This window comes from Neoarius graeffei, chromosome 27 (genome assembly GCF_027579695.1).
Source record: "Neoarius graeffei isolate fNeoGra1 chromosome 27, fNeoGra1.pri, whole genome shotgun sequence".
Lineage (NCBI taxonomy): Eukaryota > Metazoa > Chordata > Actinopteri > Siluriformes > Ariidae > Neoarius > Neoarius graeffei.
The window spans coordinates 50,699,476-50,756,997 of NC_083595.1; the positions used below are offsets into that span (position 1 = coordinate 50,699,476).

Below are 57,522 nucleotides of genomic sequence, written 5' to 3' on the forward strand. Positions count from 1 at the left end.
TCAGATGACAATTTTTAAAGGCTTTGGGTAAACAAAGAAATAAAGGAGTGTGTGTATATACAGGCTACATGAAAATAAATATGTAATGTTAGATATTAAACTGATAAAAATATTACTATAGCTAGATATTATGGTGGTTGTTGTGAGTGAGTCAAATGAAAGCTCTAATTAGACTTGAATAAATTAGAGTTGAATCAACTTGTCTTGAGAGGAATCCAGATGTTCTTTAAGAGCTGGAACACTTGCACTGAATGAAAAAGATGATTATTTAGAAAATTTGTGACCCCTATTGGCAATAAACAATGCAAAATAAAAAAACAATATGGTGTGGTTTTCATCTGACTCGTCCTCATCATCGTCACCTTCACAGGGTTCGTCTTCAGCGAGCCCACAGTCTTGAAGACCCTCATCACCCGCCAGACCGAGTTCAACTCCAAACCCGATGGATCTGCGCAAACCCAAGATGTCCTCAAGGAGAAAATTCACTCTTTAAAAACTAAAGAAACTGATGAGAAGGAAGAGATGAGGGTCAGACCCTGGTTCGGGTCAAACCTTTTTCCGTCCCTTAGCACAAGCAGAACCGGTGTCACCACAGAGTCCCCAGTTCTTGACGCTTACTTAAATCTCCTCAGCAGTTTATACCACACTTCCCGGCCGATCCTGATGGACGGCTTCATTCAGGCTCTGGTGTGTCTGTTAGCTAACGGGACTCAGTGTGGATGGCAGGCGGATTTAACCGCAGCTCTGGTTTCTAAGTTAAGTGGACCACTGATGTCCTTCCTGTCCTCTGTTAAATCTCAGACGTGTTCGTTAAACACCTTTCAGAGGCGTGAAGATCCGGCTGGGGCGCAGTCTTGGCTCGCTGCCCTTCACGAGATGCTGAGTGCCATCTTGTCTCTACAGCTTCCTGAGAAGTTTTGGACTGTGTGGAACAGTTTTGTTGACTTGTCCTTGTCTCCATTGATGCCAGACATCTCCTGTTTTGTCAAAGACTTTCTTCAAGCTTTAGTGGAATTGGTCACAGTTGGATTGCAGTTTGGCATCGAGGCGCCTATGCTGAACCAGACTTGGCAATGTCCTCAAGGTTGGTGTTGGTGGTAAAACTTCATGCTGCAAACTTAAAATGATAATTTAGCATTAACTTCAGGGCAAATAATTCCTTTTTCTTTGATTTTTGGTGTACAGGAGACCTGAAACAACTTCTAATATGGTGAGTGTCAGCATGTCCATGTTTATTAAGGGTTCCTTTAGGCTTCTTGGGATAGTTAATGGAAACTCTGATGATTTTTAATTTTGTACACTGATTCTAAATTTGTTTGGTGGGCCGCTCTGGAATCTTGGTTGGATTATTTCATCATAGAACCCTACAAATTAGTTTTTCAGTTTCAGGAAATGTTCCAAGTAGAAATCCTGCAGAAATCTACCACCATCCAAAGAACTCGTGATGTTTCTTCTGTTTTGTTAGATCAGTCTTTGAGAATTGGTAACAGATGCCTCTTAAACCAGCTTTGTGTTGGATGATCTTTGGCCAATTTTGATCACTCACAGAAAAAAAAAAAATCAGACCTTCATAAAAGAATTCGTAAGAATTTGGTTGCAAGTTTAAATGTAACATACTCGTCAGCAGCTGTTTTGTTTGACAAAGTTCTGAGTATGAGCACTGTTATGATGATCGTTTAAAAACCACCAATAGGAGGAAGGCATGGGATGACGCAAAACTTGCTACAGTTCCAAGGACAGATACGGTAGCAGAGATGGCGAAACGTAAACATAATGGACAAAAAAAAATACAGTAACCTTATCTCCTCAAGTTCACTTTGAAGAATGTTTTGGTTTTTTTGTTTGTGAACCCATTTTCTACTCACGCTAACTTCTGGATCGGACTGATTGTTGACACGAGCAGAACATAATTTTTGATAATGAATAATAATGTTGGATTCTCAAACGAGGTCACTTTACATGGGTCAAGAAAACAAAAAGAAAACAACAAAAAAAGAGTGGCAAGTTTATGCAATGGTGGTGAAGTGTTCATGAAACAAAGGTTTTGAGATGAGATTTGAAGAAAGGAAGGGAAGAGCAGTCACAGAGGGGTTGAGGGAGGGAATTCCAGAGCTTGGGGGCCATGGGCTCAAGGACCTGCCACCCAGGGTAGAGAGTCTGGTGTGTGGGGGGGGCAGCAAGGAGATTATGGCTAGAAGATCTGAGAGAGCAGGATGGAGAATAAGGGGTCAGAAGGTCACGGACATAAGGATGAGCAAGGTTATGGAGGGCTTTGAAGGTGAGTAGTAGGATTTTATACTTGATTCAGGACAGAACAGGTAGCCAGTGAAGCTGAGAAAGAATGGGGGTGATATGAGCAGATGGTTTGATATGGGTGAGGAGTCTCGCTGCAGAGTTCTGAATGTATTGTAGTCTCTGAAGGGATTTAGTAGGGAGGTTGATGAGAAGGGAGTTGCAATAATCTAGGCAGGACATAATGAAGGAGTGGACCAAAGTCTGCACATCATTAGTGGAAAGGAAGGGGCGAAGGCAGGCAATGTTCCGGAGCTGGAAGAAAGCGATTTTGGTGAGGGATTTAATGTGGGGATCAAAGTTGAGTTGAGGGGTCAGGGAGTATTCCAAGGTTTCTGACAACTGGTGAAGATTTAACTGGAAGGTTTGGACAGTGGAGATTTGGGGCCAATAATAGGCCATTTGCAGGAATTGGTCACGTGTCAATTTTCCCCATAGCAACAAGCCCGTGGTGAGCATGCTAACTTGATATTCCTTGACAACCACAAGAGTTTGACTGGCGATGCAAAGCAGTCCATTTCTAGAATAGCTGTTTTTACCTTTTCTACTGTCTTTTTTGACCCGAATTTTCATGCGTACTTGGAAAAAGTTTGTGGTTTTAACTTCCGTCGTAAGTTAAAGTGAATCATTGGCCATAAAAGAGAGTTTTTTGGACTCAAGTTGGTCGCTGCCGAAAGAAATTGATTATCGAACAAGAAGTACCAAAGGAAAAAGAAATCTAAAATCTGGTGTTGTACCTTCTGTTTTTAACTGGAGTGGTACTGTTAAGCAAAGAAGAAAAATCATACGACATGTCGACAGGTAAGAAACTGATTCAAATACATAAGAAGCAATGCTATGTTTGCAAAAGAAACAGTGCAAAAGGGGTTTAGAGCAAATGATAAAGGTAGAAAAGGACAAATTATAAGTTATAAACATACCTGAGAAATCCACCATTTCGCACGTGAATTTCTTTCGGCGGCGACCAACTTGAGTCCAAAAAAACCTCTCTTTTACGGCCAATGATTCGCTTTAACTTACAACGGAAGTTAAAATCACAAACTTTTTCCAAGTACACACGAAAATCCGGGTCAAAAAAGACAGTAGAAAAGGTAAAAACAGCTATTATAGAAATGGATTGCTTCGCATCGCCAGTCAAACTCTTATGGTTGTCAAGGAATGTCGAGTTAGCTTACCCACCACGGGCTTGCTGCTATAGGGAAAATTGACACGTGACCAATTCCTGCAAATGGGCTATTGCAGGTCTATCTTCAGAGGATCTTCATAATTTAATCTGACATGGAGATCACACGCTTATCAGTCTATTATAGAATTTGGACATACAAGATTACCTTAATAAAAATGTACAGTGTGACTAAACTGGCTTTACTTCATCATCGTACCCATGGTAAAGTGCATCCCCAAACTGTAAAGGCTCAATCAGGAGCAGAATTTTATACTGAGAATTTCCACTGACTGACTGATTCCAAAATAATCTGACTCCACTTTCAGCAAACTAGCTCTTAAGAGAACTTTTTTTTTTTTAAGGAAAGTTCTCACGTTTTTACGGTGTACTGTTCGAAAGTTTTCAAAGTGTTAAGGGTTCTTTGGATGGTAAAGGGTTCTTGGCTTCCTAAAGAGGTTTTAGAAATTCTTAAACTGAAGAAAGTTCTTGGAAGTTCTGGAACTTTTATTCCAATGACTGCACAGCTATTAAAAAGAACTTATTTTTTACAGTGTAATACACTGATGCTGTAGCATTTAAGGAGGTCAGGTTACGAATTACTGACTGACTGTAAAATGTAGCTTCAAGGCCATTTCACCAAAGAAAGACAACGCATCTCTGAAGAAATAAACATGTAAAGAAAAATATCGCTCATTAGTGTTCCTTTTTTTTTTTAGTCAGTCACCCTGCATTCTCCAGAAGTGGTGATTATTAAAAATGTTATGTCTGTTTTGTTTTGTCCAGGGGCATTAGCCAGAATTTGACCTGGTCCTTTGGCGATTCGATCCTGAACATGTTTTTGACTCGCGACGTTCCTCTGTGCAGCTCCACAGACGCGGCATGTCAAAGCGCATATAATATCCAGAACAGTCGCTCTGTCCCTTCACCAATGGATGACCTGATAACACGACTGACCTGCGATAAGCAGAACATTACCCATCTCAATAACACCCTCTGTGCAGAGATTATAGGCAGTAGATCACAGGTCCCTGATGCTTTATATCATGTTTGTGAATCTCTCAGGAGCCTATCCCACTCTGAACTAACTCTGGTATGGAGAAACTCTTGCCGCATGATCGAGTTAGTCCTGTCGACCATTTTGGAACCCTGCCCACCCTCGTCCTCAGAATCAAACCAAAGAGTTGCACGGTCAACCCTTAGCCTCAGCCAGCTTTTCTGTAACTACACGGCCTGGACATCAAAGGATGTTATCGATCCAGGTTTGGTCACTATATGTAGCGACAACGACCCCGAAGCTTTTCTCAAAGGTGTGTGCAATAATGTTCCTGTGATGCAGGCGCTCATCGAGAACCCGAGAAATAGCTGGGTGTGGGAGTACTGCGCAAATGTGTCCGATCGATACGTGGTCTGGCAATATTGCATATATGAGCAATGGAGTCCTCAAATTCTTGACCCTTCAATTGTGGCACTGTGCTGGAATAATGATCAAGCAAGAATGGAGAAGCTTCTGTGTCAGAGTATTGATTTTTACATGCTGATTTTCTCCACCAAGGAAAATATCTGGATAATGCCCAACTGTACTGAGGTACCTCCGCCCAAAGACGTTAACGCTCTCGTATCAGAAATGTGTCAGTACTCGGAATGGCGCAACCCAGTGACAATCCCCACAGACCAGATATCCCTGTGCATACAAAATGATGAGCCTCGATTTGTGAGCGAGGTCTGTGCCAACACCTCATTCCTCGCTGCGCTAGTCCTCAAAAAGGACAATGACTGGGTGCAACTGTATTGCACTACAGTCCTTCCTGTAGTCTCGAGCACCGTTGTACTTCCAGCAAGTCCACTGTTCTCCATCACTTCATCAGTCTCTTCAACAAAGACTTCAACAGTGGCCCCTCTTTTGAGCACAACCCTTTCTCCAACACTTGTCCTGACAACCCCATCAACATTCACCACTTTTTCTCTCACAACCCCTCTAACCTTCACATCAGCATTCTCTTCCAGTGTTAATCTGTCTCCAACAGTCCCACCTGTAGTCTCGAGCACACTTTTATACCCAACAACCCCACTGAACTCCATCACTTCATCAGTCTCTTCAACAAAGACCTCAACAGTGGCCTCTTTTTCTAGTACAACCCCTTCTCCAACACTTGTCCCAGCAACCCCATCAGCATTCACCACTTTTTCTCCCACAACCCCTCTGACCTTCACACCAACATTCTCTTCCAGTGTTAATCTGTCTCCATCAACTGTCCCACCTGTTGTCTTGAGCACCTTTGTATCTCCACTGAACTCCATCACTTCATCAGTCTCTCCAACAATGGCCACTCTTTCTAACGCAACCCCTTCTTCAACACTTGTCCCAACAACCCTATCAACATTAACCACGCTTTCTCCCACAGTTCCACTGACCTTCACACCAACATTTTCTTCCAATGCTAATCTGTCTCCATCAACAGTTCCCCTAATGTTCTCTAGCACTGCTTCATCATCCCCCAATGTCATTCTTTTGACCACATCAACCTTTCTCACCTTGCTAGCACCATCTCCTTTGCTTTCTTCATCACTCACCAAATTTTTTGCAACAGTTTCCACCACCACTCTCCTTCCTATACTCAGCCCAACTCTCTCTGCTAGTGCGCTCTCAACTATTTCACCAACAGTTTCCCCTACAACCTTTCTCACTCCAACCCCACCAAATGTCCATCCTGTAATTCCCAGCATGTCTGATTTGTGTAAATATTCATTCTGGGCCATTTTACCAGTGCATCCATCTGTAATTGGTCTATGTTGGAAATTTGACATGGTGGCATTCCATTTTAATGTTTGCTGTAACACTACATTGTTAGCACGTCTAACGGTTGACCCGCATAACCAGTGGTTGAAGTCTGTGTGTTCTGACAACGACACGTTGGACTTGCTTACCAAAGTTTGCCTATACTCAGAATGGACCAAGCCAGTCATTGTAGACATGACCGACCTTGCTCTTTGCGCTGATCTTGACACTGCAGACTTTGTCAACAAAGTATGCGCCAACAGCACTGTTCTGCGGAACCTCCTAGCCAATTTGGACAATACCTGGTTGCTGGAGCAGTGCTCCAACCTCACCGGGTCTGGCAGAGAGAATCTGATGGGCTTCAAACCCTCTGAGCAATGTCTGTACGCAAACTGGACAGTGACTCTTCCTGATACAGCTCTTCTTGCACTCTGCTGGGATTATGACCAAGCGAACTTCATCTCGTCAATCTGTGTCAAACCTGCTGTGCTGTCTCCTATCATTCAAGATCCTTCCAATCTCTGGGTGAGCGCTTTGTGTGCCACCTGCTCAAACTACACCAAGGTCTCCCAGTCCAACAACACCAACAGCAGTAGCAGCTCAAATAATATGAATACCACGGAGCTCTACCCTTGTCTGGTGAAAGAAATGATAGTCAGACTAAACTGGTCATGCAGTATAGACTTGAACACCATTTGCCAGCCAGATATCCCTCAGCTTCAGGTGTTCCAGGCGTTCCTGCTCTGCGGCATGGAGGTTCTCCTGCTGCATATGGAGAAGACGATGACCACAGAGGTGGCTTCAGTGGTCAGACAGGCTACAAGTTTGTGGACAATTCTGCTGCTTGTTCTGGAAGAAAATGGGATGACGACATTGAGGGTGACTGATCACATCGGACAGAGTGTCCTGGACTCTGTGTCTGGGTTCCTGGAGAAGGAAACGAGCTTCAGCAAGAAGCAAGTGCTCCTGCAGTGCTTTGCGGTTAGTTTTGTGTGTGTGTGCGCGTTTTGTTTCTAGTTAAAGTCAAGTCCACAAGTTTGTGTTTTCTTTAATAACACACACCCACATTTTGCCTCTTTGATCATCTCAGATGAAATATTTACCCTACCATAGCCAAATTCTTCTTGGGTCCATGGACTGGTTGTGGTTTTTTTTTGGTCATTTAACCAAAAAGTAAATTAAAATAGAATAAAGCAAGAATCGTTCTTTTGATTGATATTTATTTATTTATTTATTTTAAAGTCCAGACCGGGCAAACAAAAGCCATCATCTTTAACAGAAGATACAAAATTTAAAAGCTGCTTGTGTTCCGTTGTAAATAATTTCGAAACCTTTGAAACCGTATTGCGGAATGATTTATAGACACGGTAAAGAGGACTATCCTCAGAAAAAATATCAGAGAAAAAATTTCATGATTTGTCGTGAAGCTAAAGGCTTTTCCTCAAGGACTATTGGCTCTGAACATCGACTCTGCACATTTGTGGGGAATGATGGCTCTCAACACGTCTCTAATTATTCCAATTTTTGGTTTTAAAGTCGTACCGAGAGCTAGCTCAATGTGAGAGACGTGGGTGTATTGGCTGCCATTGACTTGGTGACTTAGGAAGTATTGGTGATTTTGATTTATACAGGTTGCAGAAAAACTGACCTTTTTATTTAGTTTTTTTTTTTTTTTTGATAAATAAGGGGCGGAAAAAAAGCCATTCTAAATTTTGTCGCTGCTATTTCTGATGATAAAATTTAAAAGTGACTTGATTTTAATTTGTCCTTTGTGGATAGTCAAAGAATAATTAAAACAAGAAGTGTTTTTATTTTATTTTTTGGCACTGACACACGCAAGTGCAGACCTTCCTGACAGACCTGTACTATCTTTTTTTCTGGTTGTTTATACACTGCCATTTATTTATTTATTTATTTAAATATCCATTTTTAGAATTTTTTTTTTCCCCAGAAAGTTAATAAAATAAATAAAACGGTATGAGAAATTTAAAAACGAAAATGGCATAAAACAGCTAAACAAATAATGACAAAAGAAATAGGTTGGATATAAATTGTACAATTCAGCTACCTTTTTCAATTAAATTAAAATTTTAAGTTGTATTCTCTTGATTTATGGTGGATCCAAACTTCTGCTCACAAATGTATCACTCGTACTATTTAAAAAAAATAATAATAATAAATTGTCATAATTTCTTAAAATATAACGTCCAAAATGTTGACAATTTTATACAGTTGAAAGTCGAAGATAACTTCTTAACATTTCCTAACCTTAAAAATATGTAAAATAGTGCGGTTTTCTTTTTTTATATTTAAAAAAAATGTTTACAGCATCTCTCTTTTCTTTAAAAACAGTTATACAGTTGATCGTCAGTTTAGCTTAGATTATAGATTATTTTATGAATTGCTTGGGCTTTATTTCCAGGAATTCCTGGAATTATCATTAATCTGGATTATTTTTGGGGTTAACTACTCGAGAGTGTTCGTTACTTGTGTCGGACCTGTTGTCTGGTGTAACTGACTCAAGGTGGAAACCTGGTGTACGATGCCATCCTGTCACTGATCTTGAACATTTCACATCTCGTACATGTAACGTTAACCGACTGACATTTGATTTGTTGCGTAACTCTAATATCCTGTGTTTATTGTTGTTGCACCTGTTTTTACATCGATGTCGGTATTGTAGATGGTATCATTTGATGCTCTGATGACTTTCCATTCCTGCTTCAGGGTGTAAGTTTCACACTCGGAGGTGTGTGTGTGTGTGTGTTTCTCAGAAAATCCTCACCAGCCTGATGCAAACAGGAAGAGATGTCACCAGCGACGTCTCATTTTTCATTGAGGTTAGAACAGGGCAGTAGTTTACTGTGAACCATACATCCACGCTTTAAAAAAAACTGCATCACCTTGTAGATTAAGTGTTTTCAGTCTTCTTTGCAGCAATACTTCCAGATCCCTCTGGCACGTCTGAGAGCAGTGCTGAGTTCAGTGGATATGAACACCATGAGACTGATTGTGAGGTACTATAACCAGAACCAGGAGAACCTGCAGGTGAACCGTTTTCAGAAGAGAATCGTTTGCAGTGTTTTTGTTACAGCTTGTGGAAAAAAAGACAGTGCATAAATTTTTTTTTTTTTTAATCAGGGGGCAGGGATTGCTTAAACTTGCCAGATTTTCCCCATAAATGTACTGTATGGATTTACTGTAAATTGATCATAAAGCAATAAGCCATGTTGGTATCCTTTAAAGGGGCTCTGCTTCTCGTTGTCATGGCAAATTTTGACATCAAAATAGCAACAATATGATAATCTATTATTTAGTAATAGGCATATAACCATACATCGTGCGACAAGATCTGTTGTACATAATGTATATTGTTGCATGTGTATAATATCTCTCTTATTGGCTCATGTCCGTTCTTCAGACATGCATTTGTTTATTTTTTGTGTGAGATCAGTGTATCTTTAGGCGTGGGGTTTATTTTTTTAATTTGTCTCTGTGCGCGCGTCCTTTCTTGTAGCTGTCCGAGGACTATTTGCGCACCATGGTGTCCGTGCTGATCCAAATCCACCTGAGACAAGACAAGACCCTGTTTTTTAACCTTGGCCCTCTCCTGAGACTCGCAAAACCTGAGGACATCAGCTCTCTCCCTCCACTACAAACCAATATCATTGTGTAAGCATACTCAACTGGTACACAGTTTATTTTACAACTGAATCATTAGTTAAGGATTTAAATGACATGGTAGTGCCGCACCAGGTTAGCTTTATCACCCGCGTCACAGCTCCAGGGTTCAAACCCGAGCTCGGGTTCCTGTCTGTGTGGAGTTTCACGTGTTCTCCTCAGGTCTACATGGGTTTCCTCTGGGTGTTTCTAGTATTCCTGAGAGATTTAAAAAATAATATTGGCTGGCATTGAGTGGTCTATCAGATGTATTCAGTTCAGCTAGCTAGCATGATACTGAACGAGTCGAAGACGGGTGAATGGAATATCTCTGATATACCACTCAAAGCGAGCCATTATTATCATTATTATTATTATTATTATTATTATTATTATTATTATTATACATTCCTTTTGGGTGTTTGACGCGTCTTTCTCTTTCAAAATTTTCTCAAAATCTTCCATGTTTAACGAAGCAAACCTGGCGGCCTTGTTTGTTTACAAATTGTCCCAGTCGCTCACTAGTGTGGAAGTTTTACATCTCTGACGTGTGACATCATGTTGTCTTGACAACCATGCAATATCGTAAACCATATTCAGCGCTCATTCGCCACCGGGTAGAGTGATGTAATACACATAGGATAAGCGATACGCTAACAATATTGCACGCTATCAACCCAAATGAATGAAACCCGCTAGAAGGGAATAGAACACGTGTTTTTTTTCCATCGAAAAAGTGTCCTGTATGGATAATTCTGGAAAAGATTCAATTATGTTCTATTAAGGATTTGCTTTTTTTTTTTTCTTTCTTCAGTATAAAGATGCTCCAGGAAGTGCTCCTTCTTTCTTTTCTATCCTCTCAGTCTGAAACCAAGTTTGAGTTTAAAATGCAGAACAGTAAAAAAAGCAGTATTATCATTATTTATTGCTTTCGTTGACTTGAAGGTTGCATATGACTGGATACCACGTGAAGCCCTGATGAAATGTCTTGAAATCAGACCGAAATGCCCTCAAATAGTAGCAGTCCTTAGAGCTTTATACACTAGCACAAATGCATACATCAAAGGTTCCAACAGACTGTTTGATATTCAGGTCGGATGTAGACAAAACGCCCTGGAGTCTCCGACTCTTCAATATCTACATGGACTTTGTGGTCAGGATTGCTCGTCATGAAGTGGAGAGGTTCTGTTCAGAGACAGGCTTCAAAATCAAGTACTGCATTCCTAACGAGGTTTCACCAAGGGAACTCTGGAAAAACACGAGCGAGAGGGGAGAATAGAATAACGGAGCTTCTATATGCAGATGACCAAGCCGTTTTTGCAGAGTCAGTTTGAGGAACTACAAACCATCCTCCGGATTTGATAACACGTATACTCAGTTCGGACCGAAAATGTCATACACCAAAACAGAATCGATGGCCTTTAATATCAATGAACCCGTCAAGAACCAAGAGAGCCTCGTCTATGTAAACGGCACTAAAGTAAAGAACATGAGAAGGTTCCGATACCTAGGTTATACCATCACGAACTCCAGCGAGGACGCGCAGACCCTTGGCTCGAGAATTGGATCCGCGTTTGAAAAACGGAACGAGCTTAAACACGTCCTTAAGGATCAGCATATACACCTGTCTACTAGAGTAAAGTTCCTCACTGCATGTGTGAGATCCCGACTCTCGTACGGTGTACAGACATGGCAACCGACTACAAAAGAAGTCGCAAAGATCGAGGTCGTATGGAATGGATTCCCGAGGAAGATGAAGGGTGGCTACAGAAGACGGAAGGATGATAGAACTGAAGAAAATGTGTATGATGATAAACAGGATTGAAGATTCAAACTGTCAAATGCAGACCTACACCGCATTACTGAGACAAAACCGATCAAGTCCTTCTGCTTATACCAGCGATTAAAATACAGCGCATGTCTGCAAGATGGATAACGGAGACCGAAGGAAACGGATGCTTTTTGATGAACGCTCTCCAAGTTGGATGAGGTTGGAGAGACTGTTGGGGATAGCTGCCCTGCAGATAAGGAGAATGATGATGGATAGGACAAAATTTCAGCATCTATTGGATACAATAAGGAGTCAAAATCTCCAGAAAAGGGAACATGATGATGAGTATTGATGATATTTAAAAGGACGCGTCAGGGTTCTTCATAAGTTGTTGAGATCCTAGCATGGGTATGGTGTAGCTTGCTTACTTGTTGTGGTTATGTTCTGGTCATATGACCAGCTAATGATCAACTTGCACAGCCTCCGGCTATCGCAGAGTTCCCTACATGCTATGAACGGAGCTTCATACTTAAGAGAATTTGGTAACGCATCAACCTGATTTGTGATGGCTTTCTCGACCGTATGTACATATACCACCACAGGGAACCAGGTTGTTAGTTCAAGGCAGCATATCTCATAAACATTTGACCTCCAGACAATGAAATTCTTTTTATTTCCATAAGATGGATGGATTTTTATCCAGCGCTTATTTTTATTTTTTTAATTGCCCCCCCTTTTTTTTAATATATAAATAATGTGGGATTATTTATGAACACATTTTACACTCTTCGGGAGCTCTGCTTTTAGGCAGTGCCTCAGTATACATATTAAAGATTTGAGGTAGATGTAGTACACACGGCATGATGAGAGTCGATCGTAATTATTACAGACATCATCCAACGTGACTTGTCCATAAAACTAATCTGACTAATTGACTACGGATAATAGATAATGTTTTATGCATTGGTATAAAATAAATTCAATTCAACTTTATTCTCACAATATATAATGTGAAGAAATTTACTAAAAAGCTTAATAGAATTTTATATATATATATATATATATATATATATATATATATATATATATATATATATATAAATAAAATAGAAAAAAGATGTATAAAAGAAAATTGATGTCTGTGGCTGTTGAAATACAACCCTGATTCCAAAAAAGTTGGGACAAAGTACAAATTGTAAATAAAAACGGAATGCAATAATTTACAAATCTCAAAGACTGATATTGTATTCACAAGAGAACATAGACAACATATCAAATGTCGAAAGTGAGACCTTTTGAAATTTCATGCCAAATATTGGCTCATTTGAAATTTCATGACAGCAACACATCTCAAAGTTGGGACAGGGGCAATAAGAGGCTGGAAAAGTTAAAGGTACAAAAAAGGAACAGCTGGAGGACCAAATTGCAACTCATTAGGTCAATTGGCAATAGGTCATTAACATGACTGGGTATAAAAAGAGCATCTTGGAGTGGCAGCGGCTCTCAGAAGTAAAGATGGGAAGAGGATCACCAATCCCCCTAATTCTGCACCGACAAATAGTGGAGCAATATCAGAAAGGAGTTCGACAGTGTAAAATTGCAAAGAGTTTGAACATATCATCATCTACAGTGCACAATATCATCAAAAGATTCAGAGAATCTGGAAGAATCTCTGTGCGTAAGGGTCAAGGCCGGAAAACCATACTGGGTGCCCGTGATCTTCGGGCCCTTAGACGCCACTGCATCACATACAGGCATGCTTCTGTATTGGAAATCACAAAATGGGCTCAGGAATATTTCCAGAGAACATTATCTGTGAACACAATTCACCGTGCCATCCGCCGTTGCCAGCTAAAACTCTATAGTTCAAAGAAGAACCCGTATCTAAACACGATCCAGAAGCGCAGACGTCTTCTCTGGGCCAAGGCTCATTTAAAATGGACTGTGGCAAAGTGGAAAACTGTTCTGTGGTCAGACGAATCAAAATTTGAAGTTCTTTATGGAAATCAGGGACGCCGTGTCATTCGGACTAAAGAGGAGAAGGACGACCCGAGTTGTTATCAGCGCTCAGTTCAGAAGCCTGCATCTCTGATGGTATGGGGTTGCATTAGTGCGTGTGGCATGGGCAGCTTACACATCTGGAAAGACACCATCAATGCTGAAAGGTATATCCAGGTTCTAGAGCAACATATGCTCCCATCCAGACGACGTCTCTTTCAGGGAAGACCTTGCATTTTCCAACATGACAATGCCAAACCACATACTGCATCAATTACAGCATCATGGCTGCGTAGAAGAAGGGTCCGGGTACTGAACTGGCCAGCCTGCAGTCCAGATCTTTCACCCATAGAAAACATTTGGCGCATCATAAAACGGAAGATACGACAAAAAAGACCTAAGACAGTTGAGCAACTAGAATCCTACATTAGACAAGAATGGGTTAACATTCCTATCCCTAAACTTGAGCAACTTGTCTCCTCAGTCCCCAGACGTTTACAGACTGTTGTAAAGAGAAAAGGGGATGTCTCACAGTGGGAAACATGGCCTTGTCCCAACTTTTTTGAGATGTGTTGTTGTCATGAAATTTAAAAAAAATCACCTAATTTTTCTCTTTAAATGATACATTTTCTCAGTTTAAACATTTGATATGTCATCTATGTTCTATTCTGAATAAAATATGGAATTTTTAAACTTCCACATCATTGCATTCCGTTTTTATTTACAATTTGTACTTTGTCCCAACATTTTTGGAATCGGGGTTGTAGTATAAAGTTTCATGTCAATGGCCACCCGTGTGTTGTGGTTTTTTTTTTTTTTTTTTTTAAAGAATGAGAACTATACAAATATACATTGCAACTAAATACAGTAATACTTATTTACATCCAACTGTATGCGTACTTGGGCTCACACAAACACTGAGCCTGTAACTTATCATAATAAAATTTTTAGGGTATAAAGAAAGAAAATTCTTATTTTTGGTTTAAAATAAGATGTATGGTTTTAAGGCTGATTTAAATAATGTAAGTGATCCTAAGTTTTTAATTCTCGTAGGGGATTTCTTCCCAGAGTTTGGAGACGGTAAATTGAAAGGAAAAGTTATCATAATTTGTCTTGGCAGGTGGACGAACAATATTCCCCTTAGCTGAAAATCTGGTGTTGTAAGAATGTTGTTCGTTAGCCATCCTGAGCAGATTTCTAAAAGTTTCTAAAGGATTATTGGTTTAACAAAAACAAGATGTCCTAAATGATGATTGATGCGAAGCTCCAGCGGAGACTGATTTGTGAAAAGACTACAATATGGAGCCATGATTAACACTAACGTGGCGTTATTGTCCGTCGATCTGTCGCTCAGGTTAAAGCTGATTAACAGCACCATCGGCAGCCTGTCACCAGAACAGTGTCAGGCTTTCGGCTCGTGGTTCAGTCAGTCTCTCAGCTCGGCGAACGTCATGGCAGGCGGCCCATCCTTCATCCAAGACTCCGGGAACCTGATCGCGTACCTGCCGTTCCGCAGCTTCCAGCACCTCTCACCTCCTCAGGTAACAGCCACACCACCTTTACTGTGACACCCAAACCTTCCTGGCTCTGACCGAAAGTTTATCGCTGGTCAGGCGGCACCTTTTGTGAGGGATGAGTCTGCAAATTCATCATCTGTAAACAAATACGGGGCCATGAATTAAAAATAAAGATGTAGCACCTGCTCAAAGAGTGAACACAAAGAACGGAGTTTGGAAATGAATTTCCTGTCAGGATTGAAACACAATACTGGGACATTGTATTGTGTAGTATAGTGTTTTAGTTTAGATTATGATATGAAACTAGTCTGCCTTTTTTTTTGTGTGTGTGTATCCTGTTTAGGTCTTGAATGGTCTGGATGTTCTTCTGAGGAACGATTTGGGAGCTGTGAAGCAGCAGTTTGTAGCTCAGAGTGTCATTGGGGTGTACAAGAACCTCACGGAAGAACAGTTCAGAAGGTTTGCACATGACGCTCGTCAAGATAATCTGAAGGTTTTTTTTTTTTTTTTTAAATGAGGGGTTAAAGTAAGAAAAACAGGCTTTTTCACATGATGGGTCTGTGCAAATCAAGATGAAAATATTGAGTGGATGATCTCTATAGCCACAAAATCATTCAGAAATGTTTGGTAGTGAACCTGCAACTGAGTTAACATAGCATGCTAGCTAACCACAGTTACATCTTTAAAACTGATCAAATAGCTGTTTGTAAAGATTAGCCATGTCATGTGCTCACTTTCTTTTTGTGTTAATTATATAATATTTGCTAGTCCAAGTTAGGAAGCTACTTAGCTATAGCTGGAAATCTTCGCGAACACTGATGCAGTAAGGAACCAGTGATAATCAGAACGTCAAGGACGTAGGAGCTCATCTGGCCTGCCATCAAAACAACCCTGACAACCAAAACATCAAACAGAACTGAAATGTGACCGAGAGAGAGAGAGGACCAACCTTCACGACAAACTGTTGACAACAGGAACATCAACAAAGGACTATATTTTGTTCCTCAAGGGAAGATCGACCCAAAACATCGATCAGAACTGGAATCGAATGAGAAATCGGAGAGGAGGTACAATTCGAGTGAGAGGCCTGGAAAATTCATTAGTTTGACAAAACAATGATTGAGTTTTGTCCGGAGTGATGAGTTCTTTCAAAAACTGACGGAGAACTGACGGAGGAGATACGATTTAACTGAATTGTGGAGGACGGACGGACGGACGAATGACGGACGCTACACCATGGCAACTGGTCTTATGGAGAGATGAACTAAGAATCACCTTTTAGTGTGCAAAGTCCCAAAGGTAGTTGGTATTTAAAGTCAAAATTAATCTCAATAACGTTGGATTAAAAATGACAAAGCTAGCACTTCTTAGGTAACTATCTGCTCATTTTCTGATTTTGGTTTACATGATTTTGTGCAAATTGAGTGCTGTCTCTGGGGCAGCCATGACCTGAAGGTTAGAGAAGCAGCCTTGGGGCCCAAAGGGTCACTGGTTCGATTCCTGGGACTGGCAGGAAAAATGTGAGGGGAGTTGAGTAAATGAACAGAAATTGGAAATCACAAAATGGGCTCAGGAATATTTCCAGAGAACATTATCTGTGAACACAATTCACCGTGCCATCCGCCGTTGCCAGCTAAAACTCTATAGTTCAAAGAAGAGGCCGTATCTAAACACGATCCAGAAGCGCAGAAATCTTCTCTGGGCCAAGGCTCATTTAAAATGGACTGTGGCAAAGTGGAAAACTGTTCTGTGGTCAGACGAATCAAAATGTGAAGTTCTTTATGGAAATCAGGGACGCCGTGTCATTCGGACTAAAGAGGAGAAGGACGACCCGAGTTGTTATCAGCGCTCAGTTCAGAAGCCTGCATCTCTGATGGTATGGGGTTGCATTAGTGCGTGTGGCATGGGCAGCTTACACATCTGGAAAGACACCATCAATGCTGAAAGGTATATCCAGGTTCTAGAGCAATATATGGTCCCATCCAGACGACGTCTCTTTCAGGGAAGACCTTGCATTTTCCAACATGACAATGCCAAACCACATACTGCATCAATTACAGCATCATGGCTGCGTAGAAGAAGGGTCCGGGTACTGAACTGGCCAGCCTGCAGTCCAGATCTTTCACCCACAGAAAACATTTGGCGCTTTCCCTTCCCTCTGTATCTTGGCTGAAGTGCCCTTGAGCAAGGCATCTAACTCCCAGCTGCACCCCGGGCGCTGTAGCATAGCTGCTCTGGGTGTGTGCGCGCTCATTGCTCACTTGTGTGTTCACTGTGCTTGAGTGTACATGTGATAAAGGCTGCTTTTTAATGTGATAATGTATTTTAGGTTAGCCAAACTGACATGCCAAGCTAATGTGAGTGACCTGCTCGCGTATGTGGACACCAGCATGTTCCCTGTGATCCAGGAGAACATCAGGACCTGTATAACACAAGGCATGAGTGTTCCTAGCACCTTGGTGAGGACTGTAATTTAAATAAACATTCCGAGTGGTGTTTGTTTGGACACCATGCATGTACTAGTTATGGTGGGTATAACGTGTCCTGTGTACTGTACGTCAGATTTCCAGTGTGCTGTTTCTGAACGGGTCCGAGCTCCAATCTCCTGCCGCTCTCAGTCCTCAGAAGGTCTGTCAGCTCGCACCGCTCCTGCCTCTGCTGGGGTCAGGGTTTCTGCAGCAGCTCAGCCAATCGCAGCTCGTTCCTGCCTTCACTGCCCTCACATCAGTTCCCTTTACGCCTACACAGGTATGGAGTGTGTCTGATTTACGCTGCATCATGCAGTGTATAATACAGTCAACTCGAGAACTATTCTATGCTCTAGAACACGGGTCACCAAACTTTTTTCTCTGGGGGCCACATTGTCGTTCCTGACTGTGATGGGGGCCGGGGTCGGGTCAGCTATATCTCACAGAATTGTATGACCCAGACAAATATGACCACCAGCAGGCCTCATTGTGTAGTAGAGATTACTAGCCTGGCACAGCCATCCACACTACTATATCCACACTACTGTATCAACACTTGATTCCTGGCACATATTTGTTTATCTTTACTAGTGGTTTGCAAAAGTAGTAATCGAGTCTTCATACTTTGTTTTAATTTGAAATACCACAGATATTCCATTTATTTATTTTCTAATAAAAATAACATCAAAGCTGTCAAGGTAAGAAACATCTGCCTAGTTGAGGTGATTGACACTGGCAAAGGTGAGTGAAAAATTATAAATTGTAGGTAGGCCTGTTGATGATATTAATAATATTAATAATAATAATAATAATTGTGTGCAGCACTTAATAAAGGTCGAATAAATAGGCCTATAAAATAAATACATTAAAAAAACAGTGAAATTATAATAATATGAGCAATAGATCACAGCAGTTGTGCTGTGTCCTGCACGTCATTGCTCTCATCCATGGCCAAAGCAAAAAACTCGAATTCTGACACTTTCTCATTCAGCTGGTCATACACGTTGTCCCCCAAATCTTCGGTTCACCTGGTCATAGCAGGTGCGGAGAGACTCACCGCGTTGAGCGCATCCTTCTTGTCGGGACACACCTCCTCGGCCACAGCAAGCATGTATACTTTAACAAAGTCCCCATCAGTAAACGGCTTTCCATGGGTAGCTAGTAGGTGAGCTACCTTATAGCTAGCTCGGACAGCAGCCTGGTTGATCTGGGTTTGGCGAAGGAATACATTCTGTTGTGCAGCCAGTCCGCATTTCATCCTCCGAATCCTGTCTTCTCTTGTTTGCCCTCGCAAACTAGCATACTCTTTGTGGCGGGTTTCATAGTGACGACGCAGATTATATTCTTTGAAAAACGGCACACTTTCTTTACATGCAAGACAAACTGCACGGTCCTTACACTGAACGAAAAAATAATCGGTGGTCCACTGTTCTTTAAAAACTCTGCACTCTCTGTCAGCTTTTCGCTTACCGCTAGCCATTTTGCTGACCTGAACACTGACAGTTCTCTGCGCGTGCGCTGCCTGTCACTGCTTGATTGCGAGCATATGATGAAAATTCGGAAAATATGAATAGTTCATTTTATAACTAAATATCAATTTTAATTGATAAAATCAACAAAATACAAGATGCAGACATGTTATTATTTGCCAAAAAGCAATTTAAAAAAAGAGGCCATGACCACTTTTGGGGATTGCCTCATAGGGCCGGTTCAAGTGGTGGGGGGCAGAGGGGCTGGGGGGCCGGTCAAAGGGGGGTGGCGGGCCGGATCTGGCCCGCGGGCCGTAGTTTGGTGACCCCTGCTCTAGAACCAGGATGTGTACGGCATCAGTACAGCCACAGTCTTTTAACGGTTAATACATCATCTACTGTAATTTTAGAAAAGAGAGAAGCAAAATGCCTGTTGATCTACTGTAGTACAAAGGTAAAATATTAAAATAATTTCATGGTATCAAGTAAAAAGCCCTGGTACCCTTTGTAAAATTTCTTGGTGGCTCATTGATGCTGGTTTTTCTCTGGACGTTCAGATTGACCGCATGATGCATTCTGCGTTATTCCAAAACCTGGCTGTATCTGCCAGGAGGTTAAGAATTTACTCCTGTCTGTAGATCTTTGGACAATTTCTGACATCGAAAAACGGACTCCAAGAAATGCTGTACTGAGGAAAGCATTTTTCTGTGGAAAGAAAACTATCCAGCTCCCCCTCATTATCACTCGCAGCCATCTCAGTGTTTTCCTCCAGAACTCAAACAATAAGGAATTCATTTCCAGTTACCAGCTGTTATCTTACATGCATTCAAGGTTTCAAGAGAGGTCAAAGGTCAAATGGGGGTTGTTCAGGGTCAAGCCCTGAGGGCACACAAACAGGTGGGAGGCCAACAACTGATTGTGTTGATATGGAATCATTTGGTTAGAATTGCGTGTCCAGTTAAAGATGTGGCTCTCCACAGCCAGAAGGTAAACAGAAAGAAGATGGAGTTGACACAGGAGATGGAAATTAACCACCTTCACAGTAGTTTCTGTTCTAGGGTGGTCACACTGCACTGGTAATCAGGGTCGGGGTGCCAATACATTGTGCATCGCAGCAGGTGGCCTACAGTCTACAGGGCGAGTAACTCTACACCTTTATGCTGACCTGTGTGAAAGATGGACCTGATAAACTAGTTAATAACTGGGGTTTATATTAAGGAAGGGTGATACCAACAATATATCATACATCACGAGGTACTTCTAGATAACGCATTAGAAAAAAATACTACAGAGAACTTACAAATAGCATTAAACTGAAAAGGTTGATTAAAAATAATTCCTTCAAAATTTCAATAGTAAATCAGCAGTTTGGAAATGGTATATTTTAATGTTCGTAAAAGAGGTCACGATACGATGCAATATCTCTGAAAATTATATTGGAACAGAATTTATCACGATCTCAATCACAGTATTTCTCCCTCACTGCAGCCATCTCTCCTTCTTCCCTCAACACACCTGCCCCCAGTCATCACAGCAGCCCCCACCTCAACACAGACTCCTCTATGCATTACTGCAGACCAGGTCAGAGGTCAACTGAGGAAGCTTCACTCCAGGAAAGCAGCAGGCCCGGACAAGGTGTGTCCACGACTACTGAAGACCTGCGCTGCTGAGCTGGGTGAACCACTCCAACGCATCTTCAACCTCAGCCTGCAGCTGGGGAGAGTGCCAACCCTCTGGACGACATCATGCATCATTCCAGTTCCCAAAAAGAATCGGCCCAGTGAGCTGAACGACTTCCAACCGGTGGCACTCACTTCACATCTGATGATGATGTTGGAACGGCTCTTCCTCAGCCTCCTCAGACCCCAGGTACAACATGCCCAGGATTGTCTGCAGTTTGCGTACTGGGCAGGTGTCAGTGTGGAAGACACCATCCTCTACCTGCTACACCGAGCCCACTCGCATCTGGATTAGGGAAATGGCACAGTGAGGATCCTCTTCTTGGACTTCTCGAGTGCCTTCAACACCATCCAGCCCCTACTGCTTCAGGACAAACTGAACAGGATGCGAGTGGACCCCTGCCTGGTCACCTGGATCTCCAGCTACCTCACCGACAGGCCGCAGTACGTCAGGCTGAAGGACATCACGTCTGACGCTGTGATTAGCAGCACTGAAGCACCCCAGGGCACGGTGCTGGCCCCTCTTCTCTTCACCCTGTACACTGTGGACTTCTGCTACAACTCGGAGCTGTGTCACATTCAGAAGTTTGCCGATGGCACAGCCGTCGTTGGGTGTATCAGTGATGACCGAGAGGAGGAGTATAGGAGCCTGGTGAGGGACTTTGCTGTGTGGTGCAACAGGAACCATCTGCAGCTCAACACCTCGAAGACCAAGGAGCCTGGTCATTGACTTTGGGAGGTCCAGACCAAGGTCACGACCAGTTCTGATCGAGGGAGTCGAGTTGGAGGCTGTGGATTCCTACAAGTACTTCAGGCTGTGGCTGGACTTGCAACACCAATCACTTATACAGGAAGGGACAGAGCAGGCTGTACTTCCTTAGGAGGCTGTGGTCCTTTAACATCTGCAGGAAACTCCTGTGGATGTTTTATCAGTCTGTGGTCACCAGTGTCCTGTTTTACACCATGGTGTGCTGGGGGGGCAGGACATCCAAGAAGGACACTTCCAGGCTGGACAAACTGATCAGGCGGGCCGGCTCTGTGGTCGGCATGAAGCTGGACTCTCTGGTGACGGTGGCAGAGAAGAGGACTATGGACAAACTACTGAACATCATGGACGATGCCAGTCACCCTCTGCACACCGTCATCAGCAACCAGAGAAGCCTGTTCAGTGACAGAATGCTCCTTCCCAAGTGCAGGACGAACAGACTCAAAAACTCCTTTGTCCCTCACGCCATCAGACTGTACAACTCCTCTCTGGGGGGGGGGGTAACAGGAGGACAGAGGACGGGAAGGAGCAGTAACCTAGCCTGACAATAAGCAATACCGGACAATGTGCAATATAATGTGCAATATCTTTCATGCTTCTCCCCCCCTCCCCCTTCCTCTCTTCCCCATATCTTATTCTTTTATATTTGTATATGTAAATACTTAATTTATTTTAATTTATCTAGAAATTTTCTCTTTCTTTTCTCTGTTTATTCTGTAATGATGCTGCTGGAATCTTAATTTCCCTGAGGGAACCCTCCCAAAGGGATCAATAAAGTTTTATCTAATCTAGTATTTTACAGTCATATCGCCCCGCCTTATTTCACAGGACATAACTGGACATGAGTTTTGAATATTGATCAAATCTCTCATTTTTGTGTGCCCCCCCCCCCCCCCCCAAGGCGGCTGTGATCATCGATAAGATCTCATCCAGCTTGAATGTAAGTTGCTTTTGTAGTGAAAAGCAGTGTGTGTCTGTGCGAGTGTGCATGTTTTTAGTCGTTTCCGAGAACCAAAAGGGACAGTGTCCTCACAGTCACCCAGTTGTCACGCAAAACATGCTGTTTTACAGTTTTTATTTGAAAAACTAAGACTCAAAACATTTCCTTGTCATCGCGGAGTTGAAGGTGTGGGTGGTGGTATAGTACTCAAGACCACTTTTTGAAGGTCTCGGAATTGACCACATTTTTACTCGGACTTACTAAACTGCCTGCGCATTGTCTGATTTATTTGTTAACATCGTTAGTGTGATTGGATTTAAGATTGGATTCCTGCTTCAAATGTGACCAATAATGGGACTCATTGCTAATTTGAAATTGTTCTTCCTGTTAACGGCCATCACCCCTCCCCCACCCCTTCTCACACACACTGGTCTTGACTCGGTCTCGCCCTGCTTTGATCTTGGTCTGGCCTCGGTCATGACTTGGTCTCGGTTTAGGTGGTCTTGACTACAATATGAGGTGTAGGCACAGAATTAATTAGCTGCTAATTAATGATTGTCAATGGGAAGTCTTTACACAGTTAGTAAAAATCTGTGTGTGTTGGGGGGGTTCTTTTAGGTCCTTTATGAGAACCAAAAAGGACTAAAATGTCCTAACTGTTAGTGTCAAATGTATAGTATCGTAATCACCCATCTCATCCCATTATCTCTAGCCGCTTTATCCTGTTCTACAGGGTTGCAGGCGAGCTGGAGCCTATCCCAGCTGACTACGGGCGAAAGGCGGGGTACACCCTGGACAAGTCGCCAGGTCATCACAGGGCTGACACATAGACACAGACAACCATTCACACTCACATTCACACCTACGCTCAATTTAGAGTCACCAGTTAACCTAACCTGCATGTCTTTGGACTGTGGAGGAAACCGGAGCACCCGGAGGAAACCCACGCGGACACAGGGAGAACATGCAAACTCCACACAGAAAGGTCCTCGCCGGCCACGGGGCTCGAACCCGGACCTTCTTGCTGTGAGGCGACAGCGCTAACCACTACACCACCGTGCCGCCCATGAATGTGCACTGTCCCGATCAAATAAACTAATTAAATAAAAAAAATTAATAAAATACAGGTCTTAATTAAGTTTGTGTTGTGGCAGTTGTTTGATGCAGGGACCTTGGCTAAGTTTGGTTCCCTCCTGAGTGGACTGAGGGCGGAGACACTCTCAGCAATGTCCTCAAGTGTCCTGCTGTCCGCCGTGTCCAACTTCAGCCAGTATACACCTGAACTGACTCCTCCACAGGTCAATGCCATTACCACACAACTCTGGGTGAGGTGGAAACACGCATGCACGCACGCACTCACTCAGTCTTTTCGTCGTAGCTTTGTGTTAAAATTTCTTGTGTAACATCTAAACCTCGTTCACTCAGGCTGCTTCCAAACCGGTCACATGGTTAGATGAGGCGGAGCCTCTGCTCTCCGACACACCCCTCATGTCTGTGATTCCTCAAACTCGCCACCTTCTGACCAGCAACACTCCTTACACACACACCTGGAACACACAACAGGTACACACACACACTATCTAGAACATACAATAGGTACAGAAGCACCCAGAAAGCACAACAGGTTTATATGCATTTGGAAGTTCCTGTGCTGTCTCTCCTGCAGGCTAAAACTCTGTTTAATGAGGTCATGAGCAGCTCCTCGAGTCTCACAGTGCAGCGCTTCATGTGAGTGTCACTGTCATGTCATTTCCCGTTAATTATCCAGATAATTATTTAGCATTTGAAGGCTTTACCCAGGAATTAAACCACCGCTTTTTACGCACACAGGCTGCCTTTGATGTGCATTTCTGTCAATTACTTCATTCTTTGCACGTGAACTTTGTGTTTGTGGCCAGGTCTTTGGGAACAATCGCTCAGGGCGTGAGCTGTAATGTTTTGACGACGCTTTTCCAGAACTCTACATCCGTGTCCTCCAAGCATGACCTTCTGCAGGTTCTCAAAGAGCAGCCGGTGCCTCTTCACCCATCACTGGTATTTATATTCAATAAATACACGACCAAAAAAAAAAACCCACAAGATCTCAAACTGTTGTACTGATTTCCTGCCCAGTGCTGAAATCCCGTGTTCTCTCTGATCTAGAAAAGGTGTTTGATTGAAGAAGTGTACAAGTCCAACTTGTTCTCGGAGCTGCTCGGTGAGATGGGAGCTCAGATCGCGCTGTCTATCCCGTAAGTTGTGTTTTTTAAACTGCATAGTTGAGGTTGGTTTGTGTCGGAGAGAGAGAGAAATCATTTTGAGCGTATGTGAGAAGTTAATAATGTGCAAATTAGAATTGGTCGAGTAGGAAATGAAACACGCCGTGTTGTGCTGCTGTAGGAAAATGATCAAAGACCACGGGCGATTGCTCTAAGACAACGAGGGAGGCTCAGCCTCCTCTAAAAATGACGAACATCGAATCATAGAAATATATGTGCTCAACCCAACTACAGTGCGAAATCATTCCGTTATAACTTTCCCCAGTTCGCCTAATGTGTGCGTGAGTTTTTCCCCCTCGTGACAGCGCGATGCAGCCCAGCCTCAGTGCACTTCAATGGCATTTGGGAGCTCTGCGCTTTTCAATCTCAAAATGCAAGACGATTATTGGACAAATACTGCAAAAACGCCCACCCACGGAGTCCCAGCCTCACATGGGAGGGACATGGCAGTTTCCGCGAGGAGACTGGTGATTGGTGAAAGCGGCCGGATATTTTCTTTGATTGACAGCTCGTTTCAACTATAGACAGGCAGCGGTGAATCTCAGTTCAGTCCCATGCGGATTCGCAAGTGCTGTGGTGTATTGTAAGAGATCAGCTTACATTTCGATTTCATTCATTACATACGGTTTCTACCAGCTTTTTTAGTTTGTATATATTTTCATTGTAAATAAAGTGTAAATATAGTGTTGTCAAGTTTGCTATCTTGGTTCCAGAAATTTCGTTTATTTGAGTGACTGAACTTGAGTGGGCTAGTCAGCTAGCAAGAAAGCTGCGCACGGATGCCAAGCATTGCTGATTTAATTTTGGTGAAGCCATTTGCCAGTCTTCCTTTCGAGGAAAAAATTTAAATTAAAGAGCAGGGTAGACCAACGCCTCAAATTGACTTGGTGAAAAAGGTAGGGAATAATACTCGTTCCTTTCAGTTCTCCTGGTACGAGAAAGTGAATTGGCTAACAGCAAGTGACCCACATCAACAACAGTAAATAGGCTACTTTAGTAATATGTCATGGATGGACCAAAAATATAGAATCTATTTAAAATGTTTATGCTGAGTATATTATATTGGAATATATATTTCTCTGGATATGAATTAAACACAGCTACAATTTGGAAAACATTTTTAAACAAAAACGCAGCCGAGAACATTTCACACTACAGACCTGGATTAAAAGTGAAGGGTTATCAAAATTGTCAATAAAACATTTCTCAGTCAAAATAAGTAAAATATAGGGAAAGTGTCATTGAATGCTGAGGTTCCTGACAAAGAGCTGCTTTCAATAATCACTTTTTAAGCAACATGCCATAATTTTAAAATATAAAATGTTAAAATATACCCCCCGCCCAAACACCACCGTCATGTATATTGGACAGTAGGCTAATGGGCCAAAAGAACCTGTTATTTCACAGTTTGTGACCCTGCCAACAATCAGCCAGATCAGAGGCAAGAGTATGGGCAAAATTGATGTTTTTTTTTTTCTTTTTTCTTTTAAAATCTGGAAATATCGTAACCGACCAGCCTCCCCTGTTTGAAAGACTACCAGCCGCCACTGTCAAAGACGCAGTAGTGTGATGATGCAGTTACTTTTATGACTTGTGTTCCCAAAGCAGCATGTCTGAAGTGTTTTATTCTTCTTATACCGTAGACATTTGTCTTCAGTTACCGTTTTCATTTATTGAGGACCATCACGTTCTCTGTTTATAGTGATATTTAACGTTGTAGAACGTCCTTTAAGACGAGTTAGTTCCTCTTATTGCTTGCATTACAGCAGTGTAACTTCACCACCGTCTGTTTTTCTTTTTCTTGAAGTTAATAAGGTGAAAAAAAAACACAAGCTTGTCATTTTACTGAAAAACTGTAATGATGAACCTCCTTCTTCCAGAAATGCAAAATAAATGTTTACTCTCAGAGCTGCTGTTATAAAAACACCGTACCAATCAGAATTCATTTTTTATTTAATTAAACCAAAACAAATACAACCAAGGGAAGAGGTAGATTTTTTTTTTTAAGTACAAATTAATAAGCCTTTAAAGCTAAATGGCCTTTCGATTTCATAAAATCAGTGAAATTTAGTTCCCTCACAATGAAATGTGGTGATTGTGATATATGTTTATTTCTGTAATTTCTCACAAAATATCAGGCCATTCTGTGGCTGGGAAGTTATTTAATTAATTTGAGGGGATTAAAGCAAATGTGCATGAAATCGCTCGCTTCGCGCAGTCAAGCAGACAGAGGAAGTCCGTGTGTGTGCGCATGCGCAGGTTTCCCTTTGAGCGTGCACTGACAGTTCCATCATTCTGTCGCTAAACGAACAGCTGATCACACCGAGGTGCTCGCTGAGCGCCAATATTTATTAGTTTGGTCCTGCGTTTCCTTTCCTTCGTATAGAACATAACGTCTTTTTTTTCTCGCTTTTCTTTCCGTTACTGTAGTCGGTCTTTCACGTTTCATTCGCACACTCACGTCCTCCATTTTTCTCTCCTGTTTCAAATTTGTATCCCACAATGCCTTGCGTGAACGGGGAAAGCCCACCACGTGATGTGATGCATGACGTAGTATCTTGAATTGGGTCATGGTGAAGCAGGAAAAAATAGCGGAGAATTTAGGGCCACGTGGAGATAAATTCATTAATTGTTCTATTTTAACTCTTTACCCCTTAATGACAACATACTGTATGACGCCGGCGTGTATGCACCATAATGACGACATTTGACGACTCTGAATTTGCCTCTACATATGTATTTTACCCTTTACAGGTATCCCAGGTGAATATTTATGATAAATGTATGAATTTTGAAAAGATAATTGAACGACGGTATATAAAGCGTTTTTGTAAAGTTGCAGTAATCATTTATTGTACACCATTTGACATGAATTATTCATGTAAAATGCGAAGGTTGGTTTTCACACAGGTATTACTCACCTTTCAGACACTACCTCTGAGTTGGTGAATGTTGAAACATAACTTTGAGGTTTTTTTTTTTTTTGTATTCTGTGTCCTGCCCTCTTTTCAAAAATGTATACGTCATGTCATGATTGTTTCAACATAATGAAGGAGAAAACTGATATGAACACAACCTTGTCTTTAGCCTTTTTTTCTTGTAAATATGTTCTAAGGGTGAACAGTATATACATATACAAGAGTGGCTGTAGCAACTGCTTTAAAGGAACAGTCCACCGTACTTCCATAATGAAATATGCTCTTATCTGGATTGAAACGAGCTGCTCCGTACCTATCCGAGCTTTGCGCGACCTCCCAGTCAGTCAGACGCGCTGTCACTCCTGTTAGCAATGTAGCTAGGCTCAGTATGGCCAATGGTATTTTTTGGGGCTGTAGTTAGATGCGACCAAACTCTTCCGCGTTTTTCCTGTTTACATAGGTTTATATGAGCAGTGATATGAAACAAGTTCAGTTACACAAATTGAAACGTAGCGATTTTCTATGCTATGGAAAATCCGCACTATAATGACAGGCATACTAACACCTTCTGCACGCTTCGGCAGCGCATTGATATCTGAGCTCCGTATCAATGCGCTGCCGAAGCGCGCAGAAGGTGTTAGTACGCCTGTCATTATAGTGCGGATTTTCCATAGCATAGAAAATCGCTACGTTTCAATTTGTGTAACTGAACTTGTTTCATATCACTGCTCATATAAACCTATGTAAACAGGAAAAACGCGGAAGAGTTTGGTCGCATCTAACTACAGCCCCAAAAAATCCCATTGGCCATGCTGAGCCTAGCTACATTGCTAACAGGAGTGACAGCACGTCTGACTGCGTCTGACTGACTGGGAGGTCGCGCAAAGCTCGGACAGGTACGGAGCAGCTCGTCTCAATTCAGATAAGAGCATATTTCATTATGGAAGTACGGTGGACTGTTCCTTTAAGGGGTAAAGAGTTTAAAAAAAAAACTACTAATAAAATTGGAAGTCTGTGATTCGAATTCAGTAGCTTTTGGTAATTTTGGTAATAATTGGGTGTCGGGAAAATTCTTTTGATAACCTAAACCTGAAAAATCTGAAAGGCCGTCTCCCTTTAAATGATTTATACAGTATTGATGATTTTGTAGTATGTACACCATACCAATTAGAAGTTTATACACCTCTACTCATTCATTGGTTTTTCTGTATTTGCCATTTTCTACACTGCAGAATAATAGTGAAGACACCAAAAGTCTAAAAGAACATATGGAGCTCACACGGGGCTTTGTGACAAACAAAAAGTGCTTTAAAAAAAATTAGGTGTATATATAAAAATATTTATTTTACATTCTTCAAAGTAACCACCATTCCCCCCCTCCCCCCCAAAAGCTACAGGAATGGCATACTGTATATGAAATAAGGGATATTAAAAAAAAATGAGAACGGTGATAATGGAAATAAAAGAGCAATGGAAAAAGACAAAAAAAGAGAATTCAACACCAATTCTATCAAGTACAGTTGAAATTATGCACTCTGTAGCTGCTGTGTTGAGTAAAAAGAGCCAGTTAGTTTGTTGGTAAAGAGCAGCCTGTTGTTGTTTCGTAGGATGAGTACCATTAAGAGGTTCTCCACAGAGATGATGGACTCCCTCAGGAGAATGATCATTCTGGATCCTCAGTACTTCCTGCTCATGCCCAGGATCAAACTGACCATGCTGGTGGACAGGATGGTGCAGAACCTGGTCAGTCTTTCTTTTAGCGATAAACATGAACTCCATCATGAGCTCTTTCATTTTCATCTCATTATCTCTAGCCGCTTTATCCTGTTCTACAGGGTCGCAGGCGAGCTGGAGCCTATCCCAGCTGACTACGGGCGAAAGGCGGGGTACACCCTGGACAAGTCGCCAGGTCATCACAGGGCTGACACATAGACACAGACAACCATTCACACTCACATTCACACCTACGCTCAATTTAGAGTCACCAGTTAACCTAACCTGCATGTCTTTGGACTGTGGGGGAAACCGGAGCACCCGGAGGAAACCCACGCGGACACGGGGAGAACATGCAAACTCCGCACAGAAAGGCCCTCGCCGGCCACGGGGCTCGAACCCAGGACCTTCTTGCTATGAGGCGACAGCGCTAACCACTACACCACCGTGCCGCCCCTCTTTCATTTTATAAAGGCTAAATTTTTTTTTTTTTACAGTGTGACCTTTTTAACTCGAGAGTCCTTGTCCTTGTGGAATCTTAGATGCTTCTTTTCGCTGTAGCCGTGACTCGGTTTGAAGACGGAATCCAAAAAATACAAAAATTGGGAAAAACAAACCCACGCGTTTAAGACTGCCTTCCAGTTTTGGTTTTGTGTTGTTTTGTGGTATCACTTTCGACATTAAGTGTATCATTAATAATCTTGAAATAGAATCGTGAACACTATGGCAAGATCTTGGTGAGTGTCCTTTTAATGAAAACTAAACAAACACTGACATGTCAGATATGCACAAAGCAACTACAACATTCTTTCTACAAGGTTTATTTGATTTGATTTTTCAGTCTTGGGGATGGTTTTAATGCAACCCCGATTCCAAAAAAGTTGGGACAAAGTACAAATTGTAAATAAAAATGGAATGCAATGATGTGGAAGTTTCAAAATTCCATATTTTATTCAGAATAGAACATAGATGACATCAAATGTTTAAACTGAGAAAATGTATCATTTAAAGAGAAAAATTAGGTGATTTTAAATTTCATGACAACACATCTCAAAAAAGTTGGGACAAGGCCATGTTTCCCACTGTGAGACATCCCCTTTTCTCTTTACAACAGTCTGTAAACGTCTGGGGACTGAGGAGACAAGTTGCTCAAGTTTAGGGATAGGAATGTTAACCCATTCTTGTCTAATGTAGGATTCTAGTTGCTCAACTGTCTTGGGTCTTTTTTTGTCGTATCTTCCGTTTTATGATGCGCCAAATGTTTTCTATGGGTGAAAGATCTGGACTGCAGGCTGGCCAGTTCAGTACCCGGACCCTTCTTCTACGCAGCCATGATGCTGTAATTGATGCAGTATGTGGTTTGGCATTGTCATGTTGGAAAATGCAAGGTCTTCCCTGAAAGAGACGTCGTCTGGATGGGAGCATATGTTGCTCTAGAACCTGGATATACCTTTCAGCATTGATGGTGTCTTTCCAGATGTGTAAGCTGCCCATGCCACATGCACTAATGCAACCCCATGCCATCAGAGATGCAGGCTTCTGAACTGAGCACTGATAACAACTCGGGTCGTCCTTCTCCTCTTTAGTCCGAATGACACGGCGTCCCTGATTTCCATAAAGAACTTCAAATTTTGATTCGTCTGACCACAGAACAGTTTTCCACTTTGCCACAGTCCATTTTAAATGAGCCTTGGCCCAGAGAAGACGTCTGCGCTTCTGGATCATGTTTAGATACGGCTTCTTCTTTGAACTATAGAGTTTTAGCTGGTAACGGCGGATGGCACGGTGAATTGTGTTCACAGATAATGTTCTCTGGAAATATTCCTGAGCCCATTTTGTGATTTCCAATACAGAAGCATGCCTGTATGTGATGCAGTGCCGTCTAAGGGCCCGAAGATCACGGGCACCCAGTATGGTTTTCCGGCCTTGACCCTTACGCACAGAGATTCTTCCAGATTCTCTGAATCTTTTGATGATATTATGCACTGTAGATGATGATATGTTCAAACTCTTTGCAATTTTACACTGTCAAACTCCTTTCTGATATTGCTCCACTATTTGTCGGCGCAGAATTAGGGGGATTGGTGATCCTCTTCCCATCTTTACTTCTGAGAGCCGCTGCCACTCCAAGATGCTCTTTTTATACCCAGTCATGTTAATGACCTATTGCCAATTGACCTAATGAGTTGCAATTTGGTCCTCCAGCTGTTCCTTTTTTGTACCTTTAACTTTTCCAGCCTCTTATTGCCCCTGTCCCAACTTTTTTGAGATGTGTTGCTGTCATGAAATTTCAAATGAGCCAATATTTGGCATGAAATTTCAAAATGTCTCACTTTCGACATTTGATATGTTGTCTATGTTCTCTTGTGAATACAATATCAGTTTTTGAGATTTGTAAATCATTGCATTCCGTTTTTATTTACAATTTGTACTTTGTCCCAACTTTTTTGGAATCGGGGTTGTATTTCATAATGCGATTGCAAATTCAGTTTTGGTTTTGACTTGTTTAGCTATTCTCATTGTTCTGAATTAGATTTTGCATCAATTCCTGATTTATCTTAAAAGGCTATAAAAGGAAAAATGCTGGACCTGATTTGTCTGTCTTTTAGTAAAGTTGTATGTAAATGTTTGCGTAAACCAAACTGAATTAAAACTATCTGCCAGATTTACAAAAGTTTTTATAAATGTCTGATTTATATTTGAACTCGTTAAAGTATGTTGATCACCTGTAAAGTTCAAAATGTGTCCCTGACACAGCTCATTTGCATTTAGTGACACCCACAGAACTCCTTAAAAGGTCATAGTGCACAGACAGCTGGGAGGAGCACGAAACAAGTGATCAGGAGGTTGAAAGACAGAAGTGGAAGTTATTCTGACTCACTTCTATACTACTACTACTAATAAGCAAGCTCTAAATCTTCTATAAGCTGAGATGTTTGTTTACGGTTTACATCTCTGCGCAGACAGACCAGCCCGTCCTCTGTTTATACCTTTTTCTTTTGTCATAATTAAATGAATAGTTTGATTTGTCTTAATTTATGGGGGTTCTTTTTTTTTATTTCTTAATTAATGCCAGTAGGGCGGCACGGTGGTGTAGTGGTTAGCGCTGTCGCCTCACAGCAAGAAGGTCCTGGGTTCGAGCCCCGTGGCCGGCGAGGGCCTTTCTGTGTGGAGTTTGTATGTTCTCCCCGTGTCCGCGTGGGTTTCCTCCGGGTGCTCCGGTTTCCCCCACAGTCCAAAGACATGCAGGTTAGGTTAACTGGTGACTCTAAATTGACCGTAGGTGTGAATGTGAGTGTGAATGGTTGTCTGTGTCTATGTGTCAGCCCTGTGATGACCTGGCGACTTGTCCAGGGTGTACCCCGCCTTTCGCCTGTAGTCAGCTGGGATAGGCTCCAGCTCGCCTGCGACCCTGTAGAACAGGATAAAGCAGCTAGAGATAATGAATGAGATGCCAGTGAAATAAAACGACTGGTTTTCACTAAATGGTGCTCTTAGTCCCTGACTGAGTGAACTAGCATGAGGATAGAAACTCTACAACTCAAGTCGCTTTGAATAAGAACCCTGTAAACATAATAAAAACTAGATACAGACTGTGACTAAACTCTCAGTAATTTGTGCGAGCTGACCTTTGTTTATTGAAGGTCAAGAAAAAGTTGCACCTTGCTGCCCTGAACAAAATAAAAAAAACGATGTGGAAAAAATCATGAAAATTGACAGTCATCAGTGATTGGGGGAAAAAGCCCGTTTTTCATGGATAATTCTGGATCAGTGATCCAGATCGGCACCAAAAGTCAAAGCAATGTAATTCAGCTCAGAGATATTCTTCATGTGAAATTTGATTGAAAACTGCGGCACGGTGGTGTAGTGGTTAGCACGGTCACCTCACAGCAAGAAGGTTCTGGGTTCGAGCCCAGCAGCCGATGGGGGCCTTTCAGTGTGGAGTTTGCATGTTCTCCCTGTGTCTACGTGGGTTTCCTCCGGAAGTCCAAAGGCATGCAGGTTATGATAATTGGTGGCTCTAAATTGACCGTAGGTGTGAATGTGAGTGTGAATGGTTGTTTGTCTCTGTGTGTCAGCCCTGCGATGATCTGGCGACTTGTCCAGGGTCAAGTACCCCGCCTTTCGCCCGTAGTCAGCTGGGATAGGCTCCAGCTTCCCCGTGACCCTGCACAGGAAAAGTGGCTACAGATGATGGATGGATGAAAACTGAGGGGGAGATAGTGTCCTAATAAACCGTTAGGAGAATAATAATAATAAAGTAGAAAGATCCTGAGTGAGGGTAATAATTTGCGCCAGCGCTGCTAGCATAAATTAACAAGGACTTTAAACTCCATAGTATATTCCAGGTATAAATGCGCAGTAATCCGTCCAAATTAAATGATTTCAAGTCGAGATTTCGATCAGTTAGACTACGTTCAGACTGCACCCTGAAACGACCCATATCCGGGTTTTTTTTGCCCATATGCGACCTGTATCCGATTTGTTATTGACAATCTGAACGACACAGATCCGATTTTTTTTTCACATGCGACCCAGGCTGCTTGGATATGTGGTCCTAATTCCGATGCAGATCCGTTATTTTCACATGCGACTGCAGTCTGACCGGACAGGTCGCATTCATGCGACCTACACGTCATCAACAAGAGACAAACGTCACTATTCTGCGTTGGCTAATCCCGCCTCTTTGGTGGAAAACAACAACATTTGTACAGTTTTCAGAATTTAAATAGACTTTTATAGAATTGATCAAGCTAATGGTGAATTTGGTAGGGACCTGGATGTTGATCTGTTAGCCTGATTAAATAAAACAGTTTCTATAACTGATTTATAACTTAAACCATCCTGTATTACAAGATTATAAGATTGTTCTGGAAATTTCCAGTAATTTGACACCTTCGGTCTCATTAGTCTGCTGCCCACATTAATCAGATTATTGTGCGAGTTCCGCCGCCGCCACAAAAACCACATCGCCAGGTCTCGCCTCATCTCCATCGCAAACTGCACTGGTGTTTCTGCACCTTGAGCCAGCGCTGAGAGAAGTTGCAGAATTCAACTGGCTATAAACAATCTAAATAAATATTTATAAAAATGTAGAAAAAGTTTATTAATATGACGAAATAAATATGTGCAAATTATTAAGCCTGAATTAAGAGTTTGGTAATACAGTGGCCGTATCCCAAATGACTGGCTACTGAAGCTCGAGTGCACTATATAGAGTTTAAAAATCCATTACTTCCTAGTAACATGTAGTGCACTTGTATAGAAATTAGAGAGACATTTAGGAGTCAACCCTCGTTACCAGGCTACACGTTTTCATTTCAGTTCAGAAACAAAAACACACACGAGACCTCACACTTTAACACTAGCCAGATAATTAAACAAACAAAAAAATCATTAAACTTGAAGAGTGCGCTTTTTTTTTGTTTACGTATTACGTAGATGTGCTTATTATGTGTCAATTTGCGCATGCGGGACACTTTGGGGTCGTTTTCCGTTCATATTGGAGATCGCATACAAGTCTCATATAATTGGTAATGTGAATGGCCTAACAAAAAAATCGGATTTCACAACAAATCGGATATGGGTCATTTCAGGTTGCAGTCTGAACGTAGTGTTAGTCCTTTTTAGTCATAAATTTCCACACACTCGAGAGCACAAGTAGGATAAGGAACGTTTTTCTGAATTTTTACCAATAATTTTTACCTTTCTTATCCAGCTTGATAAATGATGCTTGTTCAGCTTTTCCTGAGATAAATGTAGCTAAATACCAAATCATGTGATGTCCATCCATCTATCCATCACTATACCGTGTGATATTTCCCTGTTTAGGGCCTGAACACAGGGACGTACACTGAGGTGGAGTTCCGTTCTTTGGGAATTATGGCGACGTTTGTCGTGGACGCAGTCTTCATGCAGCTGGACAGAAGGTTCTTCGTGGACAGCATTGAGTTTCTCCGAGGTTTCTGTTATGATGCTAGTAAAAGAGACGCAATGGCGTCGATGCTGCAGGAAGCCGGGACGTTCGGGTGAGCAAAAATGCTACAAGGAAGTCATGGGAGATGTTTTTATACGATGGGAAACACTAGAACTCATCGTTTTGAATAAGCAGTCATTGCTTTCATGATTTATTCTTGAATTATCTTCACTATAAAAAAAATGAGACTCTCTCTTCGTTGATTTAATTTCTTGTCTTTTTTTTTCTTTTTTAAATAAAAGCCCAGTCCAAACGTGGAACACAACAACCCTGATTCAAGTGGACCGCTTCCTGTTCTTCCTACCACAAGAGATCATCCAGCTGATTCCTCCGGTACGTCGTTTTATCAGTCTTTTAAATCTGTTAAGTCAGGAATAAAACTCGTACCGTCATACTGTTAGAGGAAAATAATCAAAGATAGGGAGGCGGCATGAAGCAGAGTCACTGTTGCCATGCTACACTGATGATTTTCCTATCACAGCACATCCTGAGGTGTTTTATTCCTTTTACAGGACAACAATTGTTCGTCATTTTAAAATGTTCACTTATTAAAGAACGACACATCGTACTTTTTTATTAATTTGTAGTTACGTTTAATGTTCTGGAGCGTCCGTGACGCAAGTTAGTCCCGTTATCACTTGTGTTATAACGGCTATAAACATCGTTCTTTCACCAGCTTCTCTTTTTGAAGTTAGATAAATCCCATATCTTGTCACATTAATGAGAAACCGCGACACCTAGACACCTTCCCAGGGCGTGAATCGAAGTCACAGCTTTAACTCTAACTGACCGACACTGGAGACTCCTTCCATAGATGTTAAATAAAATAATGTTCTTCCAGGAAAATTCACCATATCGCCAATTCTAGTCTGTAGAAATCTCTGTGTAAGAGGTTGCCATGGAAAAGATAACACATTAGAACAAGCGCAGTAATATAAGATTCAAGATTTTTATTTGTCATATACACAATAACAGACACAGCGGTTTATTATTGGGTAATGAAATTCTTATTTTGCAACTGCCCGACCAAACTACACTTACCAAAATAAAAATAAAAAGAAATATATGAGTGATTCCACGCTTATGGGTACTGAAATGGGGACATTAACTTATTCACCTAAAACCATTTCTTTTTTTACCATCAGGTCACAAAACATGTAATCTTTAATGAATGATATGTTAAAAGATAAATTTAATTTTCTGAGATGTAATAAAAACATATTTATATGCCAAAGTCAAGCCTATGAGTTCCAAAATGATGTCTGTTACATTACTTCTGTTACGATTGTCCATCTCGCGTCTGTTACAAATTAATTACAATCTAGCTCTATACCATGTTAATCTTATTGAAAGAATGTGTATGTTTATTCTACTACACATGTTTATTAATTATATTTGCTAAAACATCACCTTCCTATGTTTCAAAAAGTAATTCTACATTGTTAAAATTGAGAATATATATGTCCACAACACTTCTGTTACGTTCTGACTTTGGCATATAAATATGTTTTTATTACATCTCAGAAAATTAAAGTTATCTTTTAACATATCATTCATTAAAGATTACATGTTTTGTGACCTGATGGTAAAAAAAAGAAATGGTTTTAGGTGAATTTTTAAAAATAAGTTCATGTCCCCATTTCAGTACCCATAAGCGTGGAATCACTCATATATAAAATATGAAATATAAAATATAAAGTGCATATGGAATGCAAAATATAAAGGTAGAGTGAAAAATGATAACATTAAAAAAAAAAGGGGGGGGGCAAACAAACAGTGTGCAAACATAGAGGTAGATATACTGTGCAATGTCTTGTGCAAAATTGCTAATATAATCCGTGGCTCAAAGCCTGATGGAAATATAGAGGTAGATGGTGATTATAATCCGTGATTCAAAAGCCTGATGGCCTGGGGGTAAAAACTGTTCGTCAGTCCAGTAGTCCTTGCTTTCACACTCCTGTAGTGTCTGCCAGATGGTAGGAGCGTGAATAGTCTGTGTTGTGGGTGTGTTTGGTCCCTGATGATGCTCTGTGCCCTTTTTGTGACCTGGGTGTTGTAAATGTCCTGTAGTGGGGGGAGGACAGCTCCACTCTGCCATTTTAATGACGTGCTGGAGAGCCTTTCTGTCCTGAGTTGTGCAGTTCCCGTACCACACAGTGATGGAATTTGTCAGGACGCTCTCCACTGTGCACCTGTAGAAGTTGCTGAGGAGTTTGGTGGACAGTCCAAATTTCCTCAGCTTCCTCAGGAAGAAGAGTCTCTTACATTAAATACATCTGATACATTAAATATGTGATTTAATGTATAGGAAACGAATAAATGACCTTCTGACCAATCAGGATCTAGATTGTGAAAAAGGGATTTGTCTCCGCAGGCTCTGATGAGTCTGGAGCGGGTTGAGAGGCTGTTGAGCAGTCAGAAGCAGTGGGAGAGCGGAGACGTCGGCTCGCTGTGTGAACGCGGCGATGATGACGACGCACTCTTATTTAAAAAGCAGTTTGTGCTTCAGTACTTTTTAGCGTCCCAGCTTCAGCAAGCCTGTGAGTACCTCACTTTTTATATTAAATAGTACAGCAGAGTGACGTGATGTGATGTGATGTGATAACACAGCAAACAATAACATCTTAGCAAGTGAAAATAACTTGAATATCGTCAAATGTGTCTAATAGCACCTGTTATATGAGGAGTCAACTAAGTATACAGCGTTCCCGCTCTGCTCTGAAAAACATTCTCCACTTTTTTCCTTAAAAAATCAAGTCACAGAAGTATTCTTCACTTTTTCTTCACTGGGTCTGTTGTTTTTTTTTCCCCTGAGTTACCAGTTTCTCAAAGTTGACTTAATAGAGGTTTATACCAACCAAACTGGCACAGGTCAAATATTTGTACGGCTACAGCTCGGCCTCTCCATTACATATAAAAATTTAGGCTCCATGCACTCCAGACTCGAATAGAAAGGCTTGATTTTGGGCAGCTTGTGCACCATCAGGCCAAAACAAACCTCTTTTAGTTTGAGCTTACTGAAGGTTATTTGAGCAGGGAATTATTCAAAAGAGGTATTCGGACTCCCTTTACCTTTTACTTCAATACAAAACTTGATTTATAATTGAACAGAGTCGGGAAAAATCTTGGACCAACCAACAGTGAAGGAATTTGATTTTCTTGTTGATTTACAAACCGAATACAGAATGGCACAGCGCTTTACATCGTACGTTCGCCGCAGGGACTCAACACACCATGCCCCCTGAAACAGGGCTCCCTTCAGTCACTTGCTGGCTGACAGCACTTTCACTTTAGCAAGGTTTTTGTTTTTTTGACCGACCCCTGTATTACTGACACTGTCCGATGCGCTCGGGGACGGTCGGGGAAGTCTGATCAATCCTGTGGGAGGAGTAGTGATTTATGTGAAATTGCACGTGACCCCTCTGTAGCCTCCTCCATAGTAGGTGGCCCCACCTAGTGAACAACTCTTGCTGGAATGTCTTTAGAGTCTTCTGGGTGAGTTTCAGTGAAAACGTTTCAGCAGTTTACGAAGAGTAGCGTTTAATGTGACAAGCCACCCCAAAATTTCAGACGCCCATAAAATCGTAAATATGACAGGTGGTGCTACCATCTTGACAACTTTTATGCACACCCACCTGGGGAACATTGTATGTGAGTTTGAGCAAAATCCGATCGATCCTGTAGGAGCAGTAGTGGATTTTTATTATTATTTTTGGATAACTTGTGGACAGACGGCGCGTGATCGCAAAAGCTCATCCGGCCTCGCCTATGGCTGGATCAGCTAAACATAACAATGGATTAGATATTTGCAAATGGTAAAGATTGGATTTGGAAGCAAATTTATTTTGGGATTTTGGAAGTGTTTCCATATAAAGAGACTTTTTGTTGTTGTTAGGAATTATTTTATTGTATTGATTCATTATATTTGCAATAAGTGATTTTAAAGACATTTTTAACCAAAGTGTTTGAGTATAAAAAATAATAATAATCTTAGAAGTTTTTACAGAAAATGATATCTGATGGGTTTCGGCTGATGCTCGTGGTTTCAGTATCAGAAAAGAATCCGTGGTATCGTGCCGTTTCTAATCCTTCGTTCTCGGATCGACTTTGCTGTAACTAGCTGATAGACTAAAATTAGTTTTTGTCAGGAATAATTAATTTTTCACTTTTATTTAGCATCCACATAGATAAACTACAACCAATCTCAAAGCTTTTTCTTTCTTTCTTTCTTTCTTTCTTTCTTTCTTTCTTTCTTTCTTTCTTTCTTTCTTTCTTTCTTTTCTTTCTTTCCTTTCTCTTTATTTTTCCTTTCTCTTCTTTTTCCTTCTTTCTTTCTTTCTTTCTTTCTTTCTTTCTTTCTTTCTCTTTCCTTTCTCTTTCTTTCCTTTCTCTTTCCTTTCTCTTTATTTTTCCTTTCTCTTTTTTTCCTTTCTCTTTTTCCTTTTTCTTTCTTTTTCTTTTTCCTTCTCTCTCCTCTCTTTATTTTTCATTTCTCTTCTTTCTCTTTTCTTTCTTTCTTTCTTTCTTTCTTTCTTTCTTTCTTTCTTTCTTTCTCTTTTTCCTTCTCTCTTTATTTTTCCTTTCTCTTCTTTTCCTTTTCTCTTTCTCTTTTTTCTTTTTCTTTTTTTCTCTTTCTTGTTTGCTTGTTTGTAGCTGGTTGTTTTACTCGCACTTTTTTTCTTTCACGAATCTAACACAGTATAATGTATATGATGAAGCAGATCTCTAATAATATAACCTGAACTGGTCCCTACAGTGTCTCGCTCAGCCTCCAGCACGCTTCCATCCTGTGAGAGCGTACAGGTGACCGGGCCGCCTGTCTGGCCCGTGAGCAGCCTCGCAAACATGTCCTCGTCAGCTTTCCGCCAGTGTCTGGAGCTCCTCGGCCAGGATCCGTCCTTCACCTCCGACCAGCTCTCACTGCTGCTCCACAAAACCAAAGAGGCAACTGATTTTACCACACCATTAAATTTAAATGGCGTAAACTGTTCTGTCGTAGTTCAGATGTCAATCTTTATAATGGATGATCTTTATATAAAAAAAGAAGTGGATTGTTTTTGGGTGTATGACTTTGAATTGTGATGAGAAGTGCAGTAATTTCTGATAGTCAGTAATCATCAAACGGGTCAAATTAAACAGTCGGACTGAGGGAATAATGGTTTTCTGAGACTGGAAGTATTCCAGGGAAAGGCTTTGGATCCAGCTCCCATGATAAAGTGGCGAAGATGAGCACAGTGTACAGTAGTGACGAGTGTAACGCAGTAGATGCAGCACGAGCATGATATTTATTGTGAATAAAAAATTCGTATTGTAGTGATGTACACACCTTGATGCTTGTAGTTGCCCTTTCTTAATGTCTGTGTCATGTGATTGTGTGTGATATTACAGTGTAAGATGTGTGTGTGCAGGTGTACGGAGCCGTTTCCTCGTTCACGCCGTCCGTTATCGCTCAGCTGGGCCACATCGCCACGCAGCTTTCACTGGACGAATTGGCGTTGCTCAGACTGTCCGAAATTCTCGCCATTGCACCTTTAGGAGCTGTTAGCACCTGGACCAGAAAGCAGGTATAAGCAGATACCAACTTCACAACACTGTGCCATTGTGTCAATACGTAGCCAGAAATTTATACAATAATAGCCTAGCTAGCTAAAAATACAGCGGGGAAAATAAGTATTGAACGCGTCAATATTTTTCTCAATAAATATATTTCTGATGGGGCTACTGATATGAAATTTTCACCAGATGTCGGTAACAACCCAAGTAATTCAGACGTACAAAGAAATCAAAATGTGTATGTCCATAAATTAAGCGTAATAAAGTGGATTGACACAGGGATTAAGTATTGAACACGCTTACTGAAATGTATTTATTTAATACTTGGTAGAAAAGCCTTTGTTGGTAATGACGGCTTCAAGACGCCTCCTGGATGGAGAAACTAGCTGCACGCATTGCTCAGGTGTGATTTTTTTTTTTTTTTTTTTTTGGTCCATTCTTCCACACAAACGGTCTTCAAATCTTGAAGGTTCCATGGGCCTCTTCTATGAACTCTGATCTTCAGTTCTTTCCATAGATTTTCAATTGGATTCAAGTCAGGTGATTGACTGGGCCGTTCTAGCAGCTTTATTTTCTTTCTCTGAAACCAGTCGAGAGTTTCCTTGGCTGTGTGTTTGGGATCATTGTCTTGCTGAAATGTCCACCATTGTTTCATCTTCAGCATCCTGGTAGATGGCAGCAGATTCTTATCAAGAATGTCTCGGTACGTTTCTCCATTCATCCTTCCTTCAATGATGTGAAGTCTGCCAGTACCATGTGCTGAAAAACAGCCCCAACACCATGATGTTCCCACCTCCAAACGTCACTGTTGGTATGGTGTGTTTGGGGTGATGTGCAGTGCCATTTCTCCTCCAAACATGGTGGACATCCAAAGAGTTCAATTTTGATCTCATCTACTAGTGCATCTCAAAAAATTAGAATATTGTGAAAAAGTTCAATATTTTCCATCAGTTATTTAAGAAAGTGAAAATGTTATATATTATAGACTCATTACACATAAACTAAAATGTTTCAAGCATTGTTCTATTTTAATTTTAATCAGTATGGCATACAGTACAAAAACATTAAAAAAAACCATTTCAAAATATTAGAATATTTCATTTCGAGTTTGAGTAAAACAGTATGAACACAGTGTATCTCTCGGTCTAGTTCAGTACACACAACCACAATCATGGGGGAGACTGCTGACTTGACTGTTGTCCAGAAGATGATCACTGATGCCCTCCACAAGGAGGGTAAGCCACAAAAGGTTATTGCTGAAAAGGGTGGCTGGAAAAGGTGCACAAGCAACAGGGATGGCCACAGTCTTGAGAGGATTGTCAAGAAAAGTTGATTCAAGAACTTGGGAGAGCTTCACAAGGAGTGGACTGAGGCTGATGTCAGTGTATCAAGACCCATCACGAACAGACATCTTCAAGAAAGGGGATACAACTTTCGCATTCCTAATATCAAGCTACTCCTGAGCCAGAGACAATGTCAGAAGTGTCTTATCTGGGCTAAGGAGAGAAAGAAATGGATGCTTGCTCAGTAGTCCAAAGTCCTCTTTTCAGATGAAAGTACATTTTGCATTTAATTTGGAAATCACGGTTCTAGAGTCTTTTGGAAGAGTGGAGAGGCACAGAATCCAAGGTGTTTGAAGCCCAGTGTGAAGTTTCCACAGTCTGTGATGATTTGGGGTGCCATGTCATCTGCTGGTGTTGGTCCACTGCATTTTATCAAGTCCAAAGTCAACACCGCCATCTACCAGGAGATTTTAGAGCACTTCATGCTTCCATCTGCTGACGAGCTTTTTGGAGATGCTGATTTCCTTTTCCAGCAGGACTTGGCACCTACCCACAGTGCCAAAACTACTACCAAATGGTTTGCTGACCATGATATTACTGTGTTTGATTGGCCAGCCAACTTGCCTGACCTGAACCCCACAGAGAATCTATGGGGTATTGTCAAGAGGAAGATGAGAAACACCCGACCCAAAAATACAGATACGCTGAAGGCCGCTATCAAAGCAACCTGGGCTTCAATAACACCTCAGCAGTGCCACAGACTGATCACCTCCATGCCACACTGCATTGATACAGTAATTCATGGTAAAGGAGCCCAACCAAGTATTGAATGTATAAATGAATATACTTTTCAGAAGTTGGACATTTCTGTATTGCAAATCCTTTTTTTTTTTTTTTTATTGATCTTAGGGAATATTCTAATAATTTGAGATACCGGATTTCTGATTTTCATGAGCTATAAGCCATAATCATCAAAATTAAAACAAAAAAGGCTTTAAATATTTCACTTTACATGTAATGAATATAGAATATATGAAAGTTTACCTTTTTGAATTAAATTATGAAAAAAAGGAACCTTTTCATGGTATTCTTATTTTTTGAGATGCACTAGTGTATATAGTCACCAGACTGTATTCTCCCAGTATTTCATAGGTGTGTCCAAATGTTGTGTGGCAAACTTTAAACGAGCTTCAACATGCTTTTTCTTCAGCAATTGTGCGGTTGAGGCCATGGTGGTTGAGTGCATTACTTATTGTGGTGTTTGAAACAACTGTACCTGCTAATTCCAGGTCTTTCTGAAGCTCTCTGTGGGTGGTCCTTGGCTCTTGGACAACTCTTCTGATTATTCGTTTGACAAGACTGTCAGAAATTTTGCGAGGAGCACCTGGTCACGGCCGGTTTATGGTGAAATGATGTTCTTTCAACTTCCAGATAACGGCTCCAACAGTGCTCACTGGAACGTTCAGAAGTTTAGAAATACGTCTGTAACCAATGCCATCAGTATGTTGTGCAACAATAAGGTTGCAAAGGTCTTGAGAGAGCTCTTCCCCCTGTGTCTGAAATCGCTCACTCGTTCATTACTCCCTATAATAGGGAATTACTATATAGAGGACTATATAGTGAGCTCGTTGGTAAAATGAAAAAACGCTTTCGGACACTACTCCGTCACGCTGGTATTTGCGTCATTACTGTTGCACGATTAAAACGTGCCAGATCGGTCGGCTGGTGGGTTTCAAAATAATAAATAGATGCGTGTGTTTTTGTGATAAATCCATATTATACTGAGCGTACTTCACACATTAATCAATACACACTACTGTACCTGCAGCTTTCAGTTCTTTTTTTTTTTTTGAATCAAGGCTGAATACTTTCTTCTTTGCCGCTGCCTTTTATTAAAACAAATTTGAGACTTTTTTTAATTTGATTTTTCAGCGTGACCGCAATGCATGATGGGATATATTGCTTTGGTTAGTGACCATCATAGACATATAAACATAGACGCCGCATTGAGCTGGTGGCCCCGTTGCTGGGATACGTCAGAGTGTCCGCCATATTGGATGTGGCAAATCTTCCCCGTAAACCAATGCAAGTAAATGGACTGAACTTCATAAAGCCCCTTTCTACAATAATATTTAACTCGATGCCTTTTATTCACCCATTAAGACACACACGTATATATTTGGGAAACAAACAGGCATCAAAACAACACATATAACTTTTAATGTGATGGTTATAAATAGTGTGCGAAATACCCTGTACACTGCAAACTAGCGACAGATACGCGATAGATAGCTCAGGTAAGCTAATCAGTCAGCATACCGTAGCAAGCTACCAAAACCTGAGGCCACAATAACCAACCTACAAGACTGAATATGATAAATGATGGAAATAGTGGAAAAACTGGAAATAGTGAATGAAAATAAAAATGTACTGTTTTATTTATTGAGTCACCACACAGACCTGCTCTCGCTGAATAAAGTGAGCTGAATGACCGCCAAACTGAGTTCGGCCAGGTTCTAACGTCATACCAAAACAAAATAAATCACTGATTCCTTCACATTCAGAAAGGTTAAAAACATTCATCATACGTTCAGAAACGTTCATCATAGTGTGGCACTGTATTCTCTAATTCTCACTGCTTATAACTCTACACCTACCCGGTGGAGATGAGCTGGGAAACTGAAGACTGAAGGAACAGCTCCCTCTCTGATCCTGACTGTCTGACCTGTTCTGTCCAAATCCTCCGTTCTGAAGTGTTCACTGCACAGCATGGATGACGGAGTAGCAGAAAACCCTTCCCGTCGCACAGCTGTCTCCCACTGCTTTTCATCTCTTTATTTTTGGGAAACCTACAGTACATAGTATGTGAAAAGTTAGCTAAGCAACTAACAACAATCAGCGAAGTTACGAAGGAAATACTTCGTTGTTTGGAGACAGGTTTCACCGAGCGGCTATTATGCGCGAGACTTCATATTAACCACAAAGTCAGAAAAATCTGTTCGTAAAATTACGTTATAATGACCAAATACAATGAAAAGTATTTTTCCAGTCTCACCTGTGAAAGGTAATCCCATGTGATCTCGTTTGGACGGTAAACCTGTTGGTACAGTTAAACGCAGCACATGAATGAGGCATCTTTATTCTCGGCTACTGTCTAGACGCTATACCAGAGACGGTTGAAGAATCTCCACTTTGCCACATCCAATATGGCGGTGAGGATGACATATGATTCTACGCAGAAGGCGGCGTCTATGTTTATATGTCGATGTTGTACACTACTTTTCATGATGCATTGTGGGATAGTTTGAGTGCACTAGGGTGTAAAATAATCCTCACTAAGGTTTTGGACAGGACTACAAAATGGCGTCCTCACTACGTAGTGCCCTATATAGTGAGTAGGGCGTGAATTCGGACACGGCCAACTTTTACCCATCATGAAATGCTTCTTGTGTGACACCTTGGTAATGCGAAACCTTTTTATAGGCCATCAGTTAGGCCTAAACCAGCTGATATTAATTTGCGCTGATAGGGGAAAGGGCTGGTTGCTTGGCTTTCTATGCCTTTTTGCGCCTCCTTTTCTTCATGTGTTCAATACTTATTCCCCGTGTCATTCCACTTTACACTTAATTTATGGACATATATGTTTTGATTTCTTTGTACGTGTGAATTAGTTGGGTTGTTATCAACCTCTGGTGAAAATTTCATGTCAACAGCCCCATCAGAAATATATTTACTGAGAAAAATGTTGACGCGTTCAATACTTATTTTCCCCCGCTGTAAATAAATGTTACATGTTGCACATAATGTTGTTAACATTAACGACGACGACGACTTCACCCGGTTTTTCTTTGTAAATTTACAGTCCTTTATCTCTGTTATCCGCAAGTTAGCATGGCAGATATACTGTAGCTAGCTATACAGCTGAGTGCAAAAGTTTGCACACCCTTACTTTGAAACATCAACAATTCATTTCATCAGATAGATGATGTTTCGGTCTTTAGTACAAATGAATAAATATCATCCAGTAGTGTGTTGGGTCTTAAACACAGACTTTGTCAGATCTCCTTATGTTTTTTCAGCTGCTTCTTTTTTTTTTCTTTCCTTCTTTATGCATTTCAACCATAATCTCTCTCAACACTTTGAGATCTTCAACAGTCTTCTGAAAACTTTAATTCTTTTTTTTTTTGGTCATATGAAAGCTGTTTACCTGATTTTTTTTTTTTCATTTTATTTTCACTTGATTGTTCTAGAGAGTTTTGATGGTGTTTGTTAGCCTGGCAAGCCAGACTAAATGTGAATATTTAGTCTGGCCTCAATCCGTAGACATTTCTGAAGCGTGTAGGAGGAACAAACCGCTGTCTTTCAAACTGTCTCTGTGCGTATAGGCCAACGCTCTGACCAATCAGCACAACAGTGACTGTGACGTAGTCAGAGCGACAGAAAGCAGTGGGGGAGACCTTGAAATTAAATAATTTTTCAAAATGCGTATTAATTAATAAACAGGTTCTAGATATTAAGAAGTTTGGAGATAATGACCACAAGTTTGGAGTCTGTACCACATACTTAACATACACTCTTATTTTTTCCAAGTGTTTTTCAAGGGTTTGCTTAAACTGTTTTTGAGAGTTTTTTTTAATTTAGTGGTGTTTGGTGAAATAATTTCCCTTAAATTTAAAATAACAGGAAAATAAGAAACAATCAAAAAGTAATGTTTCAAAGCTGCTTATTAATTCTTCGTACTGCACAAACTAGCCCCATCCTTTTGGCTACGAGCGGAGCCAGCTGGTAGATCAGACTTTTGCCATAGCCGGTCGGCAAAACAGCGAAAACGTCCTTCTTGAAAAGGAATGAGCGGAGAGCCTCTTCCTGCTCATGTTTCAATGAAAACTCCAAGTCTAATTCTTCTAAAACTGATTCCAAAGCGGAGTCAAACGCGCGCTGTTCACTAGCCGTAGCCATCTTTCCTGTTGTGCGTTCTCCAGCGTCGCGCAGCTTTGTCATCACTCCTGCAAAAGCCCGCCTAAAGAATCCAAACAAAAACCTTGCATTGTGATTGGCGGGCACGATTTGATGCCCGGGGTGTTTTTGTTTATATGGTGCGAGGCTAGACCCATTCGCTAGGCAAAAAATATTTTTGGCCGCTAGGTGGTTGGGTCTAGTTTACTAGGCTAGGTGTTTGTGGGTTTTATACCTTAAATAAGACTCAGCAAAGTGGGGAAAAAATGAGGCACATTGCAAAAAATGAACTGGAGGATGTCAAAGGGGACTTGGGAAGTTGCTAATAAAGATGAATGTTAATTTTTTTTAATTAAAATAAGTCACTGGAGATGAATTTTTAACCACGAATATTCAGAAATGTACACATATAGTGATTTTACATGTACGTGCATGCACATATATACACAATATTTTTCTGTCTTTATTAAGCGCTTTAATGCTTGTTGTTTAATGCTGTTTGTCAGTTAGGAGTTTTGTTCTCCACCGTGCTGAAGGTCACCAAACAAACCCCGAACCAGCTGAATTCCACCTCTTTAGTGGCTCTGGGACACATCGTTTGTGGGATCGAAGCTCCTGTCATGAACACACTCAATCCTGTAGAGTTCAGGTCAGATTATTTCATAAGTTTTATATTTTCTCAGTCACATTTATTTGCTGTTTATTTTTCACCTACTTTTTTTTTAATATAAGTCTTATCCTATCAGAGGAGCAACTCTTAAACACACTCAGGAACCCTGATCTCTCATCCTGTACCTCTGACATCACTTTTTGTAAGCTGTAGCAGACAAGAACGAGGAAATAAATAAATCTGCAGAAAGTGCATTACAGATTCATTTCTAAAACTCTCACGACTCCGTTTAATAATAATTCGAGATGGCACTGATCCGATACCCAGTTTCTGTTCCATATCTGTTAATGTTGTAGTACAAAGGGGGGAAAAACCACAGTGGGTCAGATATCAGAGAAAACGCATCAGATATTGGCTCTAGTTACAAACAGCAAGGACCGGCTAGTGGCCTAGTGGTAGCGTGTCCGCCTCTCGATCGGGAGATCGTGAGTTCTATTCACAGTCGGGTCATACCGAAGACCATCATAAAAATGGTACCTACTACCATCTGGCAAGGCACGCTGCAATACAGATGTGCATGGGGAGTCAAACTCTCGTGGTTACCAGAGGACCAGCACCCCACTGTAACCCTAGCTATGTAATAGGCGAGAGGCCGAGGGCTACGGAAACGGAGATCGGCGCCGCCCGATGCGCCATATCAGTGTTGAGCCTGGTTAGTACTTGAGTGGGAGACTGCCTGGAATACCAGGTACTGGGCGTGGGAAGGACTTTGATTGATTTGATTTGACAAACAGCAAGGACTGGAACTGGATTTGGAAAAGAAATTATTATTTTTGTTGTTTGTTAATATTGTCATCAATCATATTGTATGTGTAAGAAAATAATTGAATAAGCAATAATTTTATAGTACCAATATACCGATTTTATAACAATAAAACTTGTATTAGTTTTATGAAAAAAAATTAAAATGTGAAATTGTAGTATAAAAATAATGTTATAAAGTATAAATAAGTGTACAAATAAACTAACAAAACAATCAATAATATTAAAAATAAAGTATAAACAAATCAAATAAATAATCGAGTTATGTTATAGTATAAATAAACCAACAATAATATAGTATAAAGTTAATATTTAAAAAAATTAATAATACAGCATACATAATGTTGTAATATAAATCATTAAATATTAAAAAAGTCTGAGAACAAAATCAATGGCAACAATAGTATAAATAATATAAATGCTGTAGTATAAATAAATGTATAAATAAATTTAATAATTTAGTATAAGCAAGCAAACAAAAATATTATTGTATAAATAAATGACCTATCATTGGCAACAACATAGTATAAATAAATACACAACAATAATGCTGTAGTATAAAACATGAATAAACGAAATAGTAGTACAGTATGAATAAACAAATAATCACAATATTATAATATAAAATAAATAAATGTCCTATCAGCAGCAACAGTAGTGTTAGTATAAATAATAAAAAGGCAGTAGTATAAATCACAAGTAAATATATAAATACATTTTATAATACAGTATAAATCAACAAACAAAATATGACAATGTTAAAGTATGTATAAATAACTGATCAGTGGCAAAAACAATAATATAAATAAATAAATACAGGTAATTACATGACAGTAGTGCTGTAGTATAAATAAACTGATTAGTAGTAATTTGGTATAAATAACCCAGATAAATTTATAAAGCAGTTCTCGTATAACTCGTTTTGTTTCGTTTGTGTTGTCAGTAAGGCCGTGCTGTGGCTGGGGCGTCTCAATCTGTCGTGTTCTGAGGATCAGCTTCAGGCCGTCGTTTCTCTGCTCAGCCACAGGCTGGTGTTTGGCTCCATCAGCTCCTGGGGTCCAGAGGTGTTTCTCGAGATCGGAGCGTTTGCTGGTGAGATTTTTTTTTCCCCCTCTTTCTCTTGAATAATGAATGTGATTTATAGAGTGTCTTTAAAATTAAAATCCAGCAAGATTATCAATCAAAAGAGTAGGTGATGCGATTGTAACGTAGAAAAAAGTTTAGAAACTTAACCCTTAGTCACGTACGAATTACGAGAGTCCTCATTTCCTCAGGTGTGTGTGTGTGTGTGATCTGCAGCTGGAGTTCCTGACGTGGCCATGTCCGCCCTGGTGAAGGAGCAGATTGAAGGAATCGCGCCGCTCGCCATCTCTCTCATTACAGCCACAAAGTTTGCAGTGAGTGACTCCGGGGCTTTAAAGTGTAGAGACTGGATGATGATGATCTTCAGGTACACAACACATGGCCTTCATTTGGTCCACAAGCTTCAGATTTAACCACGTGTATAAAAGTAAAACCCAAAACTGTCTGTCTGGAGCGAGGTACGAGTTTCCGAGTTGGGAGTAAACACCACTGCGAGATCTCTGTGCCATCAGGTTGAACACTAACGGTCTCTTGGCTTGTAGTCAAATGTGTCCATTATTTCCTTTTATAAGCTTACACTAAACCAAATCTAAGATTATTGAACCTGTTTCTAGACATTTTAGCTTCATTTCAACTTTGAAAGAGTCCTGTTCTCTTGGAAGATAATTTTGTATTTTTTTTTTCTAGAAAGAAGGAAAAGGATCTGCTGATTAGAAAATATAAAGCTTGAAAGTAACAGAAATGTCCTGTGCGTTGTTCTGATTAGACCACAGCAGTTTGATGATTACGGTGTTTTATTTATCAGGGAACGACACGTCACACGTTTTAAAGGTGTAGAAGTTAAATAGAATGTTGTGGAAGGTCTGGGAGATGAGAACTAGTTCCTGTTATCACTGATGTTATAGCTGCGATAAACAGTCTCTCCTCATATTCTCTCTTCCTCCCCAGTCGTTTTACCAAGAAACCGGAAATCGTAAACTCCTCTGTCCTAAAGATTTTCCTGAGCTGGGAAACTTTAACTGTTAGAAAGCGCTTTACAACTGAGACTAAAAAAACGTCTCCTAACAGAAACATCACATCAGTGATTGTATCTTTTAAAGGACCCATGGCATGGTGGTTTGTTGATGCTTTAAACGGGCTCGTGGAGGTTTCCGGATGTTATATCCGCAGCCTTTCTCGAAATGAACCCTCGGCACGTAGATATAGCCTCCTGGGAGAAAGCCCCATTTCAGCGCTTTTCCCAGTGCGTCGTTTTGCTAATGAGAAGCAGGAGGCGGGAAAGGGTAGAGGGTGGGGGCGGGCCATGGGGGGGAGAGGGAGGGGCTTGACCAAGCTGTGTGCACACACACTCGCTGCTATCAGCGCCTGTAGCCACGCTGCTAAGACAAAACCCCGTTCTCCCTCGGACTCCTTTCGTAAACTCAACGTGACACAGAGAACAGAGAGTGAGAGTGTTCGGAGTGGTAGTTTACGAACGTATAATACCCTAGGCTTGAACACGCACTCCATAACCAAAGAGGATAGAAGCAGCAACTACAGCAACATATCGCTTATCCAACAGAAGACATGCATTGCGGAGCAATAGTCAAACATAAGCTCATAAGTTACAGTCAATTTCCAGACTAAACTCAGTTTAACAGAGCACGCTGCATGCTCTTTAGTTTTGTAGCGCAGAGTACCTGGCTAACTGCAGGAAGCGGTTAGCTGCACAGCTAATGTAGCCATTGCTAGGCTAACGCACCGATTTTAAAACATGGCAAAACGACCAGTTATACACTTACTTGTTCGGTGTTTGTTGCTGATGCGGCAGGGATGCTTGGTACGGACCCAGGCTTCAGTGACAGTTGATGTGCAAAACCTGCCCTGTACTGTCCCAAGTTGTGGAAACATTCCTCAGGAAAATGCTTCCAACAAACATACACCGTCTTAGGTAGACTCAACGGCGTATTATTGAAGTAAATAAAATTAAGCCACTGCGTCTTCAGGGGCTCTCCCGTCGGCAGTAAAAACAGACTCTTTTCTGTGTTGTCACATCCATGTACAGCGCAATTTCCATGTTTCGCTCGCTTAGGTGGTGCCATGTTGTTGTGTCCTCTATGGTCTCCTCACTACAACTGGGCGGGGCAATCCATACAGTGGGTGGGAATCCAGAGGGGGGGCGTGGGGATCATCTCCCTTGCTGACGTAGTAAAGGGAAGAGTTTATCAACGCGCCGTTTTGACGCGCCATTCTCAAATGTTGGGCATAGTTTGGTTTACACATTATGAAATTTCTAGCCACTGGGGTGACTTAAGAAGGTCAGAGGAACTCATTTTAACGTTAAAAAACCTCAGAAAGTGAAAATTTCATGCCATGGGACCTTTAATTAAATAACACTTGTTTTAAAATCCGTTGATCATCAGTCTGAGGGTTTTTGTTTGTTTGTTTTTTTGAGCGTCTGCTGTACAAGTCCCTGTGTGTGAGCCGGTACTATAGAAGCAATAACATATTGGAACAAGTGACTTAATAAGAACCTGTTGTTCATGTTCCAGCTGGAACCTCTGCCTGACCTTCTGACCAATCAGCTTCGAGAATTCAGCTGCGCTGTCAGGAAATAGGAAATACTCAATAGGGTTGTTGTTGTTTTCCATGTGCCATGTTCAGATATTTTAGTGAATCTAAATATTGGACTTCAGACAGAAGGTTGAGAGTTCAGATCCCAGCACCGCCCCGCTGCTCAGTTTATATCAACAGTATCTGCTAAATGCTACATTTTGCTTTGAAATGTCAGAGAGTCTGAAGTCTGCAAAAATTGAAATGCTTTAATAAAGTCCAGATCTTTGGGGGAGGCGACACTTGAGTTCAGTCACAGATTAGATGGACATTTGTTTCTGTCCTAACAGTGCACATAAGTACTATAAACACAGTGTTCAGTAAACCGTGTTGTCCTCACGCGCAGGTGGTGTTTAATCAGGCGCAGATCAGCGTGTTCTCGTACGAGCAGGCCGTAGCAGTGACGGCGGCGCAGCGTTCAGCACTCAGCCCTGTCCAGCTGACCGCTCTGTCCATGGTGCTCAACCCGCTCGAGGACAAACCCGTGGATTTCAGAGGTCTGTGCTGTGTTTCTGTCCATCTTCGAACACCAGTGCGTCGTTTCCTCAAACGTTAATGTCGATAAACACTGAGATTTTTCCATGTCTGTGTCCACAGGTAGGTCTTTCGGAGTCACAGCTGAAGTCTGTCCTTTCTGCCACGTCTGCAGTCTGCTGGTGTTCGTCCTGACACTCGTCTTCAACATCTGTCCATGATTTAACAACAAAAAAAATCTTTCTGAAGCCTGTGCAATATTCTGTATGATTTCATAACAGCACTTTAATTTGATCACTGTAGAATTCATTATTTTAATTTACAAGTTTGCGTCATAGTTTAGATTCAGTGCTTATTTATTGCAGTGTATATACACAATTATTTTATTGTTCTGTGTATTTATATAAATTATATTCCTCTTATTTAAATCTCTGGTCCAAGTACAGCTTGGAAAATGAGAGCTGTGTAATTTGCATTCATTTTTAAAGTCAGAATCATATTTTATTACAAATATAAAAGATGTGATTTGATTCCAGACCTTACAGACTGCAGCTGAGATGCCTGTGGCTTTGACTTTTCTCTGAATTAAAGTTTGACTGAAGATAAATGTAATTTATTAAAGCGCTGCTGTAATATAACGTGGTGTGTTAAATCTACTGAAATCTCTCTCTCACACACTCACTCACTCATTCTCTCACTCACACACACACTGTCTTTCTCCCACTGTCTGTCTCACACTGTGTCTCTCTCACTCTCTCTCTGGGTCTGTCTCTCTCACACTGTGTGTGTGTGTGTGTGTGTGTGTGAAACTAACTGTGAAAGCCTGATACTGATTCTATTAGTGATTTATTAATCAACTGTTTATATCAAATCAAATCAAGTTTATTTGTACAGCGCTTTTAACAATAAACATTGTCGCAAAGCAGCTTTACAGAATTTGAACGACTTAAAACATGAGCTAATTTTATCCCTAATCTATCCCCAATGAGCAAGCCTGTGGCGACGGTGGCAAGGAAAAACTCCCTCAGACGACATGAGGAAGAAACCTCGAGAGGAACCAGACTCAAAAGGGAACCCATCCTCATTTGGGCAACAACAGACAGCCTGACTATAATATTAACAGTTTTAACAGGTATAACCCTCAACTGTCCTCATGGGGCCGTCCTTCACAGGAGTGGGGCGATAAAACTCCGACCAGACACAGGGCACCAGGATGGATCAAGCAGGTCCGAGGGGCAGAAGAGGCCAGCATCTCAATCCCAGGATCAACAGATATATCAGTAAATACAAGAAGAAATAATTCATAAAATAATTACTCTCCATTTCAGTCAGTATGATTTGAACGCGAATAAAGGAAGAAATGCAACCGGATACATTTGTCAACTTTATGTTCTTGTTTCTCAAGTTATGAGGAATAAATGGCAATATTCCACTTTTTTTTTTAAGAAGAAGCAGCCTTTATTTGTCACATGCACACTCAAGCACAGTGAAATTCATCCTCTGTATTTAACCCATCTGAAGCAGTGAACACACACAAGTGAGCAATGAGCACAAACACACACCCAGAGCAGTGGGCAGCTGTACTACAGCGCCCAGGGAGCAGTTGATGGTTAGGTGCCTTGCTCAAGGGCACTTCAGCCCAAGGCCGCCCCATGTTAACCTAACCTGCAGGTCTTTGGACTGTGGGGGAAACCAGAGCACCCAGAGGAAACCCACACAGACACGGGAAGAACATACAAACTCCGCACAGAAAGGCCCTCATCAGTTACTGGGCTCGAACCCAGGACCTTCTTGCTGTGAGGTGACAGTGCTAACCACTACACCACCATGCTGAAATTTTATATATATATATATATATATATATATATATATATATATATATATACACACACACACACACAGTGGTGCTTGAAAGTTTGTGAACCCTTTAGAATTTTCTATATTTCTGCATAAATATGACCTAAAACATCAGATTTTCACACAAGTCCTAAAAGAAGATAAAGAGAACCCAGTTAAACAAATGAGACAAAAATATTATACTTGGTCATTTATTTATTGAGGAAAATGATCCAATATTACATATCTGTGAATGGCAAAAGTATGTGAACCTCTAGGATTAGCAGTTAATTAGAAGGTGAAATTAGAGTCAGGTGTTTTCAATCAATGGGATGACAATCAGGTGTGAGTGGGCACCCTATTTTATTTAAAGAACAGGGATCTATCAAAGTCTGATCTTCCCAACACGTTTGTGGAAGTGTATCATGGCACGAACAAAGGAGATTTCTGAGGACCTCGGAAAAAGCGTTGTTGATGCTCATCAGGCTGGAAAAGGTTACAAAACCATCTCTAAAGAGTTTGGACTCCACCAATCCACAGTCAGACAGATTGTGTACAAATGGAGGAAATTCAAGACCATTGTTACCCTCCGCAGGAGTGGTCGACGAATAAAGATCACTCCAAGAGCAAGGCGTGTAATAGTCGGCGAGGTCACAAAGGACCCCAGGGTAACTTCTAAGCAACTGAAGGCCCCTCTCACATTGGCTAATGTTAATGTTCATGAGTCCACCATCAGGAGAACACTGAACAACAATGGTGTGCATGGCAGGGTTGCAAGGAGAAAGCCACTGCTCTCCAAAAAGAACATTGCTGCTCGTCTGCAGTTTGCTAAAGATCACGTGGACAAGCCAGAAGGCTATTGGAAAAATGTTTTGTGGACGGATGAGACCAAAATAGAACTTTTTGGTTTAAATGAGAAGCGTTATGTTTGGAGAAAGGAAAACGCTGCATTCCAGCATAAGAACCTTATCCCATCTGTGAAACATAGTGGTGGAAGTATCATGGTTTGGGCCTGTTTTGCTGCATCTGGGCCAGGACGGCTTGCCATCATTGATGGAACAATGAATTCTGAATTATAGCAGCGACTTCTAAAGGAAAATGTCAGGACATCTGTCCATGAACTGAATCTCAAGAGAAGGTGGGTCATGCAGCAAGACAACGACCCTAAGCACACAAGTCGTTTTACCAAAGAATGGTTAAAGAAGAATAAAGTTAATGTTTTGGAATGGCCAAGTCAAAGTCCTGACCTTAATCCAATCGAAATGTTGTGGAAGGACCTGAAGCGAGCAGGTCACGTGAGGAAACCCACCAACATCCCAGAGTTGAAGCTGTTCTGTACGGAGGAACGGGCTAAAATTCCTCCAAGCCGGTGTGCAGGACTGATCAACAGTTACCACAAACGTTTAGTTGCAGTTATTGCTGCACAAGGGGGTCACACCAGATACTGAAACCAAAGGTTCACATATTTTTGCCACTCACAGATATGTAATATCAGATCATTTTCCTCAATAAATAAATGACTGAGTATAATATTTTTGTCTCATTTGTTTAAGTGGGTTCTCTTTATCTACTTTTAGGACTTTGTGTGAAAATCTGATTATGTTTTAGGTCATATTTATGCAGAAATATAGAAAATTCTAAAGGGTTCACAAACTTTCAAGCACCACTGTGTGTGTATATATTTAGATTACAGATATTTTAGACATATTGTGTATAATATAGGCATTGTACATGAGTCATTCTATAATTAGGGGTACATTTCATGTAAAGCAAAATCTCAAAATATCAGTATTCTTTTTCAATAAATAACCTATATGTTTCCAGGGTATATACCCTCAAGTTCCTAAACAAATTAATTGCCAAGCTTAATCTTAAATTACTTTTAAAATATTTTAATGAAAATTTAATTGTTTTTGTCAACCGTGTTACGGACAAATGTTATGTCATCTTAAACATATATAAAAATACTACACATTTGAAAACACATTTGTTTGAAAGTGCTTAAGTCCATTAACAAGATGTTTTTAATTAATCTGTACAACTGTTATGGAAAATATGAATTTTGAGCTTCATAAATAGGATTTTAAGGTTCACTGTGATGCAGAATGACACTTTTTTCAACATAAATCCTTGTTACGTCGAATTTAGAGTTGTTCTCCCTCCTTATACAAGACTTCCCTATCCAGAGATAATCCCCAATCTTTTATTTTACAGTTCATCAAACACAGATTTATAGCACAAAAAGCACTTGCAACACAGTTGACAGGCAATGTAACACGATTGACGGGAGTAACACAGTTGACAGGGCAGAAGAACAAGAGGAAACTTTTTAGGATAAAAAGAGCTTTTTATTGTTTTAAATTTAATTACAAATAAGCTGATGAATTCAGGTGAACTGTTAAAACAACATTTAGACACAATTTCAGAGAAACGTAGCTTATTTAACAAATTGAACATATTACATCATTCTGTCTGTCAATATGAAGATTAAGTGACAAAAACATCCTCCTCCTCAACTGTGTCATAGCTGATGGGTAACACAGTTGACATTTCGGCCATTTTTAGAGTGTCGTGCTAACTGCAGACCTCAGAGCTTTCACTACAAGACCTTAATCAATTCATATTTTTATTATCTTTAGCTGTATACTTTGTAAATACAATTTCTAAATCAGGTTTATATGAATATGTTGACAACACAGTTGACAATTAACCCTCTCTAGGACTATACAACAGTATTGATGAAAATATTAAAGAGGTGAACTCAAAACTTACCACACGGTCTTCAAATTTCCCACCAAAGAGGATATGACATCACATGATGTTGGTCACATGACTTAGGACCAAACCATTTGCCGATTTATATGGGGGGGTTCAGTGGGTAACATAGTTGACAAGTTTCTCGGACGCACACAAAATTCTTCATTTAATTTATAATATAAAGCATTT

The 57,522-nt window shown here is 40.9% G+C and overlaps 1 protein-coding gene across 1 annotated transcript; it reads left to right on the plus strand.

Annotated features, from left to right (window-relative positions):
- Positions 1-6,428: 6,428 nt before the first annotated feature.
- Positions 6,429-52,984, plus strand: strc1 (stereocilin 1). The gene is made up of 25 exons (XM_060911562.1): positions 6,429-7,214; positions 9,008-9,073; positions 9,171-9,281; positions 9,751-9,905; positions 15,017-15,203; positions 15,523-15,638; positions 17,509-17,638; positions 17,742-17,927; positions 22,463-22,501; positions 23,656-23,826; positions 23,927-24,064; positions 24,168-24,229; positions 24,400-24,535; positions 24,644-24,732; positions 29,285-29,420; positions 35,223-35,419; positions 35,610-35,700; positions 37,742-37,907; positions 40,124-40,311; positions 40,776-40,931; positions 47,666-47,808; positions 49,535-49,683; positions 49,891-49,988; positions 52,613-52,763; positions 52,864-52,984. The coding sequence occupies exons 1-25, from the start codon at positions 6,429-6,431 to the stop codon at positions 52,959-52,961; spliced, it is 3,945 nt and encodes a 1,314-aa protein (XP_060767545.1). The 3' UTR covers positions 52,962-52,984.
- Positions 52,985-57,522: the final 4,538 nt, after the last annotated feature.

What these genes read in the sequence shown, in the direction of transcription:
- strc1 (XM_060911562.1), top strand. Translation starts at nt 6,429, where the DNA reads ATGACCGACCTTGCTCTTTGCGCTGATCTTGACACTGCAGACTTTGTC. An exon ending in AGAACCAGGAGAACCTGCAG is followed by an intron (nt 9,282 to 9,750) that starts GTGAACCGTTTT and finishes CCTTTCTTGTAG; the next exon opens with CTGTCCGAGGACTATTTGCG. An exon ending in TTCCCTTTACGCCTACACAG is followed by an intron (nt 17,928 to 22,462) that starts GTATGGAGTGTG and finishes CCCCCCCCCAAG; the next exon opens with GCGGCTGTGATCATCGATAA.